This window comes from Calypte anna, chromosome Z (assembly GCF_003957555.1).
Source record: "Calypte anna isolate BGI_N300 chromosome Z, bCalAnn1_v1.p, whole genome shotgun sequence".
In the NCBI taxonomy this organism is placed as follows: domain Eukaryota; kingdom Metazoa; phylum Chordata; class Aves; order Apodiformes; family Trochilidae; genus Calypte; species Calypte anna.
Window position 1 is genome coordinate 25,354,174 of NC_044274.1, and position 72,089 is coordinate 25,426,262.

At 41.0% G+C, this 72,089-nt stretch overlaps 1 protein-coding gene across 1 annotated transcript; it reads right to left on the bottom strand.

The window, feature by feature from the left end:
• Window positions 1–567: 567 nt before the first annotated feature.
• Window positions 568–57,753, bottom strand: SHB (SH2 domain containing adaptor protein B). The gene is made up of 6 exons (XM_030467954.1): window positions 56,862–57,753; window positions 42,738–42,855; window positions 23,707–23,922; window positions 16,147–16,315; window positions 12,584–12,703; window positions 568–3,993 (listed from the first exon to the last, which is right to left on the bottom strand). The coding sequence occupies exons 1-6, from the start codon at window positions 57,459–57,461 to the stop codon at window positions 3,810–3,812; spliced, it is 1,407 nt and encodes a 468-aa protein (XP_030323814.1). The 5' UTR covers window positions 57,462–57,753; the 3' UTR covers window positions 568–3,809.
• Between the last annotated feature and the right edge of the window lie 14,336 nt (window positions 57,754–72,089).

Consider the following 72,089-nt stretch of genomic DNA (forward strand, 5'->3'; position numbering starts at 1 on the left):
GTGCATCCTGGCTCTAAAGACTTCCATTTCCAAGTCAGAGATAAACTATTATCAAGTACAGAACCCATGGTGGTGACTGCACTTCCACAAACTTTGCATTTTTTCAAAGTATGGTAATCATGCCCACAAAAACTCTACTACCCACCACATTTTCACAGCTCAGGGGCTTTCATCATGCTGTGAAATACTCATCAAAATGGAAGCATAATTAATACCTCTCTTTATAAAGTCTGCAAAGAGTGATTCACCAGTATTTAGATGGAAACAGCAATAGTTGGATTCTTTAAATCTCAAGCAATTGCACAGCAATGTCATTCACACACCTGTGTTGTTTCGGCACACCCTAGCAAAGGTACAGACTGTGAAGAAAATTACCTAGGGCAGAACTGAAACCTATGATTTTCAGACTCCAAACCAGATTATAGCCTAAGGATTATTTTTACTACACAGTGAAGACACACAAACACAGGCTGTTCTGAAGAGCCACTTCAACTATTAGCTGTTCAAGACAATCTGAGTAAACATTGACAATTAGAGGAAGAAAAGGGAGAGGTTTATATTACTTTTAAAAATACAGCTTTAATGAGCTATATAGGCATGACAGCTATAAGATCTTCCACCTATATGCCATACTACACACTGCAACACACCGCCTTTAAACTGTACATTAGAACGTCTGAAAAGAATATTTCTTCACTGAAAAAATATCATACAATTACTTAAATAAACAAAGACAACATTACAGTGCAAACCAAAAATCCTGGTTTTATTTATTCTGCAATAACCGAGTACTTTCTAGAAGTCTTTTTTTAAAAATAATCAATAAAACCCTCCCACAGACCATCAACATTTGCTGGGTTTATCCCCTCTTGCTGGACCAAGAATCTTGATCCTTGAAGCCATAATAAACTGTATCGAGATTTGTATCATGCATGCTGACCTGATTTTTATGAAACAAGGGATCCCAACCCAAAAGCTGCAGATGACAAAGTGGCACCTGCTGGTTTCAACTAACTTTTGATCCCATGAGAAGAAAGATTCGGTACGACTATCACCTCCATGAGTTAAAGACAATGTGCTTAAGGAAGCCTGGCAAGGCCTTGGTTAATGAAAATGTTGCTTTCTACTGGCAGCTGCTGCTACGGAAGCGTTAATTTTGTTATAGTTTGAGTAGGAGAAACTATAGCAGGAGGGCTTTCAGACTCGGAGAGGGTCGGCACCCATGGGGGTCCCTTCCCTCCCATTCCCTGCCCACACTCTATAAAGCTCAGGCAGACCCCAGCCCCTCCTCTCTTTCGCCCGCTCTGTGCTTCGCTGCTGTTCCCCTGTGCTCCTTTACCCCCAGCTCGACACTGCTCTTCAGAATCCACATCCATCGGGTGCTGGGAAGAGCCCTGGAGCCCTCTCCTGAGTCGGCCCTGCAGCAAGGGGCCCTCAGGCACCTGTCTCTGACACCAGCGAGAGCAGGTTGGGTGGATACATTTGTATACATTTGTATTTTGTTCCTTATCCCTTAAGCCAAATCCTTTCCCGTGTTCTAGTAAACCTGTTTACAGTTTTTCTTAATTTCCAACTTCAAGTCTCCAGTCTTTATTCACCTTTTATCTTCCCTTTGGGAGTGGGGTGGGAGTGGTAATAGAGAATAATTCTGTCCTTTGGTTTCTGGTCCACCCAAACTGCTATGCTGTGATGAACAGCAGGCCACGAGCAGCAACAATACCAGAATCTCAAAACTGCACTGCAACATGTAAGAAAAGAAATATGTATCTGTCCTACAGTGCATGACAGGATTGCCAGAGTTCACAACAAGCAAAGGCTTAGCAGCAGGTGCAGTCTGATTCATCATCTCTGCAAGCTATGCCACCTTCATGAACTCCTCCTCTGGCAAGAGAAAATTTAACATAAAAGTGCCTGCATGCTCTTGCCAGCTGGTGATATAAAGAGGAGAATTAAGAGTTCTGCAAAGACTTCAGGGAAATAAAAGGCACATGTAGGTAAGTACATGAAAAAAAAGGATGTTTTGTCTCACTTGGAGAGGAATTTTGTCTCTCTCTACTCCCCCTGTGCCACCCTTCTCTCCAAAAAGTGAGAAATAACCTAGTTCAATGCAGCTTTAAATTCTGGGTGAGATAGGGACAGCCTGACCTGCTGGTGTTGCTGTACAGAATGACATTGGCCTCCTCACATGTGTATGACCCACTCCCATGCAAACTTTGCCAGTTTTCTTACATAGAACTAAGCAAGCTTAAATGGAAGCTTAAATTCATCACCAGTGACATTCCATGGGACATCCTTGAGTTTTTTATCAGATTACACAACACAACGAAGCACTGCTTTTACAGGCAATAAGTGGTTATTCCATTACAATTTCCGGATTTGCACTTATTTCTAAGCATACATAAAAGGGAATAGTAGATAAGAAAGCGGAATTAAATAACACACAATGTCACAGTCCTATTGCAGTCTGTAAAATACATATACTGCATATAACCAGTTTGCTACTAGAACAGCTGATGGGTTAACACACAACATTCTAAACATAGGTGGGAGATAACACAAAGTGAGGGCTCCCAGATTATTTAATCCCCGGTTCCAACTCCTATACAATAATATTTTTCTCACTTAATCCATTCAACAAGCACACAGAGCATGTAGAAAATATGTCTCAAGTGGATGGGTACTGAGTTGGCATGCCTAAGGTACAGAGCAGCTTCTTCAGTGCTTCTGGCTGAAAGCAACAGAGATACAGCAGGGGACTTCTGCTCACAGTAAAAATGAACACTGGTCATAAAGTATGTGTCATGGGACCACCATGTTTTAAGAGTGTCTTGGTACACCAGAAAAATCCTGCTTTGCTACATAACCCCAGTTCTCATTTACACATCTGCAAAAGCAAAGCCTTCTTATGGAAAGGCAGTGTGAGATGCACTTGTTATTTGGCTACCTCAGTGCGACAGATGTTTCATCCAGATGAATGAGCAAGTGAAGATTTTGCCTACTAAAGCTTTATAAAAGTCTTCGACCTCCCTCATGCATGAATAGTAACCCACATATAAAAGTGACTCATTCTCAACTATCTAAAACATTACGGTATAATTGTCCCAAAGAGAATTAGCTGCCTGCATCTATGAATGAAACTTGAAAATGAAGACAGTAACCCTTAAGTAATTATTGTACCAAAAAGGATAAAAAAATAACTACTTTTAAATTGTATCCCCTATTCATAAATAATTGACCATAATTTGCTCTCACAAAATTATTTTAAGATTGTGTGCCTAATAGTTCAATATTTGACTACCTCAAGAAACTACATTAAAAACCAAACCCCATCAAACTAAGTAACAGGAGCTACAGAGACTTGCCTGCTAAGCAGCTCCTCAGGTAAACCAAGAATACCCTAGGGTCCCTCAGAGTAGGCTTACTCTTACACACAGAAGTTTCTCAGGGTAGCAAAAGAATAAAAGTTGCTGGTGTTTTACTGCTGAGAACTTGCTGATTCTGCTCAAAACATGGAGGAAGAACTTCATTTGGGAAGTACTGTGATTCACAGCCAAACTCTGGGAAGGTTATCTGTTTTCCTTGCACCAAGATTTTTTTTTTCTCATGTAGAAGCACAGTTCTAGATGCATGGTGCAGCATACGAGTACCATACACACAGTCCCATACACAACTCTGCAGAGTGCCACGTTCCCAAGCCTAAAGGCTGCCACTCTCCATCGCAGACACAAGCACTGGATTCTGGCAATGAATTCTGTGCAACTCAGCTTACCTCTCACCTCCCATCTACAGGAAGGGGTGAGACTATGTTATTAGAGGGTCCGTACAGCCACAGGGTAGAGCAGTGACAAGTGTTCTGCTCCTCTGATAGGCAACTTTTTTGTGGTGTAGTAGTGGATGACTTCAGGAACACTGTCAAAGGGAGGGCTGTTCTGACCCAGGATGTATTTCTCTTTGGTTTTCATCAGCTTCATGTGCATAAAACCTTGACTGCTCCTGCAAGGAAAGCAAAGAGTTAGTTCATGTTTCTGCATGGAAGAGAGACGCATGACCCTAACAGGCTCTCTATGACAGAGGGAAATGTAGGAGAACAAAACTCGTGTTTGCTGGGTGACAGGCCAAGACAGTGGCCAGCCTCTGACAGTGACTGGTAACAGTAAATGCCCATGGAGAGTCCATCACAAAGGCTGACTAAGCCCATGCCAGTTGTTCTTTTTCATCATCTGATTCACCCAGGCATCTGATTCATCATCTATGGCTCATAGTCATGCTGCACAAGGCAGCTCCAGCAGTCCTACTTCTTATCAAAAGAACTTTGTCAATTTCTCTTTCTTTGATAAAACGTGTTTGAGGAGCAAACTGGAATCACAGAGAACTCCCCAACAGGTAGCAGATCTCACATATGTATGCAATCTTTACAGCAATCCACATCAATGCTGGATATCACTCACAACAAAAAGAAATTTTGGATCAAGAAAACCATGAAATACTCCTAATGAAGTTGACCCTATTAACAAAATGACCCACTCCTAAAAGGCCAATTATTTAATAACACAATATGTCATTCTGCAGCTGCTGGTGGGTACTGCTGGCTGCTGGTAAGTACTTTTCCTGGTAATGGCTCAATTTTTAATGAAGAATCCAGCAAGACCTGTGGACTAAATTAATTCCTTTCACGATAGAAGAGTTAAAAAAACCTCTCATACAAAGCCAATGTAGCTGGAGGTAGAAGGGTCACCCTCATCTTTCACAAACAGTAGGATGCCATCCACATACAGCTTATATTTTGAGGACCAAAACTGCATCACTGTTTTCTGGTATTTCCATCTTATTTCACAGCAGTGGGATGTCACCTACATTTCTTCTTTTTAGGCAGCTCGCATTACAATTTTTAAGGGGTGTAGCTCCTGCTGTTAAAATCAGTAGCAAAGCATACTTATTTATGGGGTAGAAGGATTAAGCTCAGTGGATGAAGGACCTCTACCTGCAACCACCGACTCATTTTATCATCACAGCCTCCAGTGATAATTTGGTTCTTCTAGTCCTTGAAAGACGACCACGTAAGACAAAGAAACCTGGATATTTTATCTGCACATAGCTTTTCTTTAAAACCAACGGCTAACCAGGATCTTTCCACATGGAACATTCCACATGATTCAACTGTCAACTCACCATATGCAGGTGAAAACCTGTGAAGTTACCTTCAGTCATTAATCTTCAGTCTATCTCCTCTGAAAAATTAGTGACATCTCTTAAGACCACTCAGTAAAGCACTAGCTTCCACTTTATTTTTCAGGCAGTGTGCTGCAAAACTAGGAGGAAATGGATGCACATCTAACCTAGCATTTGACTGCTGAAAAATGGTTATATCCTACCTCCATACTACTTTACTCCATACTTTGTATCTTCCCCCCCTTCAGATGTGATGTTTCTTCACAACTTTTACAGTTAGAACATATGAAAACCTAGCTTCCCTTTTGCAAGTCTTTCCCTTGATAGTCTTTTGTGGCTAGTTTGAAATGGAGGTGGAAATTAAAAAAATAATTATTATATTACAAGAAATATTTCTTGTAAAATATTTCCACAAAATCACACCCAACCTATTTCTTCCCATGTATTTCTAAGTTTTTTGGGTTGTCCTAAAAAAAACAAAAAAACAAACCAGAATTACTTTCATTAAGTAAAACCCAGTCTGAATGGAAATCTCTCAGAAATGGATTTCAAATGTCATTTTGTATGAATGCTAAGGAACATTCAATCAATTAACTAATTAATTGTTACTGATTAATGTTAATTAAATGCTACTGATTGCTAGTGCTTAGAGTGAACAGTTATGTTGTTAGTGATGGGTTGAGTTCTAATTTCTATGATACCTACTTTTCTGGATGTTGACAACTCTTCAAATTAAGCATTATTCCAGGCTTATTGGTGGATGAAAGCAAATGTTGTGTTTTCAATTATTTTCCTTCATCTCCTTTACTGCCTTTTAGTTTCCAAAACCTACACTGTGAATCGATTATCTACCTTCGCTGTTACAAGTAATCCAACTGAAGTGTCACTAGTTGCAGCTAGACACATCAAGCTATCATCTTCCAGAATGAATAAGTGAATCTGGAAGAAAGTCAGCTTAGCACCTTGATGTCATGCCCTTGTATCATGTTTCAATATTTATATATACGTACAAACCTTCAAGAAGTTCAGTATTTGAAACTGTTCACATCTGAATTTCCTCTATGCTGCCTCCCCCTTCCCATTTGTTTTTGAAGTCTTTCATACGTCTTTCTTCTGGTATGCACATGCATTCATAGAGATTAAGTGTCTACTAAAAACTGGAAGGGCAGAAGGTATCTACACTTGTTTAGCAGCACTATCATTGCTAGACCAGCAACTAGGACTATAAGGATACCGCTTAACGTGGAACCTGCAAGTCATATGCTCCTCCCTCCTCCTCTCCTCCAAACTCTTTCAACCTAAGCTCTAATTTTGATATTCAAAGGGATTAGTAAAACATCATATGAGGAAAAGGCCTCATGGTTGAACTAGCTGAAAGTTTCTGCTTAGTTTTCTAAGCTCTGCTGGACTCTACCCGAACAAATACAAGCAGAACACATCTGATAGTGACCAGTCCTCCTTTTGGTTTACAGATTTCTCAGACCTTTGAAAGTAATAACTACAAGAACCTACCAGGCTCAGAATTTTAAAAGAGCAGAACCCAAATTCACACACATGAACACTGATGAAAGCCAGTGCCTCGATGAGACATTCTCATTCCTCAAGAGAAGATGCTGGGACTTGACTCATGTGATATTGTTACCATGTAAACTATAAATGTCATTATGGTTTCTCAAATACTGCAATAATTCTTTCACAATTTTTTGTTCAGTACCAGTACCAAACCAGACAGTACTGATTCCCTCTCTTCCTTATTGCAACCATTCCCATGAGTTTCAAATACAGAGCAGGAGTTGCTGATCCTTGCAAGAAACTGCTTTGGAACTCTCAAGCACAGATGTTTACATAAACACAATACTTGGTATATGACTAATAGTCACACCTTGTTTAAAATGTTTTGCAACACAACTATAAAACCAAGTAACTTCAAATTACAGCTTTCCCACATGCTTTCCTTCTGTTTTTGAAATCCAGTGAGGACAAGAAAGAGAAAGGAATTGTGCAGACAGCTCCTGAGATTGTGCTGGTTTTGGTCTTTCACCTGAAGTGTGATACAAGAATGTACAAGAAACATAATTAGATACAAAACCTAGTGGGTTTTTTCCAGAAAATCTTACTGGCCTCTAAACATCATTCATGTTCATAACCAGAAAAATTAGCCAAGCCTTCTGAAAGCTCTTTTTTTGAAAAAAGTGCCATTTTATCAAAATGGGTTTTTCTGCATTCATTTTGATGAAATGCCACTTATACAGGAGAAAAAAAGCAACACATTTGCACTAAACATTGGGAAAAAAAACTTTCTAGCAATGCTGGAACCTCACGTCGTCTTGTTTTCCCATTCTGAAATGTCTGTTACATTATATGCTGTCACTCTGAACAAAGCCTGTAATGTTTCATGCCAACCTACAGTAACAAAGAAATAAATTATACTCTCTCCTGAAAAAAAACCAAACCAAAACATAAATTTATTTTTTTCTTCCTCTTGATGAGTGCTTACTTTGAAAAATTCTTTACTGGAGATACTCATAGGCTACTTTTCCTGTCTCTTCTTGAAACACAAAGTACATAGGACTGCCATTCTGTATCTTGACAGCCACTGTCTGCATGGTGCGAGGCCTCTTTGCCTGCCAGCAAAGGCTGGCAGTGTCCATTTGCAACAGCATCCATGTGAAGACCACTATTGAGCTCGGGATCCACTCTAACCAGTTCCCACCTGCTGCTTTTAGTAAGTATGTTCAGTACAAGCTGGAATTCTGTACAAGTTACAGAATCCTTGATGTCTACTAACAGCCAGGTCCCTATCATTATTAAGGTCAAGAGCAGACTAGTAGTAAATTTTTAAATACTTTCATTCAACTGCTGATTTTGAGAGCCAGAAATCCTGCTAACTCTTTGTAAATAATAGTAACAGGAAGAAGCAGTATTTTTTTAAACACTATTATAAACATTACTTTCCAAGAGATATTATATGTTTTAAAACAACTAAAAGGTAATAAATCCAGCATTAATCCAAAGCCCAAACCCTACCCAAAGTCTATGTTCTCAACCCTAAGAAGCAGGACCTCTCCTACAAATCAATCCTGCATTTTCATGACAAAAAACTTTGTGAAGTTATATTTGCTATTTAGGGAAGACCACATGCCTGTTTATGAGACCCTAGGATCAGGGTGTGAGTAAACACCATTCAGCTCTGTTCTCTTTCTAGCAGCAATAACTGCACAGAAATTATCTGAAAGATCAGAAAGCAAAGCCTCAGTGTTTTTACTCATAATGTGCACATTTATCTTATTTCTGAAAACACTAATCTCAAAAATTCAAGAACATCTGCATTTTCCAAAATTGAAATGTAAGGCTGGAAATGAAGCTGTGAAGGTTTGGTGCACACTGCTGCAAGAGGCTTTGGGAAGAGGAAATTATGACTGAAAGAATAAGCTATTAAGCCCAGCTGATCGCTTAACTGAGCGATATTGAAACATAATACCCTGTATTAAGATGCTGTTCTATTGTTACATTAGGAAGGCACCTCTGTGAGCTTGATGTCCAGTGAAGTAATTGCATAAGACCTAAAACACACTTACAAGTGAGATGCATTATGCTTTGATGTATTATGTACATGATGTATTATACATCATTATGAATGATGTAACTTCAATGCATGTTTCACACATTTGGAATAGTTATTTTTAGAATTTGAATCAGACAAACAACTCGTGCACATTCCAAACGCCAGTTAAGCCTGCCTGGCCCTCTCAAAAGTCCACAGAAAGCTTTCCTGCTAATGGAAAAGATGGTCTTCAGAGACATCTTCTTTGTGCAATATTCAGCTTAGCAAATGAAATCAACACACTACCATCTTTTGACTTTTCAAATACAGGTAATGTTTGCATGTTTTAGGAAACTTGAATTTATCTTTTTTTTACTAGAGAAAAGAAAGCCATAAACCCAAAGAGCAGGAATTTTTTTTTTAAAAATAAGCTTGCCAGATGAAGCTAAAGAATAGACTTTAAATTACTAACACTTAATCTCAGTACAAAATCAGTATGTCATTCATTTTTCCCCTGAATCAGAAACGTGTGAATTTAACTGAAAAAAATACTGATTCCCACATGCTGGTGAAGGTCCTTAAGAAGTACAAACACACCTAAAAGACAATGATGAATATGAATGCCTGGAGGAAGCATACAACATTTAGAGAGGAATAGAAGCAATTTTTGCCCAAGAATCATCTTGGAGGCACAGAGCTACACAGGTGCCAAATCTCACCTAAACCCACAGGGCAATTCCAGATTCCACTGACCTACAGATCAGGTTCTTCCCCATTTCTGTGACTAAGTAGGCTCACTTTGGCCTAAACAGTAATAATAAAGAAAACACAGGGTCATTGATCAAGCAACAGAATCACTGATGACAGAAGTAACTCACTGGATTTTGGTATCAACCCAATCAGAACCATTGCTTTAATGAACCAAAATGGAAAAAAGGTACTGCTCCTACATACTGAAATAGAAGTGTCTTTGGGCTTGAAACAGCATTTCAGAAAAGTCAGCTTCAGCTGTCTAATTTTGTCCGATTGTAGCCAGCATTCTTTTCACTTTCTTGACAATTGTTTCCACACAGTGCTTTTTTTTTTTTTTTAATCTAAATGAAGTTCCTGTCTTTTTGCTCTTTAACGTGACTGATTTATGCAGTTACACAACAAAGACCATTCTAATGCTTGTCCCAGAATGTGCCAAAAATTTTCACACATTTTGAAGTGCGAGTTCTAGTAGTGCAGTGCCAGAAACTTAATATTGGAGTTCACTGTCTTTTCACAGCCAATCCTCACATATATAAACACACATAATCCACACTGACAGCAGAGTTTGCTCTCAATATAGATAAAAGAATTTGCCAGGAGATAATTTTAGTCAAGTGCTCAACACAAAACAAAAGGAAACTGAGTTCATTCCTGTGCACATGTGTGGTTTTGTTTCAATATAACTTTTTCACACTACCTAGATGTTGTATGTGCTTCTTTATTTCATGTAGTCACTTGTGTGGGTATACAGAAATTCTACCTGCCTCTCATCTATGCTTATAATGGGCTGAGATATGTGTGTTAATTATCCCATTTGCTCAAAGAGCTGGAGACTGGTACCGGATTCTTTGATTCTATGACTGATCTTTTCATCTATTATGCATTGTCCATAGACAAATCATATTTCTTGTGTTCCTGTTATGGATCCACTGCCTGATCCTGGGGTGGTTACCACCTCTTTGTTCTAATCTACCTGCTAGTACTACACAGCTGTTGTACAGTCTTTTCTGTTGTATCTGCCTAGGGAGGTTGTTGATGCCCATTCCCTGGAACTGTTCAAGGCCAGGTTGCACGAGGGATTGTGCAAGCTGGTCTAGTGGCAGGTGTCCTTGCCAATGGCAGGGGGGGGTTGGATCTTGATGATCTTTAAGGTCCCTTCCAATCCAGACCATTCTATAATTCTGTGATTATGGTAAAAAAGAAAAAAATATCAGTCAAAGGATAAAACAGAAACTGGATGCTGCTTCAGTAATTATGGGCCGAATACAAAGTAGACCCTACCCATCGAAAAAAAAACTAACCCATGAAACAGGCGACTTGCACTCACTAGTTTTCCCAGTGAGTTTACTGTGTCCCCTGCTCATGAATTGCTGTGAAAAGCTCATATACAAAACACTGCAGAAGAAATACAATTCCATTATTAAACACAGCCTGCCACACTTGTACCAAGGAAACCCAGGTAAAAAGGCTAAAAAAAAACCCCAAAAAACTCTACAAACCTACAGCCAGGATGTTCAGCCTAATGGGAGAATACAGGCTTACAGACAGCCTAGTACTTTTCAGAACACATTAATTGATTAATTAGTAAAAGGTGAGTGCAGTAATTTGAAAGTATTTCATTATGCCTTCTGCAGCCATTTTTAATCAATGTGCCTCACCAGTGAAGCAATTTCTCCTAGAATTTATTACACTTAAAGAAAGTATCAGAAAGACATCACACTTGATTAGATAACCAAGAACAAACTCAATAATTACTTCAGGACTCCTACTAATGTGCTTCCAGAGCAAGCCTGGATGGCTCATGGCTGTAACCTCACAGCTTAGTCTTCAGCATTGCTTTCCCATATTCAAGGTACAGTCACAGCAGATAACTCATATCCATTGCTGCAGGGCTCTATTGCTATCTAAATTTCCTTTTCAACACAGCTGAGTTGGGAAAGGAGGCCTTAAGGGTGCGCCCAGAAGCAGATCAAGTGTTCCTGAAGAAAAATACTCAATGAAGCTGGATTTTGAGATATGCAAGTCCAGTTTATCCTAGTTCTCATGTAATACATTCAGTTTGGCTGGTGAACACTGGTTTTAAACCTACAGCTTTTACTTGGTTTACTTTTCCCAGATTTCGGTAGTAGTCCCTTCTCCCCTGTACATCCATATTCCCATCGCTCATGTGGAGGGTCCTAGCTAAGGCAACTCTGATAGGTTTTACAAATTTGACAACATTCTGCACAAAACCAACATCCATACAGGATGCCTTAGGGTCCCCATTTAGTTTGCCATGAGAATCCACAGCTGATAGGAGTCTCAGTGCTCTACTATCACAATTCCTCTGCCTAAGGAGTAGTTAAAATGCTCTTAGGAACAGTACAGGAAGAAAAACAGAAAAGCACAAGGAGATTTCTCTTAAAATTGTACTCGAATCAGAAAATTCATGTGCTGATGCAAGAGTTAAGTGTAATACTTAAAACCAAGTCATATTACAAGACTTAAAATAATTTACAGGAAAACTAAAGCCTGCATATATCTGAAGTGTGTCACATTAAGACTTGAACATTTCAAAATATCTAGACATCTATGGTTATCAGAGAATACACAAATCAAATGACTAAAGTAACAACAGGAGCTGAACCTCATTTCTAAAGCAGGTGTCTTCTAGTTCAAGATGGACCTCTGCATTACAGAGAGATCCCAACAAAAACAGCAATGGAATTAAAATGTAAAAAAGAGTCCTACAAAATATTTTTATTAAGCCCTGGAATAGAATCTTAAAACTAGGTTAACATATACCCTTCTACTCATTCCACAGCTAAAGAAATAAAATACTCAAACAATGTAGTTGCTTATTCAGCCTTAAACATAAGTAGCAGGAGCTGCTGAATTAAAAAAAAATTCCAAGTTTATTTATTTAAGTGAGCACCAAGAGACCAAACAACTCCACACTGCAATATCCAAATGCAGTGACTTGCCTCTACACACTATGCAGACTGACAGCCTCAAACTTTCTGGGTGCCCTTTGGAGCTGAACCAATGCTGCCACGGACTAGGTAATTTTCTCTTTTTGCACAAGAGAAGCCGTGGCATATGAATTGCATTTATTGTGTTTTACTGCCAAAAACTTACTTCAGTGAAAGAGAATAGTCATGCTTGCTCGTTTGACTATTTCTCACAAGGTAGCTGCACTCTTTACATAAACGTAACAGGTTTTCTGCATCTGTCCGACTGATTGCTCCGTGATACCATCTAGGAAAAAGCAGAGTGATAATACACATATAGGTTAAAATCCATACTCCTTTCAATACTTCATTTCTTTAAGGTATGAATAATGGTTAATATCACATGGATACCTTTTAAGATCTAACATTTTATGGACAAACCCCACATTGCTTCCATTATCTGATGTTAACTTTACAATTTGTGGAGGCCTGTAATTCCTGTCAGCTGAAGGAAAAAGCTTAGATCAGGAAAACATGTAACAGGATTGGTGTACATATTTATGTAAGAAATTCCCATTCAGAGGAACACATTATAATCTTTATTTTACAAGATGATCCACAATATATACATGAACTCTACTTCATTCCTGTGATGTATCAGTATTTCAACTAAAATACAAAACAAAAATAGAACCAGCAAAAGCAAAGAAACAGAAAATGACATGTGAAAAACACAAACAGTTGAAAGTGGAAAAGAGTTGCTAAGATATTTGCTGCTGAGGGATAATTCTCAATAAGCAATTTAAAGACTAGGTTGTTTTCTGCATCTAAGAGAAGCATACTGACTCTAGGCAAGAATCAGAAAATGGGCCTGGGAGTGTATAACTAATAGGAGTAATTTTTAGAAACAATTTGCCTTTCTTTTCTCCCTAAAGGGGTCAAATAAAACAAAAATAAAATATGACTTATCCAAAACCAGGGAGATATCCTAGACTCCAATATTCTGAAGGAAGTAATTCACATACTCAGATCCGGTGTTCCATAGTTGGCAGAGACTGTCATGGAAAAAGAATGTAGGGCTGGTTCCAGGAAACAAAATGTGATTTTTAAACAGTTGAAAGAAGAACATCCAGATACAAAGATAACTGCTGATGGGAGACCATCTTGATGTAGAAGTGATGCCTGGAACATATTTCAGCTACAGCTGAGAGTATACAGCAGTATTCAGAAGTGCAATTGCTTGTGAATCATATGCCCATGTAAACAGAACACTCAGATTACTCCTATTACAGCTAGCTAGAGAGACAGTCATAGTATTATAATCAACTTAAATTTCCTGATTAATGTGCTGTTTCAACTGTACTGCAGCTGTTTGCCTTGGGTGTGGCTATTATTTAAATGTCAGCATATAGGTATTTGTGCAGAAAGGTCAAAGAGTCAAATATCAATGACATGATACCAAAATAGTGAAATGAAAACTTGTGGGGGATATCAATGTATGTGACATAAGAACTGGAAGACATGCACGTCTTCTAAGACATCCTGGAAAACACAGGCACACAATGCAGATCTGAAAGCAAAATTAAAACACAATTTGACCTTTATCAGTATCTCCTCCCAGGAGAGGAAGGCTTATAGAATGTTCTTCCTGATGTCCTTTACTTTTTCAGGCTTCAGCCACTTAGCTCCACTGAAGACAGAACACTTCATCAATTATAGGGTAAGTAAAATCAGTTTTTACAGCTCATATGATGCACAACACTGTTTCTTAATTAACAGAGCAAAAAGTCACCAGATCTTGTACATAGGGCTGTGAGGGACCCATTTTTAATAAGGCAATGTAAATAGAACACACTCTCTTCTTTAGCTGTTGAGCAAATTGAACAAATTCATTCAGTTCCCTTGGGTCCATGAGTTACTAAGTTCATAGTTACAGATTCCTTAATCACAAGGAAAGAGCAGCATTTTTTTCTGTATTATCACAATTAAGTATTTCTGTCTGTTTGCAAAACTTCCTAACCTACTTTCTATGAAATCCACTTGTCAATTTGCATGATTCCTTTCCTCTAGCTCCTTGTACTCCTCTCTATAAAAATGAACTCCATTTTCGTAAGGAAAGATGGAATGGCTTGGCATGTACTGTGGAAAGGTCTCACACTGCTAAAACTTGAGAATTTTGTGTGATTATGAATAAACTAAGGTACAATACATCTAAAGGCTTCTTTTTTCTGACACACACACTAACTGTGCATTAATTTGTGGTTTGATCTTGCATAATAAAGAATCAAAAAGAATCTTATCTGATTAAACACTTGAAATTTTAAAGGAAGCAAAACTAGTTCTACAGCAGTTATTATTGATTGCAGTTACATATAACTTCAGTAATGCAGATGAGAGAAGCACACAAGATATTTATGAGTGAAAATTTAATTAACAGACATTCAATTTTTGAAGTATTTTAAATGTTTTTAGGTTTGGCGGTTTTTTTTTGAGAGGATATGGTGGGCTGAAAACACCCAAATCTGAGGATCAAATTTTACAGTCAAGTTTATAGCATTTTAGTAATTTACCTTACAGTATCACTGTATGATTTTGCAACAGTGGTTGCTACTTCCTCTGTTGAAGATAAGTCTACAGACTGTCAATGAGCAGGCTCGAAGGCTGAGGTCAATTAGATGAAATGTGACACCATGTGGACGGTACCATTCTCTGTTTCAAGCTAAAGTTTCCAAATATTGCATGTAAAAATAGAATGTCAAAGGGAAAGAAATTTCTGGAACTACCTTCTCTCAGACACAACTGGCAAAGGAACTGCTAATCCTCCCAACATGATTACCATTCAGAAACAAAGTATACTCAAAAAGAACACACTCACATCCATGCTAAACTATGCTCTTCCTATCCTGTGAAAAGAAATTCTGCATCTAACTTCTAATGACAACATCTGGAGTGTGACTGCTTTTAGGGTTTCAATACATAGCTTCCTCACTATAATGTATAATTCTATTGAATTTCTCCATGCTTACAACTATCGGCGTAAAATTCCTTTCACAAGATTTTTCTTCCTTTGCCTGTCAGGGGATTCTGGCCCCTTCCACAGAGCTTCACCTTTAGTATGACACAGGGACAGTGGGTCATTCCACCACACAACCATTCTGTACAAATGGTTCAAGGAAGGGTAACAGCGAGGCAAGACAGAGGCCACTCTTCTGGATACCAAACATTCACTACAGGGAATTACAGCAGAACTTGAGTTAGGATCTGACAAAACTGCTTTTAAATACTACCTTAGAGTAAAATGAGAGTCTTTCCTGAAAACTTTTAAGTGGTCTTACTGGTTTCTCCCTGGACCAGTGTTACAGCCAGATGCAAGGCATGTCTAAGCTACTAGAAACATGTTCTGCAGCCACAGGTACAGAATTTGTGCAGCTTAAAAAGCAATTTATATATATGTGATATACACCTGTTTTGCCTAATGCAATGTAATCAGCATGGTTGAAAAGGGAATAACTACACATATCTTTGGCAGATAGATAAAATTCACTGCTCCCAAGATGAGTTTCCAGTGTAACTCTGTTTTGTCTCCCACAAAAGTTACCTACATTTTGCACAATTCATACAAATAGTTTTTCACGAACAGCAATACAGGAGATACTGAGTAGGCAAAGCTGGACAGCAGGATTTGGTACACTTGCTGCCCCTGTAAGTGGGGAGGCAAAGAGCTACAGAGCAATTACTGTGCTTACTTACATCTGCTTTTCCAGTTGAATGCTTGGATCTATTCTCTCTCCCAGGATCCCACAGAATTCTGGACTGCCATGTCTGATAGGTTTTAAGCCTCCTCCAGGTGCTCTTAACTGCCTGCGCTGGTCATTTGAGGGAGGAGATGCTTGCGGTTTCTCAGTTCCATTAAACTGGGCTGCAAGATACACAATAATTACCTCTCCAGGCAAGTTTAACAAGGACCAATACAGCTGCAGCACTTAAGAGAGGTTTCACACTTCTGTGGGAGAATAAACACACATTAAGATGTAGTGGTTTATCTACAAAATTATATGTATTAAGTAAAAGTATTTCTAACTATGCAATATACAGTTCCTAAAGTTCTCTTGTTTTTTCAGTAACAAACTCCACACTTTTCTAAACCTTTGTACAATAACTAGTGTTTATATTAACATTTATTACTTCCCTGTACAGTGCTGGCACAAAGTTCTCCTCTTCAAACACTTCGGTACAAACTGATGAAAAGGGAAAATGACATCTTCAAGTTTCTCTCACAAACTGTATTATTCCAAGAAATGCAATATTACTTAGTTTGCAAACTCTGATCTCTTAGAGCACAGCAACACCTGTAGCAAACCACATACTAATGATGTCGGCATTTACTTACTACATTTACACTTAACAGATTATATGTAAATTGTAGAATAGAATATTGACAGCAACAGTGAAAGGAACTACCCACACCATCTTCCTGACTGGCTATCTTCTGTGATTTGCTTCTTCATTAAAACTGACTTTCCACCTGCAAATGGCTTATTGTTTTAAGGTCATCTACTGGGGACCAGGCAGAAAAAACTTCACAGTATCAGGAAGCAAAAATCACAGTGTACACAAACACACACAGCACAATCATCTCTCAAGCTTCAACAGAGATATCAAAAAAAAATGTTACAAGGACAATCAAAGGGACTCCTTTAAATAGCATGTTTTAGATCTCACACATTTAGAAGTCAACACTCTGGAAGTTAGGCATGTAGCTGGTAGTACTTACTGTTTTAAAATAGCACTATACAACAGCAAGACAACCTTGTAATGTTCAAGAAGATACTACATACAGAATAGAGATGTGCTGGACTTGGAAAATGTTTTGAATTTTGTTGTTTCTGTATACTTTCCTCATAGGGCTTATGACACTTCCAAATTCCCCCTCTACTCTGAGAAAGCAGCCACAGATTATTGCAAAAATTGAAAGATATATTAAATAATATTCCAAAGTATCCGTAGTGGAAAAATGCTGCTTATGGAAACTCATATTTAGCCTCATTACTAGGTAATGAAAGCTAATTAGCATAATAAGGAGAAACATTGCATGCATGTACTTGCCAGTAACATACATGAACAGCATTGTTTCAACTGTAAAAAGACACCTGGATGTAATCTGGGGACTCTGTGAGTACTGGTGAACTAATGTCAGCTTCTGACCAAGTAACATCTTTCAGACACCTAAAAGTTCCGCTCACAAACCAAAACTTAGTTCTGATTGTGAACAGCAATATCTTTGCAACATGATGGTTAGAAGTAGGACCTGTGCTCAAAAAACAGCACAAGATAAAGTTAAATATGAGATGATTTGAATGGTTTTGTGTCTGAAAAGCTCGGACAAGTCTCTTAACTCCTGTCCCGTTTATTTTCTTGTGAATTAAATTGCCAGGAAGCAGCAATCTGAAAGAAATACCCAGACAGATTGAACAGACTAGTGCACCACCCCCACACAATGTTGTTATCAGGACAGAGTTTTGCCTAGTATGAATCTGCACTTAACCAAAGATGCAGAATATACCATGAAGCTTCAGAAACTCAATTCCATGCATCTACGAGTGCAAAGTTCTTTATTGCTATGGCATTTCTGTTTACATTGTCATTAATTTATGGGACTGCTTGCATACTTTACCCTTCCTCACTCTCTATGCAGCCTCTCTTTCTTTACCCCGTCCCTGCTTCAAGTCCCCCAAGGCTCACAGCACCAGCTTTCTGTACAACAGCCGCCACAGCAAGCAGAGGTGACAAAATCTGGTCCTCCTTCAAGGTACCCAAGAGCAGTGCTGAAAACTACCAGATGGCCCTCTTCATACCAGCGGGTCACCTTTTTGTAAAGAAATACTAATAAAGGTTCTACAGACTTGGCAGGCTGTTTCTTTACCCAAGGGTTTGCTGTCCTCCGGTGACAGTCAGGAAAGAACCGATTTCACACACTCTGATGGGAGCCAATGTTAGCCTGACATTCCTGAATGGACTCTCGGTCTTGATTTCCTTTTACAGCCAGATTATGTCCAAGAAAGCTACTTTGCTCATGTTGCTTTGCCAGCCTCCGCTCTTCTGGGCAAACCAGTTGACCCAGCTAAGCAGTAGGTGTAACAAGACCAGCCCACTTCCCATAAAAGCTACCAAAACCACATTTCATCTTCAGCTGTACAGCCTCCAATGAAACAAAACCATAACTGTAAAAGACCTCAAGCTGCAGACAGCATAATCCAGCTCTGATATGCAGAGACACATCTTTCAGCACTGCATTTAAGAGCAGAATTGCCTGAGGAGAGCTGTACAGTCCTACAAATGTCAGCATGACAGCAGCACAAGCCCCATGCTTAGCAGACAGTGCAGACATGCTCCCCCCCCAAGCCTCAGCAATTTCACAGCTCGTAGCACACTTTCAGCCTGGCACATCTCAAACTCCAGTTTGGAGGTAAACAGGCTTATCTGTTCATGCTTCGGCAATAAATCTTGAAATCATGGCAGAGAAACAAATGTTTTCTTTACAAGACTTGCATGTGTAATCAACTTCATGATAATTCTAATACTGTTTGCCATTTTGGATTGTTTCCTCCATCTACCAGCTGATAAATAAAATAAATTTCCTGTGTAAGTCGCTTTGTGTCTTCATTTCACATCACAAATGCCTGTGCTCCCAACAGGTGAACTTCTCAAAATAGGAAAGTTTTAGCAGAGGGTCCCTTCAGGTTCACAGCTTCAAACTTCCAAGCAGTTGGGAGATGATAATTTTTGGTGTGTAAAGTGGAACTTGTCCATTGCCAGAATTTTTTATTCTGCACAGACCAAATTGTGCTTTTCAGAATTCACCTCAGCTAAGAACTGCAGCACCACACTTAGCTACATTACAGAACCACAGTACACAGCAAGTCAGAAATGGGCTTCCTCACTGCAGACTTTCCACTGTTTCACACTTGGAAGAGAATTTGGACCTCTTCTTAAGATCTTTATTTCCTAGGAATTGGAGTAAGCGTAGAGACACTAGATGAGACAGCAGCATGAATCCCTTTGCAGCCAATCCTCACATACTCCTTTGTAACAAATAAGCAGTTACCTAACAAATACTATGTTACCAGGAACTGCAGGTACAATCAAAGAAATCTAATTAATCTCAAAAAATCTTTACTGCCTTAGCATTTTAAAACAGAACTCAGCATGCTGTATGCCTAAAGAATTCAACCGTGCTATGTAAAGTTATATTTTAAATTAAAGAAAATTAAGAATTAATTTAAGAAAAATTAGCTGAGTAGCACATATTCACCAGCCTTGTGTAGGAACCTCACGGTAGCTCTGATACTACTCTTAGCCTCACCAAAACTAGTATGTAAGGAAAAACTCAATCCATGGTATCTCCATGCTACACTAAACCACAGAAACAAGCTAACAAGAGATAAGCAGTGTCACCTTCTCAAGCATTTGTTTCTTTATGACTTCTTATGCAGCCCATAGGCTTCAGCTACCCTCTCACCTTCAAACAATATATTACGGGCTCAAAAATAGCCCTAACATCAAGTTGTCCAAGAGCACAGGCAAGAATTATTGAACATGACTCCAGCTAAGCAAACACTGAACAGGTAGGCAAAAAATAACTGGAAGCCTTTTAGCTAACAAAATCAGCAAGAATTCACTATTTAGCTATCTTGCAGGAGCTCTTCAAAAGCAATATATAGTCACTGTAGCCCTGACATTCCCATGACATTTGGCCTAGCCCAGACAGCCAGCAGGATGAGGATGAATGAGGAAGTACACAATCCTTCTGGTGGGCAAAAATGCACACACAGCTAAGAGAACAACACCTTGGGTGATAGGGAGCAGGTGTCTGAATGCGAGAGAACACAAATTCCAAGGAGACGTAAGAAGATAATGGGCTGGGACCATCTGTCATGCAGAGGGATGAATGAGAAGGTCTAGACAGAGATGCAGTTCTCTGGGTTAAAAGAAAAGGGAGAAGACCACAAATGAAACAGAGATAGACAAGATGCAGATGTGGTGGCAGAGGGAAAACTCTTCAGAAGCTGGAATGGAGAGTAGAAAAATTCCCTGTATAACAACACAAAGATGACCCACTGCAAATCTACTGCTTCTGACTGCTGCAGGCAGCTTGTGATTCCCTGCAGGTAGCAGACAGTCTATCTCTACATCACACTTAATATGGACTATGCTGCTGTGCAGTGAGGCTCACCTGTTAGGAGATGAAGGCTGCACATATGCTCAACATCACTGCCATCATAGGGACATGAAAAAAAAAAAAAAAGGCTACTGAACCAAGTCAGACATCCAGCAGAAACCCAAAGCAGAAGCCTTTACACACATAGACCAGATTTGTATTCAGCACCTGCAGAACAGCCATCTTGGCACTGGAAGCCTAGTGATACACATCTCTGTTAATTAGCCATTCTGACACACAACAGGTGTCCCAAATCATAGCCAGGATCTCACAGCCAGAAAATCTCTCAGCACAAGCCTTGCAAGCATTTTAATTGGTCTGGCAAAGGGGTTAACTAAGCTCAGGCATGTCTGAATCAAAGTGGGCTGCCACAAGGGAGAGTTCAGCAGCAGAATTGTCTGTCCTAGTACAAGCCACTCAAGCAGGTTAGACTTTGGTATTCATGCTCCTCAGGGACAGAGACTACTTCACCTTCACACTATCCAGCAGAACTAGATGCTGGTTTAGATCCAGGCTTGAAAAGAACTATCAGCATATGCTTAATGGGAAAGTGACTAAGCCTGGAACTCCACGTTAAGAGCTCACATGCCAGAGGCAAATCATGCTGCTAGGAAGCAGAAATCAGTTTTCTCCAGCCTCTTTTGTTCTGTGGATCAAGATGAAAGAGGATGTTGAGCAAGAAGCTGCTTTTTACGCAGCTTCTTCAGGTTCATCCACATGTCTCTTGTTCTCACATTTCACAGAATGGATACTGCAGACATATGGTTGGCTTGGAAACAAATCCAAATCAACCACAACCTAAAGATGTAAGAACAACAGAAGCAGAGAGGAAAAATCACTGTCACAGCAGATCACCACTGCTCTACTCCACTGTGCTAGAAGAGAAACAGATTTCTGTCACCCACATCGACTTATCAGCTAGGGAATCATCCCAATACCCAGTAACGGTATTGTCACAGCTGGCTGTTTACAGAACAGTAGCCATGTTTACTTGTGGAGAGGAAGTTACTTCTCATTTCTATAGTATGGCACTAGAAGTGAAACAGAATTGTAAAATCATAAAATAATTCAGGTGGGAAGGCACTGGAACGTGTTTAGTCCAACCTGCATGAAGCATGTGTTTCCAATGCTTGACTGTCCTTGCAGATAAAAAAAAACCCTGTATTGAGTCAGAATCTCTCCTGATTCAACTTATATCTCATCTTCCCATCTATCACCTGCTCATTCATGAAGAACCTGGCTCCATCTTCTTGAAGATCTTATAGGCACTGGAAAGTTGCTCTTACACCTCCAAAGCTTTCTCTTTTCCAGACTAAACAAACTGAGTTCTCTCAGTGTCTCCTCACTTATCACATGCTGCAGTTTTTTGACATTTTGAGAGCTCTCTGCTGACTTCAATACATACCAGCATCTTTCTCTGCATCAGAAAACTGGACACATCATTACACATGTTGTCTAAGAAATGTGAAGAGGAGCACTTTGCTTAGTCTACTGGCTATGCTCTGGTTCACACAGGCAAGAATGATGCTAGCCTTCATCACTTCCAGGGTGCACTGCTAGCCACATTTAGTCCACTTTCTCCACAAGTCCCTTCCAGCAAAGCTGCTACCCAGCAAGCTACCTAGTCCTCAGCCCATACCACTGGAGGGGTTAGTCTGTTCCAGATGCAGGTCTTTGAGTTTGTCCTCGTTGGATTTTGTAAGCATGTTGTCAACCCATTTCCTCCAGCCTGTCCAGGTCCCTCTTGAGTGGCAGCTCTGCACACATAAACCCTTCCCTGATTTGACATAATTCCAGACTTCATGAGGTGTATTTCCTCTCCTCCTACTCTACGCTACTGATAAAGATGCTGAACAGGAAGGGTTTCAGAATAGATCCCCTGAGGAATTACTCTTGTAACCAGACTCCAGGAAGAGTATGAATCACTAAGCCCCACCCTTGGAGGACAATCACCCTGACAGGGTCTACCCACCTACAACATTTCAGCCCAGGTAACACAGGCCAATGCCACAGCACAGTGTGATGAAGGCCAGAGTCAACACAGATGACAGCTCCTGCCCTCCTTCCACTAACAGATCTAGCAGTTTCAATGCAGAAAGCAATCAGGTTGGTCAAACATGATTTACCCAGGGTAATTGTACACTGACTGCTAATTACTGCTCTCAGGTTTCTTTCATGCTTCTGCCCAGAGCCACATGTCTTCCCTCCTCATACTCACAGTCACTACATATAACTCTCCTTTCCCAGCTTTCTGCCCAATTGACTCCTAAAAAGGAAGGGGAACACGCTCCTAGACACAGCTTTTCACTAGAACATAATATTGATAGGAAAATCATGGAGCATGTATTACTCTAGCACTCTGTAAAAGCAGTCTGGAACATGGTGAGATGAACTAATAGAGCTGGGCACACAGACAGTCAATGAAAGAAAACACCCTGGGCTCTAGAATCACATCCTTACTGAACAACATCCCCTCAGACACTTCTGGAAAGCAACAGAATGGAAAAATGAGAGCAATGTAATCAGCACTAAGCACAGACATTCACTGAAAAAGAAATCACTTTGTGTCAGATTTCCTTGCCTGACAAGTCCTGATGTGGGAGAACTTCAGCAGTTCAAAAGGATTAATCCAAAAACAAGATCTTCATAGCCATAGGAATGCTTGCAAATATGATAAAAATACTCAAAATACCAAGAAACTCATCACTAAGCAGAAGCACTTTGCTGTACAACATATGTACAGTAATTTTTTTGTCCATACTTTTAAGAACTGCACCACAATTTAAGGACTTTGCAAAGTAACTCCCCTCAACAGTGACCACTATTAAGTCACTATTCAATAAAATGGGGGTAAGGATACACAGTGTGAGAAACGTAAGTTTTACTAACATGACCCAAATGCTGGGATGGTTGACGAAAAGTCAGTTGAAGTACCAAACAAAAAATGCAATGTTCCACATTTTTGCGGCAGGCAAAGATTTTAGACTACTCACATGTGCTTTTCAGAGATTTCTCCCCCTACATGTACCAAAAGAGCAGAAACACTATATATGTGCTATGAGAATTTCCTGGTAGGGATCTAAGAATCCTACCTGCTAGAGCTGGGATGGTGACTTTGTTCCACTCCCATGGCTGATCATACTCATCTGCAGGCCTGTCGTCATCCTGTGGCAATTTGCTTTCTCGTAACTGGTGACTCATCACACTTTCCGAATCGGATTCCACACCGCTGCCTTCGGGTTCATAGGGCGTGTCATAGAGCTGCATGTTTTTCTGATGGGACTTCATGCATTCCTGCTTCTGAAACTCTGTTGGTAAGAAAGAAGATGGCATCAGCATCACTACAAATGATGCTCTATTCTCACAGTCAATAATTTTAGTACATTCAACTTCCATCCATTACTTAATAGCACATTAAGTAATGTGCTAAGGATTATACAGATGGCAAGGCTGTACAGGACTTTCAAATTTTATCTCTACATTTGGTAACTGGCTGGAAGCAGAAGTTTGCTCCAACTAAAAACCACAGCACAGCGTCTCAAGCCTTAACCAACATTCCTGAGCTTTCACAGAGCCAAATTTCAGAAAGCACATGACCCCTGTCAGCCTGTGTAAAGCATCCCTACAAACAGCTGTAATATAAATTCCTAGGAATGCAGAAATTTTGGTATGCAGCTAACTCTTCAAGAGGAGATCATTCAGAAGTACAATGCAATGATACAAAGATCACAAAAAATAAATCCCACAAAATAATTATATATGCTGATGTAAAAGTTCTCTGCAGAATACCAGCAGAAAATTATCTAGGACTAGAGCAAGAACACTAACAAAAGCACTGGCAACTAGAGCTTAGCACACATTAGATTAAGAACCATGTTTTTCTCTAAATTAAACTGGACTTATCAAAAAGTAAACATGTTGAAACTTCACAGAAAGGAACAGTGTCTCCTGAATACAGGAAAGCAAAAACCAGGCTTTGTTAGGAGGAGTACAGTTAGGAAATCAAGGGGAAAGCTGTCTTGTTTTCATGCCTAGCCCCAGGTATGCTAGAGCCACCAACAAGAGGGTCCTGTTGTGTCCAGTCTGAACACTTCCTACAAGGAGTGCATGAGGAGTGAGCTAGTTCATAAAGCTAGAAAGGAGCCAATGCAGATGTACCAAGACAACATGGTCCAGAGGCCTATGGTAAGGAGAGATGGCTTTGGTTAGTATGAGGAAAAGATCACACACAAAAACCTGATGGAAGAGAGTGAAGATGTAGTCAGACTTTTTTTTGCAGAGCCAAGTGATCAGACAGGAAGAAACAGGCACACATCAAAATACATCAAATTCCATCTGAAAACAAGAGAGCACCTATTTACTGTGATAATGGTCAAATACTGAAATAGCTTGCCTGGAGAGGCTGTAGAGTCTACATCTGCAGAGACATTCAAAACCTAACTGGACACAGTAGTGTGCAACCTTTTTCTGAACTAATATTCAGACCCAACTCAGTCTCAGCTGTGATTATCCTGGCCTCTGAAAGAACAAACCAAGAATTTCATCAATGTAGTGAACTGAAATGTTACTTAGAAAACATAAAAAAGACTATGGAAGGGAGATGACTTTTCAACCTACAAATGAAGTAAAGATTCAGAGCAGTTCTCTCCATTACTGTAAAAAAAGGCTACTGGCATCTTCTAGATCGTTCCACCTGCACGGATGGATGCAAGGATTGAAGCAACTTCATCTGGAATAACAGATCTTTCTGGTATCAAGTTTTCAAGGCACAGAAACTAAACTTTTAATATCAGAAAAGTCTGGATGCCAGAGCAAGGAATCAAAGAGCAACCCCTTTCTAGAGTCTACTATTTGCATCTTGTCCTCCTATATAAAACAAATGCCTCACAGAGAGAGGACTATTTTAGCAGTGAGGGAACCCATCTTCAATTAGGGCAGTCAGAGCAGAGTTATGAGCAGCACAACTTTTGAAATTAGTCAAACATTAAATTGATTCAAACATTTTATGTTCAGAAGCCCCAGCAGGGGCTGCAAAGTGTTTGGAGGATTTGCTCTAGCACACTGGCTTTCTATAAATAAGACTGAGTGCACTACAAAAGCACCATACTGAAAAAAGAAAGAAAAAAACAGGTAGGACAACATATTCCTTGCATTCTCACCTGCCACTGAAAACAGTCTCAGGCTCACATTGAGATACCAAGTGATCTCTCCAAACATTCTCCTGACAGACAGCCTGGCTGTAGTAGATGAAGGCCACATCACAGACATGTATGAACACAGAAAGCTAAGTCTCATTTGGAGTTCTTGATATCTAAGAGGAGACAGGTCTTGCTGAACTGGCCCAACCTCTGCTCTCCAAATGCTCTCCTCTTGAGGCTTCCAGTGGCGCTCCACTGAAGCAGCATGTAAGAACATTTAAGGGCAGTGAGATGTTTGCACCAGGTGTATGGGTAGGCTACACATCAATCATTAACTTGCCAGCGGCACAAGACAGATGCTAATGCAAAGAACACCCTGATACAAGAACTCAATGAATCCATTCCCTTTGCCTCTCCATACACATTTCAGAAAAACTTAGCCAACTCCTTACTCATTCTAAGCCATGAATGTTTCTTTTAATGCTTATCTGGGCAAGAAAATGCAGAAACATTTTAGAACTCATGATGCAGAATTCTTATTGTGTTAGTGCAAAGTTTATTCATCACAGAAGCCAAGTTTCAACTCTGCCCAAACTTCACCTCAGACCACCAGGCGTCAAACTGCTTTCTCACAATCTGATCTAGGTCCAGTTGGGTACCACCAGATGCTGGGACACAAGGAAACACCAATAACATTCCAGTAGCAGGGAGGGTTATTTTGCTTTGAGACTGCAGGAACTTCCTACCAGTGGTCCTGATTCTGTATTTTACTGGAGGAAAAGCTGGATATGTGAAGATCCTCCCCTCATTTTTTGTTCTTAGCAGAAGCCAGGTGTCTCAGAAGTAAGTCACTTTCCAGGAATGAATAACTGACATATTTACCCCTGCTTTGGTGTGAGAGCTTGACATAACCTCTTGATGTGAAAAGCAGTATCCTGAAACAGACATCATGACAGAAATCCTGCTGAAGTCCAAGTATGACTCATTACCCCAGGAAGAACCATACAAAGCAGCTTTACATTCCAACAATCCTGATAAAGACTATTAAGCCAGTCAGAGCAAGGGCAGAAGGGAAGAAGTTCCTTTATGGTAAGTACCGATAAACATTAATATCTTCTACAGAAAATATGTACTGCAATAAAACAAACAAGCAAGCATAGCAGGCCCAAGAAGACAGGAAGTATCCCCTTCAGTATGGGAGTGGGGAGGGGCAGAGAAGAGGGGGGTGCGTACTGGTGAAGTCAGGAAGGCTGATAAATGAAAGGTGAAGAAAAGCTAAGTCCTGGTGGATTCAAAGAACAGCAGCTTCCAAAGGACATGGACCATCCTTGGAGAAATACTTCTTTTGCAGACAAAGACGAAGAAATAAAAATTTAGGTCACTTCAGACCCCTGAAGGCAGAAGTTCTTCAAAGCCTTCCCCCTCAACACCTGATTTTCTGTTCGATAATCAGTGATTAAACATCATAACTGCCATCTTAAAACTGGTCTTCAGAGGTGCTTTGATGCTGCTTAGCTACTCAATCCTTACACATTTGTAAGAAAGACATAGAAGAGGAATAAGCATGTCCTTTTTATTTAGGGAATCAAAAATCAAAAAACCTCCACAAGATTCCATACAATTTACTATCAATGGCCAACTCTGGAGTTGCTACACCCAGCAGCATCATACAACTACATCTCTGATTTGCTTGTAGGTTTCCTTGATCTTTCTGATCACAAGCACTGACCTTTGGAACTCAAGGATCATTGTTCCATGGGCTAAATGGAGCAATTCAAGCGGGAGTAAAGCAGAACAGGCTTTGGCTCAACCAAGATCTGTGATTCTCATTCCATACACTGAAGCTTGTAAGCTGTATAAAGGAGGATTCCTTCCTCCTTGGGGTAAGTTTGAATGGAAGACCTCCTGGAAACAGTGCAGCATAGGTGTTATGTACACCTGTTAGCACAATGGTTCTCATCAGCCCATGACACGAACTACTGCATTCCAGAAAATGTCCTAAGATTAGCACAAATAAAATCAGTTCCTCTTGAAAGAAATTCTAAGGTCAATGTGGTAGCTATTTCTAAAAACTAATGCTCTCCAGTGCTCAGGACAGTGAAGCTTGCAGCAAATATGAGTATTATTTCCTGCAGTTAGACCGCCCTGGCTACTGATGGCTGTTCCTGATGATTGCAACATCCTTGCCAGCTCTCTTCAGACACACAATCTCACTCTTCCCTGGGGATCCCCTTGAGAGGGGGAAAGAGAAGAACCCATTCATAATATAAATGCCATTCAACACTAGCACAGAAGGAAGAGATCTTCTTGAATCTTGTCTGCTAGTGAAAGCCCTATTTTTCAAAAGCATTGAACGAGCACTGATCAAAAAGAATTTGTGTGATTATATTTATCTGTATTTATACATTCAAGGTGATATTGCAAGGGATATATATACATGTGAGAAAAAGTGAGTTTATTAAAATCAAGAAAAAATACACAATTAATTCCCTGACAGCTGGAAATTTAAATTCAATGAGAATTACCCAGACATGAGTTACCTTCTCTGCATGTAACTAGCTTAGCACACAGGGGCAAGGGAGCAGAGAAGAAGGGGAGGTGGACAGAAACCTACCTTCAGATTTAATTGCCCTGTGATATATAGTGAGGAAGAAGTTACCCAAAGGAACAAGAGATATGTCAGACTGAGACACTAAACTCACATAGACAGAACAACTGACATATCTAATATAACAAAGATGACATGTGCTCTTCTCCTGCTTTAGCCACCTGCTAGCATTCCCCGTTAATATGAGATAGGGAGAACAACTTCTCAAAAGTCCAAGAGTAGATTTCTTCTATAGACATGGTGGCTACATGGTGAAAATCAACACAGAACTGTGAATCGCACAAAAACCTCAACCCTCTAGCCTGTGAAAGATTGTGTCACTATGATTAAAAAACAACAAAATTGAGTGCGAGCTCCAAACATAGCCTGAAGCTTCCCTGATGACTAATGATAATTATTTTACCTTTCTTAGTCATTTGGAAAAAACCTACATGAAAACAAAGAGCAGTCAAAGTAATATCTGATGGATGTACTACATGCTTTTCCGTATGACCAGGATTCCAGAGAGAACAGGCAATTTAAGTACTTTGTTTCCTCCTTTGGCAGGACTTAAAAGCCATACAGCATCTGCATACTAAACCATCTGTTTTCTTCCTATTGCATGCAAGAAACATCCACAGCAATTATTTGCCCCAGTGATCATTTGCAATTTTGTAAATGGCAAGTTGCAAGAAACAGTGATCAGCCACAGTGGTTATTTGCAATTTTGTCCACTCCCAAGGAAACTGTTGTCCTATTAGCAATTTTTCTGTTCTGTTGAGCTACTGGCACAATCTAGAAACTCTGGTCAGTCAGTACCCTAAGCACCTAATGAAGATGAATCACTACCTGTGGGATGTAAAAGCCTCAGATATGACTCCAAATTTTAGCATGGATGATTTGGTAAACTCAATGTCCAGCACAGTCATACACATGCATACAGTAAGGATCATTAATATAGGCATGAAAGATGATATACATTTTCTGTTCAGCTCTGGAGACAAAATGGCTGAACTCAGAATTCTAGCTCCACATGAGTAGACCAAGAAAGCTGCTCAGTTGTCACCACGTCCAGCCAAAGATTTTTTTCACAACCCAAGGCTTTGCATGCAGTAAAAGACAGATGACTCGCTGTGACAGAAAAAATTGTTAGTGAAGAACTCATCCTCCTAGGCCTATGACCATATTACTATGACCATCAAGTCAGGTCAGCAACTTATGGAAAAAGTGACTAGGAGCAACAAGTACCCAGCATATTTAGGACCTGAAATACTCTACCCTGAGCTGCCCAGTTGCTAGTATTCAAGACCCTTCACTTGTCTGCAGATTCATCTACACTGCCGAGGCAAATCCTGACTAAATGGCAGTTCTTAGTTGAAAGCCCACTTACGCAGTAATCTCTCAGTAATTCAGTATGGCTTTTTTCCCCTTGGTCAATACTTTTATGTAACAGTACAGAATGTGAAGTCATGTTTGAATGTATGCAAGTACAGATAAAATGATCTGAAATGTACAGTGTATCACATCATCACTCAAGAGCAGTTGCGCTCACATTAGTATCTAACCACAGCAAATAAATCTGGATAGCACTCAACAACGTATCATGAAGAACATACTCTGCTGCTAAGGAAAGCAAACCACAGTCATGCCAACACCATGAATCAGTCCTCTTCCTCCCATCTTGCAGCAGAAGCATCACAATTCACTAAGAGTAACAACTGATATTTTCCAAAAAAGTGGTCAGAAAATGTCATGTTATAAAAATTCACTTAAGTCATGATCTTGATGCATATAACTGAGTAAACACTTTCTGGTAATTTTTCCAGTTACACTTTTATTTTCCAGTGTGCATCTCTAAACCACTGAATAATGCACATGCTCACATTTTCAAAGCACACAAAATCACACCCAAAGACATAACTCTGGAAAGTTGGATCTTCTTTGTTGTCTTCAAAGAAAGTTACATTAAGTTCCTTTAAAAGGGATTAGGAGAGGCTGTCTGTTGATGCGCTTTATATTCTACCATTATATGCCAAGTTTTCTCAGTACAGTGCATCTCACAACTAAAGGAAAGGGCAAGTGTTACTTAGCTTAACACAGAAAATCAATGGTACATCTGAAAGACACCCCACTTGTTTCCTTTCTCTCCCCTTTCCCTTTCTGTTTCAACGGAGACAAATGCAGGTACCTTCTAGCCAACCTCTAGCCAACCTGACAGCCATTAACACTTGCTTAGGAGAGACTCAAGAAGGCTCAGCTATGCCACTACTCTCTTCTGCCTTGCAACCCCCCCTAGCAAAGTGGTTTGACAGACCATACAAGAACTACATACATCCAAGAGCCACCAGCCCCCTCTGCTTCTTCACATAGCTGTTGAAGCTACCAACTGCACAGAAAATCAATTCAGAACCCAAAGCAAGCCCAAAGTTCCTCCAGATAAGTCCCATTCCCCCCAGTTTGCTGTTCTCCACCTACAACAGACTGCATGCCTACATCCTGCTTCATAAACCTGAGCTGTATGTGAACTCTCTCCCCCCAAGCCATCAACACATGAAGCTGAACAAGGCAGAACACGGAGCAAGCTCAGATGAAGATTTAATATTTCCAGTCTTTTTGCACATGTTGAAATTGCTGAAAAAATTCAGCAACAGTAGCACAACACTGTCCAGCAGCAAGGAGAAACATGCTGCAAGCTTCCTACATCTTTGCTTGGCTAGACATGACACGAAGAAATGCTCAACACACACACAGACACAAAACAACCCCAACCAAACAACAAAGAAACCAACGAAGCACCACCCTACAAATCACCAACAAACAAACAAAACAGAAAAACCCACTACAAAAAAAACCCAAACAAAACAAAAACCCCCAACTAAACAAAAGAAAACAAAACCCCAGACAAAAAAAAAAAAAAAAAAAAAAAAAAGCCCACGAGACTCACCTCTCACCTGAGCCCATTCAGAAAGGGCAGGCCAGTTCCTGCAGAAAATAGGCTCTAATAATTTTAGCAATCAGAACAGAAATACACAGCTGAGTTTGCATATTTCATTCTTGCCACAGAGCACTTTCAAGCAGAGTTCTTCATAGCCAGTCTACACAAAATGTAGAGTACACAAAAGAAGCTTTGTTTCTGACCACCTTCCTACTGAAGTTTTAAGATCATTTTGTGACACTTCCATGAAACCACATTAAAACTTTAAACTGACATGGCAAGATGTTCATTCTCTGTGACAAGCAGGCACAGAACTGGCTCAATCTTCAGTCTTCATTTACTTTTAAGGATATGAAAAAACTCCTCTGGTTTGGGTTACAAATCCAAAAAAAGATGCAGGAGAAACTGCAATTACCATATTACAGCTAATTGCAAGAACATATAGCATTTATCTAAGGTTCCACTGATGTTTTGCCACTAGAGACTTCAGGAGCCTGGGTATAAAGCCAGCAGGCAAAAATTCTAACCATTTGTCACAAGTAAAGCACAACAAAGATGACAAAATATCAACACCAAAAGGGTGCCTTGTTCCTTCCAAGAAATGTTTGCTTTATCACATGCTTAACTAATACTTCCTACTCAATCTTGTTTGAGCTAACAAATTTATGTACACATAAACAAAGTGATTAGAGTAAGAGACAATGTAATATGAAGGGATGAGAAAATACTTCTGAGAAAAAAAATCTTCACTAGTTAAAATAAAGTTAAAAAAAGGACCCCCAGCAGGACTTGAGAAATGCTAGCTGGGGAGAGGACAGTAACTCCTTCCTACATGGTACTGCATTTTAAGTCCACTAGTTGTTTGTTTGTTTTTATTTTTAAAAATCTGGTTTGATGCAAAAATATTTATTTCCATGGTTGTCATCCTGATACTAGTTTGGTTATTAACATGTTGCTTCTAAACATTTTCACAAGGGCTTCAAACACTTACTTTGGCTGAAAGCCACGAGAGGAAAGAGAAGAGGAAAAAAATGCATAACTTAAGATATATGAGTCTGACAAGGGACTTGTATCACTTTTTTCCAAAGTGCTGCCAGTCTCATTTTTAATCTTAGCATCATTGTTCCAGCTCCAATTAACAAATCCCTATAAAGCTCATCAGCAACAGTTCACATCTCTGCTAAGCATCTGACTTTGCATGTAACAAATTCTCTCCATTCTGCTTCTGACCAATGTTGCAGGAGAACAACAGAACTGGGACAGTTCAGGAAGCTTGAGGCCTGAACTGGTAAAGTCAGTAAAATGTAGCACTGATGTCCCTCAACTCAATCAAGTAACACTCCTCCAAGTCTGAGTCAAGTGCGAGAGTTCTCCCTTTTCCATTCAGACGAGAGTCAGTACAGTTGTCTACAGTCCCATCACCCTTGGAGTTGGAAAGCACCCTGAATTCCTGCCAACAGGAATTTCAGGCATGCACATAGAGCCCAGTCCAGTCCACAACCCCATGTCCAGCCTCTGCTCCTTTATCTCAGTAACAGATAGTGAACAGCTGCAGGAATCATACCCACTGCTGCCACAGCATGCTTTCAGCATGCATGTCCTCCACCCAGTGTTACCTCCTGAAAACTGGAATATTTATGGACAAGCCCTTGTTGAAGTTATGTTTCCACATATTGCTTCTTTATGCCTCACAAGCACCTGTTGGGTCTTTCTATTGGTTAAGGTTAAAAAGGCATGTGCTGGGAGTACCCCTGACATTGGGGCAAAGCTGGAAATGGACTGAGACTGAACAGACAAGGATTCCCACAAGCTAGTCTGGGTTACCCTAATTCTCACAGCCTTTTCTCACTTTCAGAGAAGAACTACAGATTAGTTGCAGGATCACAGGATTAATTAGACTAAAGAAGATGTCAGGAAGCCATCCTATTCAATCTCATACTCAAAGAAGGGTCAGTTAGGAGGTCAAACAAGGTTATTCAGGTTCTAATTCCTCAATCCAATCTTTAAAAAAAAAGATTGGAGAGTACACAATCCCACTAGGCACCCACATCCACCATTTGACTGTCTTCACAGTAAGATTTTGTTTTTCACTACATTCAGTTGGAAGCTCTGATTTCAGTTTATGTTCATTGCTTCTCATAATTTACTTTTTTCCAGACATAGAAAGAACAGATGGAACACCAATGAAATCAGAAGGAATGGCACACTACTTAACTCTGCTTTCAAGAAAAAATGCAACACAGTTTCATTTTTAACTTACTTGATTCAGTTTAAGGGTTTACACAACACACATGAACTTTTACAAGACTGAAACTGGGAGAAGCTCCCTTAGCTGCCACATGCTGTCATGCATAATGTTCAGTATAAGAGAATACTTTGCAGTGAGCTGATGCTCATCTGTTCTATCTCACTGGATGCCTGGAGCATTGAGACACCTTCAAATTCAACATATTTTGACCCCAGAGCAGGAGGGTAGGAGGCAGGTAGAAGCGAAGATGGGAGGGAAACTTAAGAGCAGCAGCAAGTTCCTTACTGCACTAAGATATCAAATGAGGAAACGAGGAAACCAGTGTAGCCAAAAGATTTCCAAGATTTCCAGTGAATTCATACTTCACTGAATTCTTCTCACTCTAGGGTCACAGTTTTCTCTCTTTTTTTTTTTTTTTTTTTTCTTTTTTTCTTTTCTTCATTATTTCTCAAGAAACAGCTAATAAACTTCTAAAATGACATATCTTTTTGGACAATTCAGCTTTTCAGACTGCTTGTCAGTAGCATCTCTATCTTGATAGGCGATTCATATCCAGTATTAAAAGGAATGTTAAGAAAAACAGCCCAAAAACTTGAAATTTGTAAGGAGGTATGGGAAGTGAGAGAGAAGATCTGTGCTAACAAGCAAGCTAAAACAGACACAGAAGGGCAGAAGCATATTAAGGAACTGAAATATACTCTCTATGCCAAAGGCAATGCTGTGCGTTCAAACTACATTTGTGCACCAAGCAATAAGCACCATCATACATTACAGATCTTGCTTGTATTAGAAAAACAGGTAGTTTGTCTAAGTAGCCTTTGATTAAAGTGAATTGAAACTACTACTTCTTTATCAATGTGATACCAGGCACCTTTCAAACTGCAGGCAAGAGTTTAAGCATTTTGAACTCAATGGTTTCTCTTTCCCAACCATGCAAGCATCCATCCCTATACTTCACAATGATTCATCACACACTGAACAAATAAGCTGCATTAATAAAGTTGAGTTCCACATGCACTCTCACCTACTCTATTATGATGCTGACCTACTTTTTCAAAGTTCTGGACATCTCCAGAATATTTTGGGCCTAAATTGTGCCTTAATGAGAAGAAGTGGCAAGAAACTGAAAAAAACCCCAACCTCCATTTATATTCAGGCTTGTGATTTAGGTTTCACTATTTTTAGTCCATTTCCAGACTAAATCAAGTCAAAAGAGGAAGGTAAGTCTATTGCAAGAAGGGGGAAAAAAAATCCCACAAACCAAAAAACCAAACTGTGGCTTAAACCCACTCTGGACTGTATGTTTGTACACTGAAACTAAGCAACATGTTGTGTGTGTGCAACTGATGCACTGAGTTGCAAGACACAGGGTCTCATTTCTAACTCCTATTTCAGACCAAGGTTGAAGGATGGTTACTCTTTCAAAGAAAGGACACTTTTACAGTTACCCAGCTGTACACAGTAGAGATGAAGAGTTGGGTTTTTATCTTCACACATTTGTAAGCTGCTATGCACTGTCCAGTGCAGCAAACACGGACATGATCTTAAACAGTAAAGAGAATGGCTTTAATTATTGTCAGGGAAGAGACTGATCTAAACATAGAAAAATGCTATTTATTTTATGCACAGCTGGTTTCTACCCCCAGTTATGCATCTAGTTATAGCAACCACAATACACTACAGTATCTCCCAACATGAAAAGTAAGACTACACATGCCAGCCGTATCTGCTCACACTCACTGATGGAGTGGGAAGTGCTCCATGAAGACAGCAAGAGAGGTACCATCATCCTGGCAACAGGCCATGCATCATGTGAAACAGTTTCACAGCACATGGGAGATCTAGTGCTGTGCTCTAGAGAAAGAGAAGATAAGGACTTGTGTTGAAGTATATCAAGCATTATTTCCAATATGCCTCAACTCATGCAGATCACACCTAATGCAAAGGAAGGAGTACTCTTCCATAACTGTCCCTGGACTACCTCTTTCCTTTACATCATTGCAGAATTTCTCAATTTCTAACAAAAAAAGAAACAACTTAAAATAGATGCTGAAGGCCAGGAAGTTTCTATCTAGCATCACTTCTAGCATATTTTAAAGAAGAAGCACAGCTGTTCAGAACATACGTCCTCAACTCTGCTGGGCTGCAAGGAATTCTGTGTTACGATCAAGCTAGCAGCAGGTGAGAAACAAGTTCTATAAACACATACAGTAACACTGGCATTGTGCTCCAAATGCATGCTTGGGATACATCAGCCATCCCCTATCACTGTCAGCTCTGGGAAGAGCTCCCCAGGATTTCCAGCACAACCCTTAAGCAAACTCACAACATGTAAATAAAGTCATTTGTTAAAATTTCCAAGCTCAGTTTTCTGTGCTTCTCCAAACTGAACTTCTTCTCCAAATCTCACACACTGGCTCTCCACATTGCTATGAGTTGAGAGCACACACACATCAAATTCAAGGGTGAGGAGTTGCCTTGCATTTATTCCCACTATTTTTTTTTTTTTAGAGAAAAGACTCTGAATACTTGTTGTGCTAGAATAAGCAACACAGTCTTATTCACACCAGCTGGCAAAAGGACAATGATCTTAAGAGTTCTAGTGAAGAATCCATATTACCATATGAGGTGGATTAAAGGATGGATAAATTCTCATTTTGGTCTAATTTCTAGTCATGACTAGCCTAGTGTTAGATCCTCCTTTAGAATCTCGAATAGGAAAACACACACATGCAGGAATAAGAGAAGCAGCTTGAAAACTTCCAGCTCCTGAGCTTAGTGGGCAAACATACTGCCTTTTCTGTGTTGGCTACAGCTATCTCCCATGTTCAAATACAAGCAGATAGCAAATCTTTAACAGAGATGCTGCTACAGTGCCTAAATATGATGGGTTGGCTTGCCAGGCTCAGTGACCTTCAGTAGGCCAGAAATGTTCTTTCTAAACATTCCATGCTGTATGTGCTAGTCTATGCAGTCTATTTATCAAAATAATTATCATTGCTCTCTTTGCCTTATTTTCAGTGGTAAACTCAGTGCCAACAAGCAAGATGCTAGAGGCATCTTTACCACAAAATCCTGCTAAAGGATTTTACATGAACTGATTCACCAACAATGTGCTGTAATGACTATTCAGATGAAGTTACGTGCCTGAACAATAAACCTGCCTCTTCAGTTACACAGGAAACTGACACCCAAGACCTTTTGAAGTAGGTACAGGTTCATGGGAATGCTTTTTTCCCCACACTCCCAGTGTTTCTGTGATAGCTTCCAGCAAGACAGAGCTACTGCTTCCAGCATGTTCATGTGGAGGTCCCAGTTAAGACAGGTGCTTTGCTTTTGTTAGGCTGCCTGTCATGCATTGAGAAGTTCCACTGTTGTTCAGGCACAGGCTCTTACTGCAGTCCCTTGAAAAAAGCAGTGAAGTACATGAAGGCATTTGTTCTAGCACAACCTGCACACCTAGAGAGCATGCTAAGTTCTGTGCAAAGCACAGAATCCATACGTGTGAGCTATTTAAACTTTTAAACTTGCTCACTGCTGCTCTACTTCTGCATAACCAGGATGATGTATACGGAGATAAGACAGGAGACAAGATGATAAATACACCAAAAAAAAAAAAAAAAAAAAAAGGAGGATGCTACTGCTGTGAGCCTATGAACAAATATTTCCCTTTTTTTAACCTCAAAAAAAACAACAACACACACACACAAAAAAACCCAAACAAACAAAAACAACAACTCCTGTTTACAGAATCCTCACTTTTATTAAGGTCTGTCTGGACAGAGGTTCTGTCCCTCCTCTTCAAGCAGTTTATGTTCATCTGTGTTGACAGTACATACATCACCCACGAAGCATGAACCCAAACTGGAAAGACATGCTCATTTCAGATTTAACGACCTCTGGGAGACTTAAATTCAGATTTCTATTAACAGCCAGAAGCTCTTCTGTGACTCACTTAGATCCCCCAGCCTTCAAAGGGTACTGGCAGCATGCTGCTGTGTTGATCCAGGGCTGACTCAATGCACATGAGGACTTCCCCTCATCTTGTGAATTAGTAATATCCCATCTACAAGATCTGACACACCCAGGTCCCAGCAAAACCATGTGACTATCCTCTTATGAGAAATTAATAACAAAACAGAATTCCTGCTTCCTCCAACACACGCCCTTTTTCTTTTTTTTTGTCCTGAGTAGCCTCTAAAGTTACCCTGAACAGATGACAGGGACAATGTATATTTTATCAGTAGTGTTTTGACAGCCTTTTGAAGTCTGTTTACAACACAGCATTTGCTCCACAAGGAATACCACATGGCATGTTACATTCTCAGGGAAAGCTGCTAATTTTAAGACATGCTACCCACTGAAGTCTACAGAATTATGAAATACAAGTAGGGGGGGTTCTCCCTGTTAATCATATCCCGGAGGCAGATGAGCAGATGCATGATACAGAGGCCAGTACCCCACACAGGGGCTTTTGCCCCTGGTGCAGTGCTAGGTGACCCCTAAAAAAGCAAAGGAAAAACAAGGTGTATATTCAAACTTCCAGCCAGGGCACAGACCCTCCCAGGCCTCAAAAAGAAAAAGTATGTATATATATATATATTTATATATATATAAAAATATATATAAATCAAGGCACTGATGTAACATATAGCCTAAAGAAGAGGCGGCTCAGGGGAGACCTCATCGCTGTCTACAACTACCTGAAAGGAGGTTGTAACTGGGTGGACGTTGGTCTCTTTTGCCAGATGACTTTCAACAAGACAAGAAGGCACGGTCTTAAGTTGTGCCAGGGGAAATTTAGGTTAGATATTAGAAAGAATTTCTTTACGGAGAGAGTGATCCGGCATTGGAATGGGCTGCCCAGGGAAGTAGTGGATTCTCCATCCCTGGAGATATTTAAAAAGAGACTGGATGTGGCACTCAGTGCCATGGTCTAGCAACCGCAACGGTGGTTCAAGGGTTGGACTCGATGATCTCTGAGGTCCCTTCCAACCCAGCCGATTCTATGATTCTATGATTCTATGATATGCTTAGCTCAACATTCAAACCATTGTCCTAACTTCGTCTGCCCCACCTCTCCTTCACATTTGAGAGTTTAGAAAATAAGGCTCCTGATCTGGAAAAGGCAGTTATGCTTTTGCCAACACACATCCCTCAAGGAACACATGCCCCTCAGATAATCCTTTTTGATTCACCACTCACAGAAATACCACTACTTCCCCTTAGATAATGTGGTTCCAAATTAGTTTTAGATGTGAATTGACCTTAATTTTACCACTGTTCAAGAAAACTATTTTTTATAAGACAGCATGTATCATGTAAGGCACCTTATATTAAAAAAAAATTGTGAGCTGGAGGCAAAGGGCTCGCTAGAAAGCCAAGAAGCAAGTTGAGGAGAGCAGCAGATGCATCCCATTTTGTCATTCTTGCAGCCAGTATGCTTTATCACATCTTATAAGGATACAGTTCTTTGTGCAACAACTTTGCTGACAGTCTATCTTCATCCAAGTGATGAACCAAAATTGAATCCTCCTCCAAAGCTGAGGTTTAGATGCATTCTGTGATCCAGCACACAGATGGTACAGCATTGACTTGGCATTTGATTGCAAATGTTTTATGTAGTCTGAGGACTAGATTTAATTCCTTTCAAGAGGCAGAGATACCTGGAAGAGCTATGTCAACATGCACAGTTGTCAGGAGAAAGTGGAAAGGCACTGTCCCTTCCAGCTGACAGGGTTTAGCTGGGATAGGGCTTTACTGACTTTAAGAATGTCAGCCTGGATGTTATCTGGCCTGATAGTGTCCTAACGACTCACCTGTGTTCATGCAGCAGCTCCAGCCACCACTCCTGCGAGGAACTCTCTCCCTCTTGCACCTGATCCAAGCAATATAACCTTTGGTTACAGGCATGGTAAGGCAGCTCAGGTCTGTTTCTGTGACAGGCCACATATTATTGCTGCAGTTATTGCAGCATCTCCAGGCTTACACTAGGGGAAAAATAAGAACTAAAAGTCTGTGTAAGAAAGCAGTGGAAATCTCATACTTTTAAGACACTGGGATAGACAGTCTAAACCTTGCAAGGGAACAGTGGGGATTTATATTGCTGTTCCAAGAGACCACAGTTTTTCCAGCTGTCAGCTCAGATGTAAATCAGCACATGAGGCTGCAGACTTACGGGGAGCCCTAGGCACAAGAATGCCCTTTTGTATTGTTTCTTCTTTCCTCTTCCCTTTGGCTTCTAATCCTTCCTCATATATTTCTGGGATTTTGTTCTTGAGGAATTATTAACAATGCCAGTATGTACTTTAGCAGGTTAGTTTTTTCTCTCTGGTCTGCCTACTTCACAGCATTCTTAGAAATCAGCATTTTCTTAGCTATCCCTACTTGTTTTCATATGTGCATGCATGACAGCAGCCAGGCCATGACCTCATTCCGTGAGCAGTCCAAGTTACAGTATGTCACATACTAAGATCACAGAGAACTTCCTTCATACAGCTGAATTTGCTTTGGGACATCCAATCCCTAAATAGGCTAGGGATAAGGCAAAGATGCAACACTGTTCCTGAAGTTATAGGCACACATGCACCCAAGCTGAGAGTCACACTGCACAGCACACTAGAAAAGCATTCCCAGAGATTTTCTCTGAACCTCTAGCAAGGACCCCCTGAAGACAATGAACACACTTAGAAGTATCAGGACAGACCAGCAGATGTGTTTGGCTGCCAGGAGGTAATGCCTTCTAACAAACACACATTCATTCTCAACATGATCCACCTTAGCCTCTCATCAAGCCTTTCAAACCGTGGCATATATGTTGCTTTCTTTCCATAACGATAATTACAAATCTGAGAAGACAGTGTACTCTGGGGACACCACCAGTCAAAGAAACTTCAAGCCTGATTAAACTCAATTCTAACAATTGACAGCATGGAACAAGACCACTCAATAGTTTACTGAAATCATCAGCTTCAAAGATTTCTACTGTTCTTAGATCAGATATCAGCTGAGAAACAGCTGCACCATAGTGGTGAGCCTGTGGAGCTTTCAGGAAGGAAGAATAAGTTTTGAATGAAACCACTAATTACTTCAGACATTATACATTTCTATCCAGGTGTAAGCTTAGCTCCTCTAATTGAAATAAAAGGATTTTATTTCATATGGACATTTCCTTTTGTCTAATCCTCTGCTAACTCAAGGAACATGCAGCACAAAAACTCTAGGCTCCTATTTCAGACTAGCCCTTACACCTGGTTTCCAGAGTTGATCAAGAGGGTACATCTGTAACAAGGAATAACTGATGAAAAGCTGCTAAGCATGTTAAGTACAGTCTGAAGGACTTCAGATTAGTTAAGCTAAATGGATATAGAATTCTTTTGTTCACCAGACAGAACAGCTAACAAAAAATAACAAACAAAGCACTAAGCATGCTGAGGCCAACCAAACTCAGCCCAAAGGCCTTCTTTAGAAGTAGTAGATACATAACAGAACACCTGGGAAATATAAACTGAATGTTTAAGAACTCTCAAAAAATGCCTTTGGATTATTTTTTGTCAAGTAAAATGCAAAAGGCAACATCTATGCAATAAAAATCCCAAATATAAAACATGTATTCATGTCTGAATACAGCAGAATATCATCTGACCTCACCGAGGTTTAAGAGAAGACTTTCTCCATGTCTACCAACATTAAACAAGATGACTGGAAACCAAATCCACAGATTTAAAAAAACTGAACATCTTCAGGAAGATATCAAGCATCTTCTACTTGCTAAATCTAATACATATTCAGAACACTTGCTATATCATTAATTAAACTCAAGTTTCAAAAGTGCCTTTAGCACCTTTAAGAGCATCTTTAAGAGTGTCTTGCAACTCCAAGGGTACACAAGTCTAGTCTCTCACTTTAGCTAAGCCATACGGTATTGTTCACTACACCATCCAATTTACTATGGCTAATGTGGAAAAGGAGATACAATAAGCTCCTACTCTAAACACAAGAAGAAATCAAAGCATTGTAAGCTTCATAGTTAAAATTATAAATGCTCATCACTGCTTTATAAAGAACAAGAACTTATGTGGACTAATTATTTTTTCTGAGAAATCACTCAACTAGAATGAACACATTTACACTGATAACAAAATCTCCCAGTCCCTCTATACAACACTTAAAACTTCCAAACAATTTAGTCCACACATTATTTCCTGTATCTCTCTTCAGAAATGCTATTTAAGAAAAGAAAAATAGGAACACTTGCATGAAAAAAGGATCTTTGCATCCAACAGCCTCATCTTCCCCCACTGATTAATCTTTTCTGAGGGCCCAAAACAGGAGCTGCCAATAGAAAAGGAAAGCATATAATCAACTTAACTGGGCAGGAGTGAAAAAGAGGACCTGCTGTACAAATCAGAGAAAGGCACAATTGAGCTGCACAGAGATGTGTGTTGAGTGAGTAAAATCACTGTAATTCAAAACATATAGCCAAATATCCAGAAAAGTTTACAGACTGCACAGCCAACAACTAGGAAAGGGATGCAGTTAATGTGAGGAAAATAGAGGGACAATACAGTTGCATAATGCCAGGACAAGGGGTTCAGATAGTCCAAATTCCTGCAATACCATTAACCACCTCCCTAGATGACCGAAAAGGATGAACACTACCAAGAATAGCACTTAAAGGCTCGTACGCATGCTAAAATGTCACACTTTGACCACTGGTACAAGTAATCAGAGACATGAGGAAGAATGGAAGCTTCACAAAGATGTAGCTTTTCAGCCCTCTTACAACAAAGGGAACACCAAGAAGTCTGAATCTGAATCTAATTGAAGTAAAAAAGGACAGAAGTACACTGATCAACTGTTTTTAAGTGAGCTAACACATCGTAGTGTTTTGGCCATCCCAGCTACATACACAGATGACAGCCCTGACATTGCCAAGCTGAGCATTATACAGTCCAGCTCCCATTGCTTACATTTTCGTCTTCCCACATCACAGTACAAACAATCTGTATTCAACAGTGAGATCCAAAGCAGTATTTTTAGATATCAAGACATGTGCAGGCACACGGAAAGCCTCTATCAAATTGTTGACTACCTGAGCATCTTCAGAACCATGATTTTGCACTGCCAAAGGACACTTCTGTTTCATAGAAGCTGTAATACTCATGTGAACTGCCATGTAACTAAAGCTCAGATATGCAATTTTCTTTTCTTACCAGTCATTATTTTCTGGGCTTCATATGGTTCCATATAGCCAGTGTTCTCCACATTTGCCATTCTGTTCAGCTCACTTTTGGCATCAAATGGATCTGAGTAGTCATCAGCTATCAATACCTGGAAAAGAAAGTAGCTGTTACTAGAATCTCCAGTCAGATGTGCAAAATAGAAGGCAGCAAAACCCTACCAGCAAACAAAACCCAGTTTTATGCAGCTGCATCCTATGTCATCTTCAAAGTATAGTCTGAGTTCAGAGGACAAATACACAATTGACACAAATCAGTTTCTAAATAATGTTGACAGAGAAGTGTGCTTCCTTTTATACCAGAAACCTCACAAAAGCAGACTGTGTCAAAAGATTTATGACTAGCACAAGATATTGAATAACTGGCATGAGCAAGTTAGAAAGATCCAACCAGTGTATTCCACTCAGTACAATTCTTAGAGAACTTTGCTAATGTTAGTTCAGCAAAAAGGAGGACACACTTTCACTTGCACTTACTTCAGCTCCCTCTGCTTTTTAGGTTTATCACCTACAACAGAAAAGATTGCTAAAATTTCTTCAAACAAACACTCAAAGAAATACTTTTTTCACTGCATTAATAAAAAATAGCAAATAAAACCTATAATTTTTGTTCTCAGTTGCAATGGAGCAAGACACAAAACAAGCTTCTTGTTTCAATGTAGTTTCTTGACACTATCTGTGCTAATCATTCTCTCAAAGGAACGTTTCTCTTAGCTGTATTTTGTGAACTAGGACAAATGCCCACAAAAAAGAAATTTTCTGTCAGAAGAACAAGTTTTTTTCCTCCAAGAGGAGACTAGAAACCTGAAGGTTAGAAAAATCTCATCCTTTACCATACATTATCACTCCTCTGACCCCTGCAAAATAATTTTATATTAGGCAAGTCACATTGGTTACACAGGCTTTTCAATCAGATCAATAAAGTAAGAGGAATCACTCTTCCCTGTTACTGAAGGGTTAGGGTTTATCTTTATTTCTAGAAGCTGACATGGGGACCAGGGCAAAGAAAAAAATCCTCGTATGAGAATTACTGCAGAGCACAGAGATTTAACATAGGACAAACAAGAGTCTGAAGGAGAGCCTCAGCATCAGAAGCCCCATACAATCATAAAATTATTTGGCTGAGAAATACTGCCAAGAGATCACTCCATCCAACCCCTCTCTCCAAGCATGGCAAGCCTACAGGGTTCTGCCCAAAAGGACTACTCACTTCAAGAGGGATTTTTTTTTCCTACAAAAAATCTGTCCCACTGGTTACTTTACATATTTAATACCAGCATCAGTAAAACTGAGAACAGATTGCTATTCCAACTGCTTCAATCTTTTCAAAGAACCAGAAGCATTCATTGCCAGCTATGCAACTGAAGCTGCATCTGCTTCTGCCTCCTGCTGCCAGTGTACTCCACCAGACTGAGCAAAGAACAGGGCACAGGCATTTCCAGATCAAACACCTGCACAAATGCCATGTAGCAAATGAAGATTGTATTATGAAAGGCAGACATCTCCTTCAAGATTACAGAACAAAACATCCAACACATGAGTCACTAATCAAGTTGTGAAATACTGATACACTGCCATTTTATACTACTTATGTTGCTTCGGAAAAAACCACCCCAAAACATAGCAAAAAAATCAACCAAAAAAACCCCACCCCATTTCTCAACATAAGATTCCAATGCTGAACTACAGACCACTCACAAGCACATCGCAAAGAAGGCTGTATTTTAGAAGATGCATTTGTTATCACTGAACACACAGATATAACTGTCAGAGCAAGACATGGATACACTCACAGGCTGGGGATACCAAAGTATCTGTGATTGATGTTTTAATTAGAAATTTTGTTTTCCTCCACGCAAAGTTTAAAGCGATCAGAAGTTTCTGATTGACCACAAACCACCATACTGACATGGTAGCAGAGGGAGAAAAAAATTATTCTTTCACTTCTTGTCTGAAATTACTGCCTCATTATTGTGAAAAACATTTAACCCAAAGGAAAAATGCCTGCTCCCCATGTCTAGCAACACGAGTCCAAGCAGCAAACAAAGTGACAGCAGCTGCACATGCTTAGGACAAAGAGAACAATGTGTATCACACAGCAATAATTTCTCCTAGTCACAAGGACAGGTTTATCTCCAAACTGCTGCAGTTGAAATTCTATCCATTTAGTCCTCCGATGCAATCCTGTCAAGAGATGCTGGATGAGAACACGGACTCTGTGCTGTGCTCCTGTTACAAATGTCAACACGTAATACTTGCCAGTCCTTAGCAAAACTGTACTAAAACATGAAACAGAAAGCAGTCTAACACAGTTACATGATATTTCTTCTTCCCCATTTGGCAAAGATATCCAAGGAGGAAAAGCACACATACAAAATGCTGTCAATCAAGAAAAAAAGTGAAGACTGATTTGCTTTAAGCATAATGGTAACATATTCAAGAGATTACTGCAGTGAACATGGACAGACTAAAGCAGCTAACTTGTTGTTCAACAGAGATCTAATAAAGCAAAAGGTGCTTTCTAATAAGGAAATTCTAAAATAACAATGTAAAGAGGTCCAAACCCTTAGTATTTAATTATTGTATTTATTACTATTATCTGTAAATCTTACCCAAATCAGTTTGAGGGTAGAAAGATACCTACTACAGAAATCCCTGGAAAGAAAACCTCCCCTATCTTGGACACTGGGTTTAAACTCCACCCTTTCTGATGAATAATAGTGCCACAAGCACTATAAGATGCTGTAGAGCTCACCATAATTATGTTTTATTAAATTTTTCAGATTGGGCAAACTGGCTCCGTCAAACCACCAGCCCACCCAAAACCCCTTCAAAACAAAAACAAACACAAACCAAACAAAACCCTCCAAAGAAATCCACTTTTCAGCACTTCGGCAATCGGAAAGAACATTCTATCACTTCCATCACCCTCCTGGAAATGTGTATTATTTCCTCATTAGAAGTAGTTTCACAGCTCCCAGCTGTCAGAGGGGTCTCCCAGTGAGTGTTACTGTTTCCATATATATTAAGATTTACCGATTTCCAGCCTAGATAGAGTAGCTGGCCAGTGCCAACATTTGATTTCTTCTATACTTGCTATATAGCTGCGAATTCTCTAATTCTAGGAAGGCTCAAGTTTTTCTACTTTGAAAAAGAAGCCTTCATTCAAAAAGGTTTGAAAACATCAAGTGTGTATGTTTTTAGCTCAACTGTAATATATCTATTGTAACTATCCAAGCTCTGTTTCACAATTCCATTACAGAAGATCATTTCTCCTGTTCTTAGCTTGCCAGTGTCTCACAGAAGTTCTCTTTGTAAGCCTCTGAGCATCTTAGATACATCCCTTGCATGAGCAGCAGGGATCTGCAGACCATGATCTTAATCACCCTCCAGGCCATGTGGTTAAGACCCAATGTGGGAACACCATAACATCATCTCTTCCCCATGTACATGTAGGAACAGGCCCTTCTGTATGACAAAGTGCTTTCATGTTCACCAGATATCATCAGTGTTTCAGACAGGGATATATGTGTTGCTTTTTTTTTTTTTTTTTTAATTCCAATAACCTACCGGGCACCAGCAAATGGTGGCTGTTCTCAGTTACTCATTTGTTTTCTGTGGTCAAGAGGCCAAGGCCAGCACAGAAGATCCCAGCTTACAGCCTGCATGCTCTGCTCTTCTCCCATCTTGGATTAAGCATGCTTCCAAGACAGTGGCTAAACTTCTTCAACTGACCTCCAGATTGATCTTTCACATAAGTGACAGACAAACACAGGAAAGAGAAGAGATGGATGCCATCACCTGCTTATCCATGCATCACTCCTAAAAGTCTCTACTAGTCAGGTTACCCGGGATCTAATGCTGCACCTGATGCATCTGCCTTAGACAAGCTCAGGACTGGCAACCTGCTGAGGTTTGGTAACTGCAGCCTAGGGAGGTCATTCACACAAAGGGCCTCACCCTTGAAGCAGAACACAGTTAGCTTGCTTTTTCTCTGTCAAATACAGCCACATCTCAGTTGGGTCTTGTCAAAAAGCATCACAGCAATTGGCAAAACTCCAGAAGGCCTCAGGCAGCCACTGAGATTCTAACTTCATGTCTCAATTGGCTGCATTTGTTAGGGCTACTGTTAAAAGGCCTGTGGCTTACCTGTTAACAGAACACAAGCTTACTGGAGTGAACTTGGAGCTCCTGCAAGTAGTGACGCCTTTTCTATACAAGCCCATCCTGTGGCACCCTATATACATATATTATTTTCTATCGTGTAGATCCAGTGACAGAAACTTGAGGCATGAGAAATTTCAAGCAAAAGAAACCCCAAAACATAAATAGATGTGCGCTAATCAAAAGTAAATTAAACTTGTATTTCAACTTCCATGATCAAAGAGAAAAAGGATTTAGGGAACACTCACAGGACTTCTCCCTAGAGGGTTGTCTGGTGAAAGTTAAAGGCAGAAGAGAATGAGTATGGCTCTCATCAGACAAGTTGAAAGTTAAAACAGTATGACTGTTTGCCCAAGCCTTCCCCTGCTCTGGTGGAATGAGGAAAAGAATCAGAAGAAAAATATGAAACTCATAGGTTTAATAGCACAGATTAATAGGGCAGCAAAAAACAGTAAGAAATAATAATCATAATAACATTAATAAAAGAATACCCAAAGAGAGCAATGCATGATGCAGTTGCTTATGACCTGGAATCCAACGTCCAGCCACTGAGCTACACAATCCAACCTTTCCCTGGCCAACTCTCCCAGATTATATACTAAGCATAGTTTTATATGGTATCAGATAACCCCTTGTCTAGTTTTGGTCAGCTATTCTGGCTATGTACCCTCCCAATTTCTTGTGAAGATTAGCTCTATCCTAGCTGAACCCAGGACACCACCGTATGCCATTTCAACTGCAAAGTCTCGTGTTACTCCCAAGCACCCTGCTGTTAGTCAAGGACGTGATCACACCAACATAGGGCAGCAAAGGAGTAAGGAGATAATTTACATCCTTTGTCCTGGGGAAGTGCTTTGGATGAATGTCTGAGAATCACCTCTACAACCAGCTGCTGGTAGATAAGGATATGTAAAAAAAAAATAATACAAAAAAATTAACAGAATATCCACTTCTTCCATGATTCAAGTAAATACAGTGGCAGATTACGACCATAAGATCAGATCGCAAACCAGAGGTTTACTAACAAACCTGATGGTTGAAGAGACCCACAATACACTTGCCTTTCCAGATTCTTTATCCCCATTGATTAGGCTACAAATTATATAAGTTCCAACACATGCTCTTATTGTGCTTAAATTCTAATTTAGACTTAAAATGCCCTTTAAATCAAAAGAAAATGCATCACTTTATTCTGTCTATAAAAGGCTGCACTTCCACATACAGATTACATTACAACAATCCTAATGCTAATTTTCCTTGAAAATCTGGGTTACGTTGGATTTGTAAAAAAGTGTAATATAGACCTCTTTCCTTATCTGAGCACTTTTGAAAGAAGGGCTGCAAGTAATATCCATGCTACCATGCAACAGTAAGGAAAGCTGGATTTATAGCAGCCCAACTGTTGAAGCAGAATTGTGTAATGCTGTTTAAGCTACACTTGGTGTCTCTGCACACACCCATGTCAAAATTCAGAGACCAAACTACAGAAGGAAGCATAATTCCTTCTTGCTGATCAGCCTCGCTGTTCAACCCAACTTCAGTGTCCTACAACATCATTCTCTCCCACTGACTCACCCAGCCATGCCCAACTGCATACACATGCACTTTATATGAACAACCCCCTGTTTATTCTTTCATGCTTATGGAGAAGAAGGTATGTTTGTATGTTTTAGAGACTATAGTCAGGCTAACTCCACATTCACTTACTGCACAGATTCATTTACAGAACGGGCAAGAGCAGTCCAGCTTGACAGAGCTGTACTGTAGATCTTGCAGGAGGGTCCTTGTAGGAATGCACTGTATTAACATAAGCCTGTTGGCAACTCAGGCAGTTTTTGCATGTCAGGAGTTACATTAGGCTCCCAGAGATCTTGGAAGACAATTGAACTTCTCTTTCACTTAATACAGGCGTAATGTGAAAGCCAGACCACGTTGTTTGAGTCTTGCCCACACAAGTTTTAGAAGTCACCCAAAACAGAAAGTTCACAATCTCTTTCTCAGCAATATGCATGTTTAGGTATATAAAATAGCACATAATAATGATAATTATACTTTTTATATATTTATCATACTTTGGTTTATGGATGTGTATGTAAATACCTACGCAGATTTCAGAACTTTGCAAACTATTTCAACATATGTAACAAGATAATCTAAATTTACATTAGTAAAACTGGTGGACTACAGCAGCATTTTGAGATCAGATGAAAGCTGCCTATGCAGAGAGATAGAAGATATACAGACCAGAGAATGTGACTGAGCAGGCATTTGGATTCCATTCACAGATATTGCAGTTCCTACAAAGATGGAAGACATGTAAGCACTACACTGATGGAATGCTCTAAACTCAGCTCAATAACTTAGAAAATCCCCTCCACAGGCAATATGTGGTATCCACCATGTAGTTTCCACTTGTATTTCAAGTCAGAACCTGCAATGCAATCAATCTGCTGTTGGCATTTTGACTCGTTTCACCTGCCTTCTTTTGCCACCCATGCAAACTCCAACACTGAATTCATTCCTAGGTATTTTTTTTTCTTTCCCTATCCAATTTAACCTTATCCAACACTTAGTCACATGTATCCATACCTCCTCCTCGTCTTTACAGTAACTAGCTTTACCAACATAAAGCCTTTAATTAGAATTCTGGCTGAACATACAAACACAATAACAAAACAAACTGTAACGACAGAAATGTTTCTCACTACTACTACTATTAATATTATTTGTTCCCTTAATATTTCTAGTACAATAATGCTTGTTCAAAGATGCAAATTTAACTTCTACAGCGATTGTTCATATGTCACATAATAATCTTAATCCACAGGTATTAAAAAAACATGAATTGCATCTACAGCACGCACCTTTAATTTCCAACTCCATGAAGCTGTCAGCTGCTGGAACCACGTCAAAATCATAACTACTGAATCAGCAATGAAATGTAAAAGCAATTAATTACTTCCTTCTCTCTCTCTCCACAGATGGGTTTTTTGAGTATAGATCCTTATAGCAATTAACAGATAAAAAGATTAAGTGGTGAGCATATGTATAAACTCTAAGAGGTAAACCAACTGTGAAACATCCAAGGCAAGCTTGTAATCGGCAATTGCAAACTTGAAGCATCTGGCAGTTTTCAGTTTATCCTAGGCTGTAGGCTTCTGACTCTTGTATATCTTTTGTCTAAACACTGCAGCAGTAAAATCACTTCAGGTTTTACAAAATAATCCAGCTCACCTTCTTTGCTACTACTGCAACCTCAGTAAGTTTGCAATACCTTTACCAGAGATATACATCTGTCAGCCACAGCAGAGCTGCTCAAGTGAATTTCAGATTTTAAACTGCCTGCAGTGGCCTTTCACTCTTCAATATCCCCTGCAGCTCTCTGGCAGGGCAAGCATGCCAACCACTATGGCTAACCAGATTATTTCTTTAAGTACACATGTGAGGGTATAGGAGACAAGAGAGAAGCACTGGAGATGGAGGCAAAGGCATGTCTCTTTAACCTGAAAGAGAGAAATTAGTCAGAGATCACAGAAGCCACTGCAAACTGGACTAAGGCTTTCTCCTTGATCAAGGAGATACTCTCCCAGTTGAAAACAAACCTAGAATTGACTCTTCTGTTTACTTCCAATTACACCCACCATAGGCAGATTTGCACAGAAGAAATGACCCAACATGCATGAAATATGCAATGAAATTTAACAAGACTAGATGCTGCCTGGGAAGCAGCCTTGCAGAAAGGGATCTGGAGGTGCTAGTTGGCAGCAGGCCAAACAGAAGCCAGCGGTGTACCCTGGTAGCCAAGAGGGCAAACAGCATCCTGGGGAACATCCAACACAGCACGACAGTCAAGAGAGGGGATTACCCAGTTGTACGCAGCCTTGAGTGCTGTGTGCAGTTCAGGGCCTCACAATTAAAGAAGGATGTGACGTTCCTTGACTGCACCCAAAGGAGGGTAATAGAGCTCGTAAAAAAGCTGTAAGACACGTCCTGTGAGAGGCAGCTGTAGACTATGGAGAAATGGAGCCTGGGGGGTGACAGTGCTGCTCTGCAGCTTTCCAAGGAGGGTGAGTGGCCTCCCTCTCCTTGTTCAGGAATACAGCCACTGATAATCCAATATCTATTATTTTTACAAAGCCACATGGAGACAAAACAATAATCAATCATTACTGTTTGACATCAATGTATGAATTCCACTACGAAAAAAAAAGCAGCTCTGCAGGTTAATGGGAGTAGATATTTTGTTAATCAAACATTAAGAAGCAATCAGCTTTAAGGTGGCCTTCCATTCTTCCCGTGGAAAACATCCCAAGTACTTGCAGTCCACTGCAGTCGTGAATGGTTCTACTAATTTTTCAGCTAGAATTGAAAACTATGGCCAGGAAGTGTAAATAACTGGTCTACTAGACATCAGGAGAGCAGCCAATACTGTCTGCTGGGCTGAGGCAAGGCTTTTGGCAGTGTCTCCCTTAAGATCCTTACGGAAAAGTTGTTAATGTTAATGTTAACTGGATGAGCAGACCATGCAATTGACTGAAATTTGGCCCCACACTGCTCAAGCAGGGCCACAGAGGCAGCTGCCCAGGACCATGTGCAGACAGCTTCTAAGCATGTGCTAGGGTGGAGACTTATTTCAGCCATTAACAAATTTCTTCTGGTACTTATTTCAAAACATGACTTTGAACTAATACTGATAGAGATATCAAAATTAAAGCACCAAGCTCAGACTAAATTTGCTCCAGAACACATATTAGCCACTGCTTGTGCTGTAGGATGCTCAGAATACAGGTTGAAGAAACAGAAAAATGGAAAGGGGAATGAGCACTTGTATCATGCAACGAGCCCAGAAATTAAGCAAGTGGCTGCTCAGAGTCTGTGTTCCTAGCAATGAGAATCTCTTGGATTTGGGAAGATAACCCAGCACAGAAACACATTCATCTTGCATGCTCTCCTGTAAAGCAAGAGAGGATACATATGAAAGAGTGATGCAAGCATGTGTTCTTTCTCATAGTGGGCCAAGTGAGACCATTCACACACATTGGATATACAGGCTGCATGAAAAGGGGTGGAAACAAAGGTCCACCACCCTGCCCAGTGTCTTTATGGGTATTGGTACATCAGTATTAGCCTCTTTAAGGATACAGTCACTGTTTAGCCTCTGAGTAAATAGTTTAATAAGCACATGTTAGTTTAGAAGGAGCAAGTCACTATTCTCACTTGAATCTAGTAACTGAGGTACTTTCTTTCAATGATTTGGATCAGCTTACTGCAGAGGTTTATATACACATGATACACTCTTCCAGAAAACTACTGCTCACCCCCTCAGCCTCCATGTGTGCAAGTGCTTCATACTCCTTCCTTACAGGCACTCTCTGCTTGGATCCCTCAGTGTCCAAGATTCTGGAAATTAGGATGATTCCCAGATCAGAAACTGATTCAGGGTGTTAAATATACTGCCATGCCACCCATGTCTGTAATTGAACAGTCTACCACATCACTTCAAACAGCCCTAAAGTCACTACAGCTTCTCAGACTCAGGTAGTAACTAAGTATCTTCCCATTCATTAGACTGTGACAGTGCCCTAATCATGAGACTGACTGAGGTAGAGAAATGCATTTCTGGCTGCATTATAGCAACATGAGACACATGGAACAAACACAGCTTGCTGCCTTTGTGTGGTCCTGCCAAAGCCAGTAATGTAGGTTCACATGACCAATAGCCTCAGGCATCTTTTCCTTGAAAACTTGACTCAAATGACAGAACCATATATGCCAAGGAGAACTACATACAAAAAGGAAGACTGTTTTGGAGTGGAAGCAACTGTAAAGACACCTTCCTGCAATGGATTAAACATGGGAATAAGACAGTTACATTTGTAGTTTAGGAATTCTAGAAATTATATACTCTGATACAAATAACCCAAATACTGCTTACACATGTTTCAAGTGTTTTCTCAGTGAGCCCCAAAACACCAGCTGCAGAATTCTGTTAAATACACCTGACTTGTTCTCACTTGCAAGATCAAATAAAACTTAGACCTTCCTATTACAGAAATAACACAAACATCTTCTAAATGTTTCCTAGAAGTTTTTAATTATATGCAGATATTAACAATGTTCCATGGAGCCTAAGCACTTCTGTGCAAGACCTTTAAAATTCAAACAGCATTTCCATAGTCTACCGCGATGTCAGAAAGGTACTTGTTTCTTACATAATGGGGGAAGGAAAAGCTTTCAAGTCGAACAGGTTTAGCTCTCATGCTCGTCCAGCAGACAGACCTCTGTAACGCACACTTACGAAGGAGATCCCATGGAAACAAAAAACTTTTTTTTTCCCCTATAAGTGTGTAGAATCCACACAGAGACATTGTTTTCAGACCTTTGTAAATCAAGTCAGTAACTATGCTGCCCTGAAAAGTTTCCTGATTGCTGCCACCACAAAACACTAACATGCTGTTGCACTATGCATAACCAAACTGTTTTCTACAGCGTATTTGTCCTCTGGAAATGGATCCTGCAACTTTCAGTGTCTTCTGCATTCACTATCCAGAACTGCTGCACAGTTCTGACTCCACTTCATAGAGGCGGTGCAAAATGCTGCTTGTTATCAAATAATAATCATCTTTCAAAGGACAAGTACACTACAATCCCAGCTTTTAAATCCTAAGAATTTCCTGCAATGGGGTATGATACAGTCATTCTTCGAACAGTGTGCTAGGTTCTTCAGCTGCAAAGCCAGGCAGGCAAATCTTTAGGTTAAAAAAAAAACAAAACAGTAAAAGGTGACAAAATACACAAAGTATTCTTTCACAGACACTGTCCCCTTTAACTATTGCTACTTTCATGGATTTACACATACCACAATGTCAGATAGAGAAGAGCCACTCAGGAAGACTTCATCTCATTCTTTTAGATCCCCAGTGCACCAAGCGGTTTGTCTGTTGAGCTGATGTTAAGCCAAGTCTTGCATTTATTCACACAGTAGCTGCTGGGTTGTTTTGACATATAGACACGTTATTCCTGCTTGCCTACACTATGCCACAGGAGAACTAAGCAAATAATGCTTCCCAGGCCAACACTAAAGGTGGAAGCCAGTAATTTCTTATCCTCCATACTGGAGACACTGACCTGCTTCTGCCATGAATTATAACATAGCCTGCTCTCCCATGTTTGAAGATAAGCATCACTGTGACAGACCCAAAACTACCGATTTTATTACTTAAAGACATCCACCCACCAATTTTAACTCTTACCACCTGGTAATGGTTACTCTCCCTTAGGCATCTGTTATAAACATTAGTGACCTCATTAAAGATGCCTGGCAACTTGGGCTTGTTTGCTTCAACTTAAGTTGGTACTTCTACCTCTACACATGAAAGCTTTCTGAAGCCCAGATACATTGCATGTCAGTGGTTACATTTACAACCTGTGCCTGGAATCTTGCAAAATACGACCATGACTGCCATTGCTTTTAATCTCCATCTCCTTAACTCCCTGAATCAGCTAGGCTATCATTTTTTTCCTGGTAATTTCTCCTAACTTGTCATTATTCATACTTAGTCATTTGTCTTTTATAAATAGCCACACCACACACGCTAATGTTCTAAATCTCCTTCCCATTCTAGCAATTCTTCCAAGTTTAATACACAACTGAGCTTTTCAGCCAACTCTTTATTAATGACCAGTCAAGAAAAATTGCTCAATTAATTTGTTGCAAAACATGCTTCTCAGTTAACACATTAAAGAAAACAGCCTTCTGTCCTACTGTATGAAAATTAAAAACCAGAGGGGCTGGAATGGAATGCAAGCATTTAGCAAACACTACTGGATTGTTAAACACCAACATATTTCTGTGACAAACTTATATATAGCAAATAGATCTTTTTTCATTCCTAAGGTAGTTCCAAGCTTATGCTATACTATGCACAGATTTTGGTCTCCTCTGTGTTTTTATAATTTCTGTCAACTCTTCTAAATTTCAAACCTCTACCTTTTTATAGCATCTTTACTGTCCCCTCTATTACATCCTTGCTACAGAAGTTTATTTCCACTTGCTTTATTTGCCACTGAGCTACACGTACTCAACTAAATACCTCATTTTTTCTCCTCTTTGAATGACAGGTGTAGAAGAGAAGCAGTTCTCTGCCTGACCACTAAGATCACTGCTTAACAGGTTCAGCTGTCAAGACTTTTCATTTCAGAGATATGAAATAAGAGAGATTTTGTGTCCATTAACTGAAGAAATAACATAATAAAACACAAAGCAAGATATGTAGCTCCTCACAACCAGATTCTGCTGTGAGTCATGGCAGGCACATTTAACTTTTGAAGTGTAGGGATTATTTTATTTCTTAGACATGTTAAGATTTCCTGATTGTCACACATAATTCTTCCCTTCAAAAGAGAAAGAGCGTGATTATAACATTAAGTGTTCTGCATCTTTCTGAATAAAACATAGGGTTCTCGCTCAAAACAAGTTTTAGAGCCTGCAATAGGGGCTTGGGAGCAGTGCACTGCCTTACAATGACACAAGGTAGAAGGGAACCTAGTGACAGAGTTTCTGCTCAGAAATTCCTTTTCTAGAGTGTAAAACTGAAGGATTATTAACAAACATGCCCTATTAAAACAAAACGGAGAGCAGCTGTGCTTGGAAGCGTTTTTGCAACACAGTTATTTTTTCTGAAACCTGAAGTTGTTTAAATTACTTACTTAAGAGCAGATAAAAGGCATCAATGCAGGCAACTGAAAGATGACTGAGTATCCTGAGACTAAAGATTAGGGAGATTCTAACTTTTAATCATTCCCTTACATGAAAGAAGTTGCTCCCAGTCAGTAGCTACAACTAAAATGAACAGCAATATAATAAATTCTAGACTTTTAATCTTGTGTCATTTGGAATTTCACATGGACAGGATGTAATTGATCAAGTTGTCATGGAAATGTGTCACCGCTCAATGCAATCATGTTACACATTTAAACACGTACTTACTGATCATTTAAACTGATAACACTCAGCACGTGCTTAGAATTCTTGTGATGTGACTATTACACTGAGGGTGTAAATACCCATTTACAAAATTTAGAATTAGCAATTTCTAATGTACAAAAAACCTAAAATACCCACAGGGCCAAAAGAAGTGGGGGGATGTGTGCTCTGCCTAGAAAATAATGCAAAGAACTAACCTGAGTTCCTGAGCCCAGCAATTTCTAGTCCTGTGCGTACAGTATTTCGTTAATATTTATAGAGAATGACCAGTAAGTGATAGGAGAACATTTGACACTGAACCAGTAGCTGTAGAGTTTGTTTCATGAACCCTCCTGTTAGAAACACAATGATGGAAGTTCCAATGCCATTTTAACACTGGACTTTGAGCCACTTCACCTTTGACACTCCACTAGGAGGCAAAAAGTTATTGCTGAACACATGTCAAACTATCTCCTTAAAAACAGCCCGTCTGATTTGGGATGGCATCACATTTTTTGAATTTATTTTTAATTTTTCATATGAGCATGCCATGCCACACACAATGGGACTGAGGCCAAAACTCCAGGTCACACAAGCGGGACTTATCAAGTGACTATTGGTCTCCCCAAGCACCCCCTCACGGATTCCCATCGTGTGCTGCAGGAGCCTCAGCCGCAGCCGTGAGGCTGGCAGTGCGCTGTGCCCCCGCAGCACGGCTCGCCGCACCTGTAACCTGCCCCACCAGAAGGGAGACGCGTTGGAAAGGCCGGAGGACAGGGCATACCGCTTCTTATCTGGCCAGGCCTGCCCAGATAAAGTCAAAAGGTCCAGAGAAGCACAGAGGAGAGCGCTGGCGGCTCCAAAAGCGTCCAGCCAGGAGCTAGTCCCAAAAAAATCCTTCCAGGACCTGAGCCAACCCCAACCCTACTCCCTCGCCTATGGGGGTAGGGACAGGCGCACGACACTTACTTTATCTTTCGTGGCAGAGGGGACAGAAGAGGCCAGCTGCTTGGAGCTCTTGCTGAGCTTCTTGCCCAGGCCGTCGCTGCCACCGCCGCTCTCCACCTTGATGAGCCGGTGCTTAGGGGAGATGTACTTGACGTCGGGCGGGGTGGCCGGGCGGCGTTCACTGTGGCTGCGGAAAAGGTGGGGGGAGCCGGCGGGGCAGGTGGCGGGGGCCGCGGCGCAGCACGACGAGGAGGAGAAAGCCTTGGCCGCCGCCTCGCCCATCTCCTCGGGCGCAGAGTAGTCCGGGCGGCACATGGCGCGCAGCTTGCGCAGGGACGAGCCGGGCCCGCTGTAGGGGTCCTCGAAGTCGCGGTCCTTCTGGGCGCGGTAGGCACGGACCAGGTCACTGGTGTCGTCGCGCAGGCGGCGGTGCGGGAAGCCGGGCGAGGTGTGGTGGTGAAGGTGGAGGTGCGGCGGCCCGTCGGGGCGGGGAGCGCCGCCGGTGCCGTTGCGTTTCTCTCGGTAGTCGGGCCGCGGAGGCTGCGGGGGACTCTTGGTCTTGCTGTTGCCCAGGCTGAAGTACTTGTTCAGCCATTTGGCCATCGTCTCTGCCGGCCGCATTCCCTCAGCACTGCCCGCTGCCCCCGGAGCCCAGCGCCCCAGCCCCGCTCGCCGCCGACATGGAGGAGGTGGGCGGCGGGGCAGGCCAGCCGCCCCCTCCGCGCACACGCTGCGTTTCCGCTGCCAACGACTGGAAGGGCCCCGTTTAGGCCACCGACTGCCCGGAGGGACACGGCCCTCGCCGGCCGGCGCCAGGCGCTGGTTCGGGCTCTGCACCCTCTCCGCCGCCCAGGTCTCTCGCAGCGTAGCCCAGCCTGACCTCAGCACGCACCGGGAAGGCGGAGATGCCTTTGCATGCGGGCCCCGCCCAATGCCGCGTCTTGGGGCGGAGTAGCCCCGGCGGGTCCACCCCAGATGCCGGAGGGTGGTGGCTTCGCGGCACTGAGCCGGGAGAGAAGGGGGCGGTGTCGGCGCCGCTGTGCAGCATCGCTACCCGAGGCTCCGCGCCGCCTCCCCGCGGGTACAGGGTTGGCGGCAGCGGTAAGGGCCGAAAGCGTCCTCTGGGAGGGGGGCTGACCGTCCGCTCCGCCGCGGAGGGGGCGCGGTGGAGGCGTGGAAGGCCCCGGCGGGCCGGCGTTGCTGCGGGTGGGTTTGGCCGGGGCTTCGCTCCGCGGCCGCGAACAGGAGGTGGTGCCTCTTCTCTCCCAGGTGGCCAGAGGTTCAGGACCCCCCCTCTACGACCCCCTAGCCCGTCCCTATCGCCCTGTGCGCACAGGCAGTGCCATGTGGTTTTAGCCGCTGCCTGCACAGTTCGAGCGGTTCCTTCTCTAGAGCCTGTCTAACCCACTCTGTGGAGCCCAGTGGGACACAATCCAAGAACACCGAGCCCCGCGTTAGGCTAGGGCTGATGCTAAGGAAGCAGGATATTGTGTGTTTTGTTGGTGGGTGCCTCTCTCAGGGACACGGACACGTTCTTAACATCAGCAGCAGAGGTCCTAAAACACGTGCTGCACAGAGGGTGGCCTGAAGTTGTAGCTGAAATATAAGCACCTTTTGAAGACTGGAGAGGCAATGTTGTGCTGTATTTAGCGAAGGATATGAAGATGTCAGGAGCTAGTCACATTTTGTACTTGTTACTTTTAAATATATAGTTCTGTTGCACAGGGATAAATTATCACTCATTACTGGCACAGTTTCCTGCAGCATTGCTATCAGCTTCTGTGGAAATGAGCAAAGTGGGCACCAAAAAACATTCCTGTGTTTATGTCCCTCGTGCTGTACTCTCATCTCTGCTCACAATATTCATCCCATCTGACTTCAGTTTTCTTCAGAGCCAGAGCCTGAAAAGTGTCCTGTTTCTTGACTGCCTAGTACTATGTTTTTTCAGGCAAGACTCCAAACAGCTGCTGTTTCTAGAAATTGCATGTTCCAGGCCCTTTATACAAGGGTGAGTTTTTGCCCTGAAGCATGTTGACTTTCAATGTCTTTACTGCTCTTACTGTCAAGAAGTCTAGCTGTTTCCTAATTCCTGTTTTGCCAGTCCTTCCACCAAGAATTTGGCTGCAGCATGGAGGCATGGGAGGGGCAGGAAATCCCTAGGCGTCGGACCAGTACTGTTCCTTGTGGCTTAACGAGGAACTACCTTTTCTTTGCTTCATTGACAGGCAGCTTGGAGAGACAGATAAGCAGAACGATGCCACTGCAGTGCATCTTCTCTAATGATTCGGAAGTTCTCTGAATTTACCATCAAATCTCAGCAATATGGGAGGACAGGAAAGATGGGATTACTGGCTAACCCCAAGAAAAGCCAAACCTGAATAATACCTACGAATGAAGAAAGAAGAACCTGCAAGGCAGACGTATCAGAGAGATAAGATTAACATTTCTATTGCCTGTGGAGCATGGCAATTTCAGGATGTGTTCCAACCTGAATCTGTAAGGACCACAGCACTTCTGGATGTGCACAGGCTTCTTTCTAACCCCAGTCTGCTCATGCAGGGTGTATCTGCAGCTGCAGCACTCCTGGTCCCTGCTTTGAGTAATTTCACATGGCTTTTGGGGGCAATAAGGCATCATCTTTTCAGAGCTTTGGCTGGAGTTATGATTTCTAGTTGGTTGGTTTCTGGCATATTTTTGTAAGCAAAACAGAGGGATGGACAGGCAATGGTGAAACAGAAATTTCTTAAAATTTCTCTCTGAAATTACAAATCCAAAAGTGTTATGATATAAACTGAACACCTACTTCTTCTTGTGTCTGCAACTCTTAAAATAGAAGTACCAATTGCTAATTTGTTCCAAATTAGAGAATTAGTAACTTGGAGGTGTTTTTTCTCCACTGAGAAGTTTCACCTAATGAACAGCTGGCATTTCAGACATGTATGTTATTACACACAATTAATTAATTTATGCTAATGGCACATACACTCTATTAATTTAATTCAATGATTTTGTTAAGTTGCAACAACTCTGAAATTTGCTAGACAGTTTTCTCCTCTCATGCTTCTAATAAATGTTGCAGTACATGCATTGCATTTCAAATTAAGATGAAGCAAATGACATACACAGCAAAGAACTTTCCTGATTACTAAACACTCAAGAAATGCTGCCATAATCTAACTTTACAGTAATCCTACAGGAAGACGAGTCCAACATTTTTATTATTGATGAGTTTTTACATTTGAATATCCACAACAAAACTGGAAACAAGGAAAATCTTTGTGGGTTTTATGGCATTGGGCTAAGCAAAAAGGTGAATATTATAAGTATTCTGCATGTAAAGAACTCCCATCACAAAATGGGAAATGTTCTCCTTCCTGATACGCCTTTGTCTTGGTGACTGATGTCAAAAAAGGGTGTGTGGCATCAATTCTGTCTTTGGATTCCTCATATTTGCACATATGGCACCACATATTTAGGCAATGGTAATAGATCAGTTTGTTTACCCACAGGCTATCAAAATTCAGAGTATTTTTCCTTTTTGTGTATGTGTATGTCTAAGTCTGGGATTACTAGAAAGGTCTGTTTTTTTCTGATTTCTGAAATCACATCTCCCAGCAACTAGTTTATTCCTGAGTAATGAGAAGTGATTATGCTGTGATCAGCATAGAAGACCAGGTTGGAAGGAACTTCAAGGTCCAACTTTTCTTGGCAAAAACGTGGTCTAAACAAGATGTCCCAAAACCCCGCCCAGCTGAATCTTAATGCTGAGGAACCTACCACTTTCCTGGGGAGATTATTTCAGTAGCTCATTGTTCTCACTGTGAAAAATTTTTCTCTTGTGTCCAGTGGGAATATTTCCAGGATTAACTTGTACCTGTTTCCCCACATCTGTTCAATGTGACTCCTTGTAAAAAAAGGAGTCTCCATCTTCTTTGTAGCCACTCTTTAAATACTGGACCACGGTGAATTTTATTTCTATGATGATCTCTTTCCCTCCAAGAATTGGTATGGTTCATGTGCAGTCATATTTAGTTGTCTTGTATTGTGCAGGCAATTCACAGTCAGATTTTGAAGGGGTTTGTCACCTACAGATGCCCTGTAAAATTTGCAAAAGCAGCTTCATAAAGCCAGGCTGGAATCAGAGTATTTGTAAGCATCCTGCTTGTCATCTGCTTCCATCTTTAGATACCTCTCTTTTTTGGAAATATCTAGCTCAGGTGACCACTATGAACTATAGAATAGATTTTCCTTGGGTAGGGGCAGTCTGGAATCATTGGAATTTTGTCCTTCAGTCCCAACTACCCTTCAAAAAAAATACGAAATCTGATAATGATGTGGCTGCAGCAGCAGAGCCTTCTTTGTAGGTTGCAAAATCAGTCTAGGATGTTGATATCTCAGCTCAGCTGGATAAACAGGAGCTCTGTCACTTCGATCCAAGCACTTTTCCCTGCTTTTTGCTGTAATGCACAACAAGCTCTGAATTTTACTTTTTCTCTGTGCAACACACAATCTTCTGGAAGTAATGGGACGTTCTGCACAGTGAAAAAAAGGCTGTAAACTGAGACAGGGGCCCAGAGAGCTCATGAGATCTCCGTGGTTTGAAATCTGGACTTCCAATGGAGAAATCCCTGAATATGCAGATATATGGTAGCCCAGCTTTGAGCAGGGCAGTGGTTCACAGATTTCTAGAAGCTCAACCAAAATGGTTGTGTGCTTCTATGAAGCTGCTTTCCTATTTGTGTTCTTCTCAGTTCTTGTGTTTCATAAGGCAGGACACAGGCCAACCCCAAAACGATTGTCTAAATAGATAAGCCTGGTGGCTGCCCTACTGAGATGTCACTATTTATCCTAAACCAAAAGTTGTACTACTTGTCATCTGACACTAGGAGAATGAACAGATAATTTTGGGGATACTCAGGAGGATAATGATGGCACTAAATTTTAGTGATAATTAAAGCTTTTTTTAAAACATAAATCTTATGATCAGCCTGGTATAAAAAAATATGATGAAGGTGCAGAATTTTTGTAATTAAAATCAGTGTAGCACAATTTTGTAAGCAGCATAGCACTGACTTTTATAGCACATATTAACTTATAGTTCCTATTCACCTGGACTTTCTGCAGTGCAGGTCAAATCTTAATACTTGGCTTGCAATATCAATATAACAATCATAATCTACACTCAATCCTCAGAGCAAGCAGTAAAGGTGTCCTTGGCCACTGGGGGCTCATCAGTTTTGCTGAACATGAACCAGCAATGCACACTTACAGCCCAGAAGGCCAATCATATCCTAGGTTGCATCATAAGAAGTGTGGCCTGGAGATTGAAAGAGAGGATTCTACCCCCCTGCTCTGCTCTCATGAGACCTCACCTGAAGGACTGTGTCCAGCACTAGAGCTCCCAAGACAGAAAGCACATGGAGCTGTTGGAGAAAGCCGAGAGGACGGCTATGAAGATGATCAGAGGGCTGGAGCACCTCTTCAGCCACGACAGGCTGAGATAATTTGGGTTGTTCAGCCTGGACAGGAGAAGGCTCCAGGGAGACCTTATAGCAGCTTTCTGGTACCCAAGGGAGGACAACAGGTAAGCTGGAGACAGACTTTTTACAAGGGTATGTTGTGATAGTATGAGAAGCAGTGGTTTCAAACTAGAGCAAAGTAGATTCAGAATAGACATTAGGAAAAAGTTCTTTACTATGGCAATGGTGAAAAACTAGCACAGGTTGCCCAGAGAGGCCCATCCCTGGAAACATTTAAGGTCCAGCTTGATGGGACTCTGAGCAAGCTGATCTAGTTAAAGTTGTACCGAATAACAGACAAACCGAATAACAGACACTCTCTATTAATCTCTCTCTCCTTGATAAAGAAAGGAGAGAGAATAAGGGAGAGAGACTTATGGGTTGGAAATTAAACCACACAACTTTAATGAAACATTAATGATAAATAGGAAAAATAGGAGATAGGAGAAAAATGCTTTCTAAAAATAGTGTCTCCTCTTAAAGATAAAGCAGAACTGAAGACTTCAGTACAATAATGTAAATGAAGGTATATGGGATTTGGGATGAAGAACAGTATCTCATTGTCGAAAGATGCATGTGCTGAGAAAAACATCATGGGTCACAGATGGTTTTGTGATTGCCATGAGAGTACAAAAAAAAAAAAAAAAAAAAAAGGAACAAGAATACAAGAATCCATTGTGCAGTATTGCCATCAAAAGCTTTCTTCAGCAGGACAGTGACCAGGAAAGTAGCAGAAATCCCATGTAAGTTGGGTGGTATTTTGCATAAGAGCATAATTTTCTGTAGATAATAAGAAATTGCCTAAAAAAAGAATATAAACAATGTAATTTAGTTAAGTTGCTAGCCAGTGCTTTTTCCAGCATCTGAATGACATGTAAATGAATATTTTCTTTCCAACTTTACTGTTTTGATATAGTTATGAATGTCCTGCATTCAGCTGTGTCCTTTCTGCCTCTGTGTTACAACCCCAGGAAGGCTGCATGGTAAATCTGAGTTCGATCAAAGCAGATGTTCTCTTGAAGCTCCACATCTGAAGTGTTTCAGAGGTGACTGTGTGGATAGACAGACAGTGAAAGACTCCTCTCTGTCCTGGATGTCCCCTGTTGTGTAGTTCCTCAGCCTTGCAGTTGTGTTCAGAAATGTGAGTGAAAGAGAACTGGACACAGTACCTTGGAACAGAGTGTGTTTGCTGACTGCATTGAGCTTTAATTGTTAGAAAAGAAAGAAAGAAGTCAATTCTGCTCTGCTCGTTTCTATGCTTAGAAGGACCATAAGCAGCAGGACAGAGTTCTATCAAGGAAAAAACCTAGTCTGTTGAAATGGCGTGTCAGTGTAATAGAAGCAGCTTCATGATTTCTCTGTATACTCCTAAATGCAATGCATTGACTGTAGGGTAAAGATTTCTATAGCTCTTGTCGCCCACTGTCATCTGTTCTGTCCAATGGGTACAAAAACCTTGTTAGGTTGGATATTATTCTCTGAATAAGAGTCTTTTAAGCTTAGTGATAAAAACCTCGGAGGAAATTCTTGTTATAGAAGGTAAATGCTGGGAAAGGAGGACACTACCATAGATTTTACTGTCTGCCTAACTGTTTAAATATCGAGATAAGGTTCCATGAATGCAGGAATGGATATTCAACTGTTGGTTAAAGGCTTCAATCAATGGACAAAGTCTTTCTAATAAATTTTTATTATAATCTTGTTTTGAAAGTAAAGTTTTGCTGGGTTCTGCTATTTATAATCTGTTGCTTTGAGAAGGTTTTTACAAGCTTTATAATCTTACTCTTTTTTATTAATCTTAATGGTGTTGGTCTTAAAGGACCAAAATTTATATCACCAGCTCAGTTGTTAAGAGATTAACAAGGGGAGGGTGTTAACCTTGCCCCAGGGGCAGTTATCAAAGGTTAACTCCCCCCATACCCACCAGGTGGGATGTGACACACCAGAGAGAGCTTGGCTTCATTGTCTTCACCCAGGACCTCCAGAGCCTTCTCTGCAGAGCTTCTTAACAGCAGGTCAGCCCAACACAAGTGCTGTTTCCTGAGGTCTACTGCTGCCTGTGGGGTGTCCTCTTGGGGAGCTGGGAAGAGTGCTGGGAGCTGCTGGCCCTCCTCTTCAGGCCTCACCGTGACCCCCCCAGGGGGTTGTTCCTGTCCATGCTGGGAGCTGCTGAACTTGGTGCAGCTTCCCCAGGATCTCCTTCCAGGCCTTCCTGCTCCCTGTGGATGGGAAAGTGGATGTTGAGGGGGCTGCTGAGACTCCCACATAGAACAGCAGCTGAGATGCTGGGGCTCTTCTCTGCAAGGACTCCAGCATGGCTGCCTGGGCCAGGAGCAGGAGAGCCCCTTCAGGAGGCAGCAGGGCCAGGGCCAGCTGTGGGGCTGCCTGCCTGGCTCATTGCAGCACAAGCACCCCCCAGACACAGGAGATGGGGGGCCTCCCTACTGCACCATTGCACACTGATGTCAAAAAACTAGTGCACAAATGTTGCTGTGTGGCTTCGGAGGGAGGACTCCAGCAACCAGGTCAGAATGTCTTCATTCAGCCTCAGGCTGATCAGGATGTTCATAATGAGGTCTTCCACTGTCTCTGCCAGTAAAACCCTGGTTCTGAAGGTTCAGCCCCAGCTTGTGACACATCCAGAGCAGAATGGGCTGGAGGAGAGCTTGGTGGTCCTGGAAAAAGGGCTGCCCAGGTGCTGGCCTGCAAGCCACTGGGGAGCACCCCGGACCCCATCCCAGGAGGCTGCTGTTCTGTCCTTGCAAGGCTGTGGGCAGCTGGAAGGCCAGCAGCTCCCCCTGCTTGGTGGATGATGGCTGATGGTGCTGCAGCTGGTGTGATGACAGCCTCCTCAAAGCTATCATCTGCCTGCACAGAGCCCACAATGGATGTCACCCTCCTCTTGCAGAGGGGGCACTCAGGCTTTCTCTCAGCCCATTGCAGGATGCATGGGTAACAGAACTGGTGGAGGCATGGCAGTACATAGCTGGCCTCCTCCCAGCTGTCCAAGTATCCAGTCATTCAGCTCCATGGCCATGCTCTCCATCTGCAGTGGACTGGGAGAGCTGGAAACATTCAGCTGCTCCCTCTCACTAATGCTGCAGCGGCTGGTGTCATGCTAGAAAAGCAAGAAAGAACACAGTCATGGGCTGGCCTGGGGAGGGGTGGTAGAACTGCCCAGGTCCCTCCCAAAGGAAAACCTCCAGGCTCCTCAGGGTGAGTGCCCTGGCTGCTGGAAGCTTTCAAGACCAGGGAAAATTTCTGGGGTGGGTTGTGAAGAGCTCCAAGGAGCAACTCCACAATCAGGGCACCAGCACCAATGCTTCACTGGCCACTCCATCCTCACAAGCTGCTCAGCTGGAGTACAGGAATGAGCCAGCTGGGTGGAACTTGGTGCCTGCATATAAGCCACGAGGAGCAGCTGGTAATATTCCATCATTAGGCAACATCAGATCCCATCCACCAGTGATTTGGGGGTCATCATAACCTACTGCTGGAGGACTTAATTATCCATCTCTTAGGAGTGTCATGACAGTCCATCCCCTCCCACAGTCCTCACCCAAGTAGCACTGCAGCCCCAGCATGGAGAAGAGAAGACTTAAGGGCACCTCCCAGCACACCCTGGTGCCTATGGGGAAGACATCAAGGGGGTGGTGTGGAATCCCGAAAAGAATATTTGTCTCAAAACAACCTCCCTGACAAAATGGACATTGCACCCAGGTGGAGGTCTCATTCAATAGCCATCTGGACTCTGTTCTCTCAGTGAGAGACCCTCATTTGGGTGTTCCTCCTGATAAACTGGGCCCTATTCTCACAAGAGCAGCCCCTCCTTCAGTGGCCATCCCCATCAGCTGAACACTGTCCTTGCAAGGGGAGCTCTGTCTGATGCCACCCTGACAGGCAGGACACTGTCCTTATTCCATAAGGGACAGGGGCAGGCAAGCTGTGCCCTGCAGAGGCAGAGTGACATCTTGTGTGTGCCCCGGGTAAGGACACTGGAGTGGGCTCGTGCAGAAATAAGGATTATAGTTGTGTCAACCCATCTGGAGGGGCCCAAGTGAATACCTGGCTGTGCAAGATATGCCAAAGCCCCCCACCCAAAAGGTGGCATAGAAGAGGCACAGTTGAAATGCTGGATGCACAGCCGTCATCCAAGGACCATAACTTCCTACCAAGGTCATCGCTGGATCCAAGGGTGATGATAGCTTTTCTATCTCTTCTTTATCTATCTTGATCTTGATCTTGATCTTGATCTTCATCTTCATCTTTATCCTTTTGTCTTTCTCTCTCTGTCTCTGTTTCTAACCTTATCTCTTGCACACAAGGGTAACATAGTTTCTAACTTTGTTAAATTTTACTCACCATTGTTGTGTTGTAACCTGTTGCTTTGACAACTTCCTTAAGTTTTGCTAAATTGTAATCCATTGCTTTGAAAGTACCATCATTTGTAATTCTGCTAGTTGTAATCTGACATGCTTTATAATCTTACTCACTTTTAAGTAAAGTTGTGTTTTATACAAACCTTCTGGGTAATAATCTTACTCCTGAGTACTGCACAGAGAATTCCCAAACTAATCTCACCAAATGGGTTGTTAGGAGAGATTAATTAGAGGAGGAGGAGGATTGGGCCCAGCTACACCTGGGCTCCTCTCTGAAGGAGTTTAGAAAGCAAGGGGGAAAAGTCTGAATCCCCTTGGGTCGACCCCCACTCTGGGGAACCCTACCCATGCCCACTCCATGGTGTGGGAAAGCAATCTGCGGAGGCTTAAGGATTCCATGTGCGCATCAATATGATTGCAGGAAAATCGTTTATTAGCAACTTGCACTCACTTTATATAGAGAAGCCTTGTTTACATCATCTTATCATGCAGGTGGCCTTGTACTCCAACCACACATACCATTCTCACGGGACCTTCTTCCCACATAATTATTTTCCTCCTATGTTGCCGATTAAGTTATCTCTTTCCCAGTAGCTCGTTCTCAGAAAGCCTCTAACTAGGCCTCAATAACCATTAACCCAATGTAGCCTAAATTGAAGTAAGTCAGGATTGCTCACAACCTGTATATTTCTGAACTGTTTCCCCAACATATTCCCCTTTTTGTTTTTTGAGCAATTCTGACTTATTTCATTACATAAGATAACATGCTAATGATATATTGTCATAAGCAGCATACTAATAATGCAAAAGCAATAACATACCAATAATACAAAAGCAATAATAACATATATACTAATGTGAAGGTAATAATAACATACTAGTAATATGAAAGCAATAATAACATATATAACTGATAAGCCTTGCCTAATTAAATCTGTAAGCCAACAAGCTAACTGGAATATTTTATGATTTTTATCAATTCTTACCAAAGGCTTTTCCTCTTTCTATGTGTGATACAAATGAAACAGCAAGAAACCCAGATTTCAAACTTTCACTTATATTCTAGGCCTAATTTGATCACAAATGTTATTGATAACTCATTAGTGCTCTCATGAGGTCACGCTCTTTTTTCTTCTCATGAGGGTATACGTTCTTCCCTTGTCTTTTCCCTTTTTTTTTTTTTTTTTTTTTTTTTTTTTTTTGATTGTCATGAAAATAGTTTTATTATCGAATCATGTGCTGTAATGGTTTCAAACTAAACTTGAAGAAATGTCTTTGTATTACATCACTCCCTGCATAGTATACAGTATTTTGCAGTGCAGCTTTGAGCATCTTTTAAACTCTTCTCTTAAACAATAGATAAAATTATAATCAATGTACCCATCAAAGTAAGTTGTTTTAAAATATCTGGAGTTTGCATAAAAGCAGAATAGTGACACTACCTAATTGAAGTTACTTTTTTTTTTTTTTTTTTTTTTTTTGTGATTGTAAATGTATTCATATTTTGTATGGCGTAACACATTAAAAAGATTCTATTTCACGGATAGCTAAAATCTCCTGTCAAAGAAAAGAAAATATCACTAGCTTTCATGAGTAGCAGGTAACCCTCAAGTTTGTTTTTGTTTTTGTTTTTGTTTTTGTTTTGTTTTTTTTTTGTTTTGTTTTGTTTTGTTTTCCTTTAACGAGGCTACGTGGTGTCCTTTCCTCCCCCTCCCAGCAGGGCTCACAGCTACAGTATCTGCGGGGGCAGAGGCAGCACCTACAGCTGTAGCAAGCTTGCTGGTAGCAATCGCCAGGCACACGAAGGGGGGTTGAAAAGCAGCCGCGGGGGAAAGAGTCGGGGGCGGGGGGGAAGTTTCTTTCTCTCCGCAGCATTTCTCGGCCTCTGAAAAACATTCTTATGAATCTATCGTACTCTTTACCAATATATGAGAAAAATTTAACAACACCTACCAAAAACTTTAAAAACCAAAACACTATTACTACTAAAATCTGGTGGGATCAGCCTAAAATAAAATAAATCAATACAATCTCCCAAACCAAATACTTGTATCAGAAATATTATCACTGTGAATCCACATTTAAAGGCCTTTGTTTCCATGGTTGAACCCATCTGCTCGGTACCCAACGCACTCCAGTACCTGTAAGTAAGCACATATAGCCTCGACCAGTCAGTTTCACCTCTGCCGGCCCTTCCCATTGTCCAGTGATGGAATTCTTGAATTCCACCAAAATTTTGTAGAAGGTTCCGAACCAAAGTCTGCTAAAGCTTTTTGGTGAATCAGTATCTGAGGTTCTGTACGATCTCCTGTAAGGCGTAAATAGTTCATGACATACACAGCCTTACTTAACCGGTCCTGAGGAGGACTCCCTTCCTCCTCCCTTTTTGTCTTTCAAGGAGTGTCTTTAGTACCGAATGGCAACGTCCCACTATTGCTAGACCCGTAGGGTTATGAGGAATACCAGTAACATGTCAAATACCCCATTGTCCACAAAACTGTCGAAAACGAGCAGAAGTATAAGCGGGGCCATTGTCCGTCTTAATAGACTGAGGTACTCCAAGAACAGCAAAGGATACATATAGATGTCTGATAACATGTTTCGTTGCCTCACCAGTCTGAGCAGAGGCCCAAACGGCCATAGAAAAAGTATCTATAACAACAGGCACATATTTTAAGCGTCCAAACTGTTGTACATGAGTGACATCCGTTTGCCACAGTTCCAAGGATTTTAAACCTTTAGGATTGACTTCCATCCCAATACCAAATCAACCTTTTGGCAATCAGGACAAGATTTCACAATTCCCTGGGCATCCCCCAGAAGTAAATGAAATTGCTTCGCTAGGACTTTAGCAGTTTGATGGAAAAATGCATGAGATTGTAGAGCTTGTGAAAAAAGCATCAACAGAAGGACCAGTCCACGCTGGTGCAACTAAATAGTCAGCTCGGTTATTACCAATAGCCAAACCTCGGTCACTAAAATGACTCTGGATATGAGTGATAAAATAAGAATGTTCTCTTTCTGCTAAGAGTCTTAATAACTTCTGCAATAAGAAATACAAATGCTTATTCGAAATTTCCTTCAAAATGGCATGATACATTCTTAAAACAATCCCTACTACATAAAGTGAATCAGAGACTATATTTACAGCAGTATTATTCCACGTTTCAAAAATCCAAATAACCGCAATAAGTTCAAGGGTTTGCAAAGAGTCAAATGATTTCCCTTGAATTAAATGCTCTTTCCATTGCCCAGGCGTCTCCTCCCAGGTAACAACAGCTTTAAGGCATTTTTTTTTTTTCCAGCATCCGTGAAGACCATTTTGCCGTCCACTGGACTGTCAGACAAAAAACTACATGATTCCCACTGCATGTTAGATAAAAGTGGTAACAAGCAATATGAGGGGTAAGAATTCGCTATTTCCCCGCTAAGCTGTGCTAAGGCTATTTGCAAGTCTGTGGAAGTTCACAGCAACCAAACCAAAGTCTTGCATTAGGGGGCAAAACGATCTGTCCCTCTCGGGTCCACTCCAGCGATGTCTTGACATCGCGCTCTGTCTTTTTTTGTTTGTTTGTTTGGTTTTTTTTTGTTTGTTTGTTTTTGTTTGTTTTTTGTTTTTTTGTTTTTTGTTTTTTTTTATCAAAACCAATAATAACAGATATAATTGATAAACCTTGTCTAATTAAATCTCTAAGCTATCCCTATATCCTTAAATGATTTAACCATTAATTTAACCCAGTATATGCAACAGTTAGTTTTCTCATGTTATCTTAATCAATAGTTTTTGGTTGTGAATTGACTCTGAATGATCAGCTAAATTTATGCTAATACACTCTAGCCAAGTCTTCACAAGCATAACCTAAAAGCTAACAATAAAATGTCAGTGGCAGCACAATATTGTAAAACTGCATGTCTGACACTATCAACATCTTTTAGCATTTGTTTTAAAATATCAAAAGTTAAGTTTATCTGCTTAGCAGTGCAACAAAATAGCATAACCAACAATCAACATATACACGACGCATCCCATAATCAACATATAACCGATCACATAAATTACAACATTAACAAAAACCTGTTATCAATACAACACAATACTAAAAGCACATTTCACAGGCTTAAATAACTTTTTAGTATGAGGAAATTCAGATGTCCACTGGCGCGTAGAACCAAGGGGGTAGAGGAGGCTTATCCGACAAAAGTTAGTCGAGGGGCCCCAAAAGCGTCCCCAGACCCCTCCCGGGTCACAGCACGGTGGAGTCCTGGTTTCCTCCATGGTTGCCAAATTGAAGCCCAAAAAGCCAAATAAAATTGTTTAGAGACAAAACTCCAAGCCTATAAACAGCAAAAGCACACACACACACACACACACACACACACACACACACACTTTTTTTTTTTTTTTCTTTCTCTCCTGTGGTGTCTGCAGCAGGGCTCATGTTCTGAGCAGCAGCAGTGTGTGCGGGGGGGCGAGAAGCGGCTGCAGAGGCAGGAGTGGGGGTGCTCTCCGTACCAGGAGCAACTCTCACTCTCCGCAGCAACTTCCAGCCTCCAAAAAGGCATACTCATTCTCATAACTGTGTTTTTTGTCTTACTTCTCACCAATATATAAGAAAAACTAACAACCACTAGAAGATTCAAAAATGAAATGATATTGCTACTAAAATCTGGTAAAGTTACCCTGAAACAAAATGAAATGGTACAATTTCCTAAACCAAAACTGCAAGTATAATTACCAACCACGTTTTTTATCTCTGTATGAAACACCAGTGTACCATGCACCACAATATACATCAATATTGAGAACTGTATTGCAATGATGGTTCTTAAGCAGCTTTATCTTAAGGATCTTTACCTCAAGCAGCTTCTAAGAATTGGGCTGCTGTAGCACCTTTTGGGAGTAGTCCTAATGCATGTTCAGTTTTTTCATTAGCATTGTCATACGCCGACATACAAAAAAAAAATTATTTTTTTTTCTTTTTTTTTTCTTTTTTTCTTTTTTTTTTTGACAAATCAAGATGTGATATTACCACTGAATATAAGTGATCCACAAATTTTGAATATGACTCTGCTCTCTCTGTTTAATATTTGTAAAAGAAAGGGTTGCTTGTGCAGGATCATGAACAACTTGCAAAGCTCTATATGCCAATTCTTTTGAAAGTTGTAACACTTCAGTTTGAAACCATGCCTGCAAATCTGTGCATACAAAAGGACAAGCACCCAGTAACATTTGTGCTTGCACTCCGTGTAATGCATCGGTGTTCTGTCTAGGAATCACAGCTGCATTTTCACACAGCATTTACCATTTATGATGAAATTGCAATTGTTGAGAAGGAGTTAACAGAGCATTT

Coding starts and splice junctions, on each gene's coding strand:
- SHB (XM_030467954.1), bottom strand. CDS start 57,461: ATGCGGCCGGCAGAGACGATGGCCAAATGGCTGAACAAGTACTTCAGC. Junction 16,316..23,706: donor CACCATCCCAGCTCTAGCAG/GTAGGATTCTTA, acceptor TGTATCTTGCAG/CCCAGTTTAATGGAACTGAG. Junction 3,994..12,583: donor GACTATTCTCTTTCACTGAA/GTAAGTTTTTGG, acceptor CTTTCCTTGCAG/GAGCAGTCAAGGTTTTATGC.